This window comes from Phascolarctos cinereus, unplaced genomic scaffold (genome assembly GCF_003287225.1).
Source record: "Phascolarctos cinereus isolate Bilbo 61053 unplaced genomic scaffold, phaCin_HiC Scaffold_7;HRSCAF=346, whole genome shotgun sequence".
In the NCBI taxonomy this organism is placed as follows: domain Eukaryota; kingdom Metazoa; phylum Chordata; class Mammalia; order Diprotodontia; family Phascolarctidae; genus Phascolarctos; species Phascolarctos cinereus.
In genome coordinates this window covers 166,893,250-166,965,338 of record NW_027556180.1, presented here as the reverse complement: position 1 = coordinate 166,965,338, position 72,089 = coordinate 166,893,250, and the positions used below count along the sequence as shown (strand labels likewise).

General features: G+C 35.9%; 1 protein-coding gene and 1 long non-coding RNA gene across 3 annotated transcripts; one reads left to right on the top strand and one right to left on the bottom strand.

Annotated features, from left to right (window-relative positions):
* Window positions 1–8,111: 8,111 nt before the first annotated feature.
* On the bottom strand, window positions 8,112–14,795 carry LOC110193436 (uncharacterized). The gene is made up of 3 exons (XR_002320469.2): window positions 14,668–14,795; window positions 14,256–14,532; window positions 8,112–9,202 (listed from the first exon to the last, which is right to left on the bottom strand). It is a non-coding gene; the product is annotated as an uncharacterized LOC110193436 (long non-coding RNA).
* A 7,703-nt stretch (window positions 14,796–22,498) lies between these two features.
* ANKRD10 (ankyrin repeat domain 10) lies at window positions 22,499–70,012 on the top strand. Of its 2 annotated transcripts, none has more exons than XM_078147324.1 (6): window positions 22,499–23,239; window positions 31,155–31,307; window positions 34,547–34,638; window positions 48,235–48,470; window positions 63,355–63,585; window positions 68,287–70,012. In XM_078147324.1, the coding sequence occupies exons 1-6, from the start codon at window positions 23,027–23,029 to the stop codon at window positions 68,760–68,762; spliced, it is 1,401 nt and encodes a 466-aa protein (XP_078003450.1). In that variant the 5' UTR covers window positions 22,499–23,026; the 3' UTR covers window positions 68,763–70,012. The 2 variants fall into 2 exon arrangements, with proteins under 2 accessions (XP_078003450.1, XP_020820818.1); XM_020965159.2 differs by having other exon boundaries at window positions 22,502–23,239; window positions 63,355–63,450.
* The last annotated feature ends 2,077 nt before the right edge of the window (window positions 70,013–72,089 follow it).

Genomic DNA, 72,089 nt, shown 5'->3' with positions numbered 1-72,089 from the left:
TAGAAAATTTGACTTTCAAATACGAGACTCAAGAGAAGCATGAAAAGGTAAACAGAAAAGAGGAAATCATAAGGGACTTGTTAAAGTTGAACTGTTTATATTCCTTCATGGAAAGATGATATTTGTAACTCATGAGACCTTTCTCAGTATTAGCATAGTTGGAGGGAAAAAAGAAAAAAAATACATATATATATATATATATATATATATATATACATAATATATATATATATATAATATATATATATACATATATATATACAGACAGAGGCACAGAGTGAGTTGAAGAATATATATATATATATATATATACAGACAGAGGCACAGAGTGAGTTGAAGATGAAGGGATGATACCTAAAAAATAAAATCAAGGGATGAGAGAGGATTATAGGAGAAGGAGAAAGGGAGAGGTAGAATGGGGTAAATCATCTCACATAAAACAGACAAGAAAAAGCTTTTGCAGTGGAGAGGAAGTGGGGGAACATGAGAGGGAATGGGTGAATCTTACTTTCATTGGATTTAGCTTAAAGAAGGAATAACATACACACTCAATTGGGTATAGAAATCTATCTTACCCTACAGGAAAATAGGGGGGAAGGGGATAAGAGAGGGGATGATAAAGGGAAGGCAGATGGGGGGAGGGAGTAATCAGAAGCAAGCACATTTGAGGAGGGACAGGGTCAAAGGAGAAAATAGAATAAACGGCGGGTAGGATAGGATGAAGGGAAATATAGTTAGTTTTTCACAACATGACTATTATGGAAGTGTTTTGCATGACTCCACATGTATAACCTGTATCGAGTTGCTTGCCTTCTCAATGAGGGTGGGTGGGGAGGGAGGAAGAGGGAGAATTTGGAAACCAAAGTTTTAAAAACAAATGTTAAAAATTGTTTTTACATGCAACGGGGAAATAAGATATACAGGCAATGGGGTATAGAAATATATCTTGCCCTACAGGAAATAGAAGGGAGGGCAGATTAGGGAAAGGGGTATTCAGAATGCGTACCATCTTGTGGTAGGGAGAGGGGAAAGATGGGGAGAAAATTTAGAACTGAAAATCTTGTGGAAGGGAATGTTGAAAACTAAAAATATATTAATTTTAAAAAAGAAAGATAAGTAAAAACAAAATATGTGCAAAATAAATATAAAGGACTTTCAGGGTCATGGAGAGACAAGTTAAATCAACAAGCATTTATTAAGTATTTACTATATTTCAGACACTGTACTAAGCCTGAGAATACAAATGAAGAAAGACAATTTCTGACCTCAGAGAACTCACATTTTAACAGGAGAAGACAACACATAAAAGGTATCTGAAAAGGGGCTGAGGGAAGAATAGGGAGAAGGTATGGTAGAGAAAGTTTGGAAAGTCAGGAATGGATCCCAGAAAGTAATGAAGACATAGCTAGCCAGGACACATCTCTTCAAATGGAGATTCTGGTGGTAACCAGCCGATCAGAGAAATGAGTTCCAGGGGTCTAAATATAAAATATATAAATAAAACAGAAAATGTAAGAAATAAAATAATTCTAGGGCTGTAGGGAGTGCTAGCACCTGGCTAGCAGGATCAGATCTGAGCTGTGAAAGAAATTATATGGGAATTATAAACAGTGACACGAGAGGTTTTGTAAATAACTTTTCGACTTTTTGTGCTCTTGAGAATCATTCTCCAGAGAAAAGATATCCAAAAGAAAGACCAAAAAAATTCGTGAAAATCACAGAAGTGGCAGAAAACAGGAGTACCAACAGAGATGAGAAATATAAAGTTTCATGGGTTAATCAAGCAGAAATTTGCAACGGAGGTCTCTGTATATTTCCAAGGAAATGTAAGACATGTTATCAGGGGTAAAAAAATTTTAAATTAAATTAAATTAAAAAAAAAACAAGAAAACAAAACAAAACAAAAATATTAACAAGAAGTTTTCAAATTTGGCAAGCTACTGATAAATCTGAAGAAAAAAAGATAAAACAAACTGACTGTTGGGAACAGAGCTCAAGCCCACAGGGCAGCTGTCTGTCAGGCTTCACAGCAAATGTCAACTGGCACCATCTGGGAACAATTATGCTAGGGAAAGTTCATGTTTTCTATTACCTGCCTCATATCTGATGCAAAAGAACTACAGTATTGACATTTTAATATGCCTTACCAAACACTGCACTTTGTACAATGCTTTATAAACCATGGGCATTGGAAGAAAAATCTTCTCTGCTTCCCTTCTATTCAAGGAAGCTGGCTGATTGAAGGGAAGAATCCAGATCTAACTAGTACAAATAATATTTCATAATTAAATTGTATTTTAGAGTTAAGAGATCATTTTCCTTATAAGGACCTTATGAGGTAGGCGGTAGAAATATTATCTCCCTTATTTTACAGATTAAGAAATTGAGACTCAGAAAAGTTAAATGACTTGTTTGGAGTCATATAACTAAGAAATGGCAATGCTGAGACTTCAACATTAGACTCCAAGTGTAGAGTACTTCCTGCTATACCATACTCGTTGACAAATGAGCCTTACCTTATCTCTCTTGTCTATGTAACTATCAAGACTTTATACTTACTGTACTCACTGCCCTTCCCTTGGAAGATCTTTTCTTTAGACAGGACTATAAATTGTAATTTTGTATGTTTAGATTATCCCTTTTCTGTTTATTTCTACGTTCCCCTGTTGCTGCTGTTAGTAACACTCCTTAGACAAGCTAAAAGGATTCTGTCCTTACTTTTTTCTTTTCCTTTTTATTACAGATCTACAAACATGCACATTTTCTTATATAAGGAACAGAAAAATAGGATTGTATATGAAATTATAAATCTCTCATATATAAATTGCTTCCTTTTTAAAGTAGATAGTAAATTTAACAGTTACATAAACACTACTCTGCTTCTCTGTATCTTATTCTCAATCTTGCTTGTATTTTTAAATGTTTAAAAACTTAAATGACACTCTTGGGTTTTTTGCCTCTCTATCACTACTCTACCCCTACTACACCTCTCAAAACTCTCACCATCAAAAATAAAAGCCCTTCCTTGTAACAAATAAGTACAGCCAAGCAAAACAAAATTCAGACTCAACAAATTGTTTGATAGATGTATGTATGTGTGTGTGCGTATATATAATTCTGCATCAAAAGTCCAATCACTTCTCTGCCAAGAGGTAGGAAACATGTTTCATCTCTAGTCTTATGGAAACTTTGTTGGTCATTGCATTGATCAGAGTTTAAGTCTTTCACATTTGTTTTGCTTTGTAATACTGTAGTGAGTGAACAATTTGATCTCCTGGTTCTGATCAATTCACTGCAAAGGTTCATATAAGTCTTCCCAATTTTCTCTGAGTCTATCCTTTTCTTTATATCTTATGGCACAATCATATTACACTGCATTTATTTCAGTTATTCTCCAATTCATGGGCATTCACTTCACTTCCAGTTCTTTACTATGACAAAAGTGCTGCTATAAATATTTTCACATATATAGGCCCTTTCCTTTAGTTATGCTTAGTACAGATATTTCTGGATCAAAGAATATTTAGTTTAGTGACCTGTGGGTATAGTTCCAGATTGCTTTTCAGAAAGTTTGAACTGCTTCCCAACTCTATATTACTGTTCTTGTCCTCCTACATTTCTTCCAATAAGGGCAATTTTCATTTATTAGTCACATATGCCAATCTGAATGTATGTTTTTAAATTTTACATTCCTATTATTTGAAGAATTTTTTCCTTATGTTTCTTGATAGCTTGTATTTTTTTTGTTAAGAACTTTCTGTTCATATGCTTTGACCGTTTTTCCATTGGTGAATGGCTCTTATTATTTTAGCAGTTCTCTATGTATTTTAGATATCAGTCCATATCCACAGTTATTGAAGAAAGATTGATTTCTATTTGAAGATATATTCCAATGACAGCAAGGAAATGGGTAGACCAGTTGATGCTGGAACTCAGATTTGAAGATTGATGTTTTTCCCTTGTCTAATTTCTTTATGACTGAGGAACCTAAGGAAAGACTGACTTAATAACTAGTTTCATTCTCATTTCAGGATACTAACCTACCAAGACTTAAGTCTAGAACCAGATTTCAATTTCCTCTAACCTCTGACAACATCACACATACTATCAGAGTTCTATAAAGAAACCCTGTACTTCTGAATACAAACATACAGGCTATATCTGCTCTAGCCAGTAACAAGGCACAAGTGAGCAACAACCATTTAATGCTTACTATATGCCAGGCTCTGTGTTGTAGACACTGAATCACCGTGATGTGTCTAGCAACACACTGCAGTCAGCATTTCTCCATGGGCCAGGTACAGAAAAGGTGTATTTGCAATCAATGTTCCCCAAAGTTACACACAGACACATGCGCGCACACACACACACACACACACACACACACACACACACACACACATACACACACCCCATATTAAAGAAGAGTTGGTGTAAACAAGAATCAGACAGAAGTAGGATTCCATTGCTGGATTTTATAGGTAATGGCTGTTTGTGCTGCTGCATGGTAGCAAGCAATAGCTAGGAAGGCAGTATGGGAGATCCTATTGCAAAATATTGATGTTAACATACATACAAAGAGTCCTCCAACTCACAAATAATAAGAAAAAGGCAAATCAAAATAATTCTTATGTTTCATATAACATAACAAATTAGCAAAGACTATAAATGATAATTAATGTTGTAGTGATCATAGAAAGAAAGGCGTGCTAATATATTTGAAGGTCTTTCTCTTGGTTGCTTGCAGAATCTGTTGTTTCTGAATGAAATTGTTAAATTTAACCATTGTGTGTCTTGGAGTATGCAGCACAAGATTTTTATTTGGAGGTGATCTGTGGATTCTTTTAGCTGGCACTTCATTTTCTGCGTTCACAAGTTCTGGGCAGCTTTCTTGTATTATTTCTTGCATTATGGTGTCCAGGTGCTTTGACTTACCATGTTCTTCTGAAAGACCAAGATCTCTAGGTCGTTTCTATACATCCTGTCATGGAGATCAGTATATTTTGCTCATACAGAGATCAAACTTTCTTTCAGTGTTATTGCTTTTTGTTTCTTTTTTTTTTCCAGATTGTCTCTCACTTCCATGTATTTGCATTCCTCGTTATTTTCTTTTGTTTTTTCGGTGAGGCTGGTCACTACTGGTTCAAGATTTTCTATTGTCACTAATTTCTGCTGTTCAGTCTATAAATTCTGCTTTCACAGTTCCCATTTCTCTTTGAAACCACTCAGGACCATCTTGCTGGATCCATGCTGTCTTGGGAATCCACAGGGTCTTCTGCCTTAGCAGGTGTTGATTGATTTTCCTTAGGTGGCTAGGTGACACAGTGGGTAGAGTGTTGGACATAGAGTCAGGAGAACCTGAATTTCAATCCTGCCTCAGAAACTTATTAGCTGAGTGACTCTGGGAAAGTCACTTAACTGTCTAAGTCTATTTCTTCAACTGTAAAATGAAGATAATAATAGCATCTACCTATGAGGATCAAAGGAAATAATATTTGTAAAGTGCTTAGCACAGTGCCTAGCACATAGCAGGAGCAACATAAATACTTATTCCCTTCCCCCTACTCAGAATGCACTGTATTAGATGAAATAGGGAATTTTGTTTTTGGTCTGGACCTATGATTCCCCTGGTCTAAGGATCTAAGAGTAGCTGCCCCTCTCGTATAACTCTCCTAACTCATACAAACCCTTGCAGGATGAATTCCCCAAAGGCTGACTACTGCTCCCCTCAGGGTTTGAAGTATAACCCCGCACAGCTGAGGTTTCTGCAAGGGAGGTATTTTGTAAACTGTAGAGTGCTGTGTAATTCAATAAATCAGGGAATATTTATTAAATACCTACTATGTATCAGGCACTATTCTAATTGTGAGCCATTACTACTTCTACAAACAGGACATAATGAGCATAAAATGCTTCATCTTTTATCCAAAGGTATCTCTTCTTCTCTAACTTTCATTCATTCATTCCTGTAACACATGTAACAGGGAACTGGCCCATGACCATGCCCATTAAGTTCAGCATGATAAAACTCCCTACAAAACTTTGTAGCACATACAGATATCCTATATCTGTTTCCTATCACTTAACTCATAGTGAAAAAAAAAAAAGGTCAGAACGGAAGAACATTACCCAGCAAAAGCACTCCTTTATGTCCTGGTGGCAGGCAATACTGTATGTAACTACTGTAAGCCTCCAGGTGGAGAGAAGCAGCAGCAATGGTGGTAGCAGCCCCCGACTGCCAACTACCTAACTCCTCACACAGGCTGTCATGTGTCAATGAACACGGCCCCGTTTCTTTGTCTCTTTGTATTTGTCCTCTCCTGGTCTTAGGTGAAGTTGATTTGGTTATAATTGTGAGCTTAGAAAAATATGAAGTCCATGGCAGAGTTTTCCAATAGTTGACCCTGCTGAGGAGCCAGGGTCACGATTAAAGAGCAAGCCACCAAAGGTCTGAGAACTAATGTCCATTCTAGAGCTTCCCAGAAGTCTATACTGATTGAAGCCAAGAAGGAAAGACTTGTCCATTGGCCATTCAGAAGTGATCTTGGTGGGGCAAGTGCTATGTAACAAACACATTCAGTTTAAGTCCACTGCTCCAGGGACTGAGGCAATAAAAATAAGAATGTGCCCCCAGTTCAGAATGGGTGTATGTGTATACTTCTTTCTATATCTTCTCAGTAACTGAAGCATTGCAAAAGCTAATTGATGTTAATTGGTTAAATGATACTGTGGTGATAATTGCAGATACAAAGGAGTCAACTATATATGGGAGATAATTGTAACTGGTGATTAATTGGGGGGGGGGAAATGTCTGGAGTCAATAGCTTCAGAGATACAACCCAACCCCTCAGAGAAATCCCTAAAGTCCTGTGGAAGAGGATTTTATCTGGGAATTTAACAGCGAGAATATGAGTTGGGATGAAGACCCCCATACCTTATGTAGGCCACAAATACATTTATTAAGTATTTATTGTTTACAAAGAACTGGGAACAAAAAAGAAAAATATAATTTCATATAGTTAAGATAGGTAAATCTAATAGGATATCCCAGGACGGGTCTCAAAGGGTTGTGGCATATTAGAAGACTCATTACAACCTGTATTGCTATTAATTAAAATACAGATTCTTCATAGAAGTACAGTGTGATACTTAGCTTTGCAGATTTAGAAATGGATTTTTATCAGTTTAACCAGGGGCAATCAGTCTCTAAGGAATTGATTCCCACCAACTAGACTCACAAAAAAAAGTTGGTATAAAAACCAGAATGTTGATTTTTTTTTTATTTGTAATGGGAGTTAAAACTTTCCAACTTCTGAAATGCTCATGTCTCCTATCATAAGTACTATATCATGGTACCCTGGAAAAATCAAATGGGTACTATGGCAGCTATTTGGTGAGCAAAGGGAATTGAATGACCTTGAGGAGTATTTCACCTAGGCCACCGTAGAATCCAATGAAATATCAGTATTTCAATTAATAGCAATTGTTCATGATATGCAGATGTGAGGTCAATGAGTTATTTACAAGCCTTTGGACTTACTCACTTTTGATTCTGAAACATATTTAACAATTATTCTTACCCATCTTGTTTCAGTCTTTACAGTAAAGTAATATTCCAGTAATACTTTACAATAAAGTAATAAAGTAATATTTCAGTAAAGAAATATAATAAAAATAAAATACAATAAAGTAATAATTTATGAGAATGTCAAGTCTTTTGCAGAACTTTTCTACTAATCCATTCTATTTAACAGATATCAGCACACAACTGAATATCTTAATTACTTTCCATATGCTTATGTCCACTATAGGAACTCTAAAGTGAGATGACCAAATATTCCATGGGATTATCTTTCTTATCAATTTTCTGTTTCACTACTCATTGCCTCATTTCCAGAGGTTTTTTTCCTCTTTTGTTGACTCCAACCCTAACTTTGCACTTGCAGCAGATGGTCTTGCTGTCTACTTCATGGAAAATAATGAGATTAATGATTATTAATGCTGTCTCCAAAGAATTGAAACTAAGGGTGACAGAAAGGCCAAAGGAAACGTACGTGGCGCATATCAGCAGGTTGCAACACATTACACAAAAAGGAAGTCTGAGGGACGTGTCATCAAAAAATGCATGAGCAAAAGAGATAAACTGGCATCAATTAGATAATGGACAAACATATTATGCTATATTAAAGAAAAGTAATATTATTGGGCTGTAAGTATGTCAAAAGAGATGGTTTCAGAGGATCCTGGGAAGACTTATGAGAAGTAATGCCAAGTGACGTGAACAGAACCAGGAGCACAATTTAATCACCTTGTAATGAAAATATCCTCAAAAGACAAGAACTTTGATCACTGCAATGACCAACCGTAATTCCAGAGGACTGATGATAAAACAGGTTACCCACTTCTTGGTGGAAAAGTGATAGTCTCAAAGTGTAGGAAAAGGTACCCGTATTTTAACACAGACACTGTGAAAATTTGTTTTTCTTGACTATGCTTATTTCTGATAGAGATTTTATTTTTCTTTTCTTCTTTCCAAATTTGGAGAGGAGGAGTGTGTGGGTGTGTAAGTATGGGTGTGGGGGGATGTGTGTTGGGGGATGTGTGTGGTGTGGGGGGGAAGGGGGGAGAGGGAGAGGGAGAGAGACAGAGAGACAGAGTTATAGATAAGGTTGCCAAACTTAAAAAAGAAAAGAAGGTCATTGAAATTTTTTTCAAGTACACAGAAGACAACAAAAGGAAGGACAAAAGGAATCCCAGACAATCAGGACAGCTTTGAAAGTTACATGTTGAATTTATCACATACTTATGAAGAAAAGTAAGCTATACATAAGTCACAGTTTCATGTACAATCCTCCATTTCTGTTGTACTGTGTGTGCAGAGATGTTCATTTAATTTGGCGTTTTGAGATTGGAACAGTCTTTTAAAAAACAACAATAGGCTAGACATATGATGAGAACAAGAGATTACTGGGTCTGAGTAGTACATTGGTATGCTCGAATGAGTTATTCTTATGAATGCTATGCAAAACTCTCAATTTTCTTCTCTGTATAATCCGGGGTTCAAGCCTAGACAGTTGGAGAATGTTTTTCTTCTTTGGAGTTGGTGAAAGCTTGGGAGAGGAGAGATGTTCCTTCTTCTGGCTCGGGCTTCAAGAGACAACCCCATTATATGTGGTTCTAGGCTCTCTTTAGGGAGAGGTTCCTGGAGGGAGAGAAAGAAAATTTTGGAAAGAAGCTAACATGTAGTAGAGATGGCACCTCAAGCATGCCCCTGACTTCCACCTTGTCACATTAGAGACTGAAGGGATTTCCCTTTGGGTGAAATTAAGAACAATTATTATTATTATTATTATTATTATAGCTAACATCTATATAGCACTTAATATGTGCCAGGCAGTATGTTAAACTTTATAATATTATTCATAATTATAATTTCTTTATAATTATTCCAAATTATAATTATTGTTTATATCTTATAATTTTATAAATTTATAATTTTTATTATACAATTTATAATTTTATAATTATTATTTCATTTGATCCTTACAACAACCTTGGGAGGTAGGTTCTATTATCTCAATTTTTTTTATAGATGAGGAAATTGAGGCAAACAAGTTACTTGCCCAGGGTTACACAAATAGTAGTCTGAGGTCACATTTGAACTCAGGCCTTCCTATTGAAGGTCAGATAAGGCATCCTATCCACTGCTTCAACTAGTTGCTTTGGTATTAGGGACTTTGTTTATCACTCATTCTGGATATTGTCTGATATTTTGTAATATGTCTATCTTCTCTGATTTCTGTTTACTATCCGCTTAGTTAAATGGATTTATTCACTATTCACTTTTTGTAATGGTCTCTTGTGTCAATGGTGTTTGGTGGAAAGTCAAGCTTTTGGATGTAACTTGGAGCACCCCTTCATTATTTGTTTAGTCATTTTTCAGTTGTGTCTAACTCTTTATTACCCTTTTAGGGGTTTTCTTGGCAAAGATACTGGAGTGGTTTGCCATTTTCTTCTCCAACTCATTTTACAGATGAGGAAACTGAGGCAAACAGGGTTAAGTGACTTGCCCAGGGTCACACAGTTACTAAGTGTCTGGGGCCAGATTTGAACTGAGGGAGATGAGTCTTCCTGACTACAGGCCTGGTACTGTATCTACTGTGCTGCCTAGCTGCTCTTTCTTTTATCATTAAGGGATAGTAACTAGGAAATATGGTGAACCGAAAAAAAAATAATAATTTCCCTAGCAATATTTAGGGGAGTGGATAGATATAATTCTAGCCTAGTAGTCTCTTACTGAGGAGAGCAGAGTGGTTAGCCTTGTGGCCTCAATGGCCTGCTCTTTTCTTGGAGAAAGCCCTGGGAGAGGGGTGAGTGAGATTCCAGGGATATAGATTTATGTCTCCCTTAGAGCTCAATTTAGGTAAACTCATGTGGACATAACTTAGATGGGCAATACACACACCTTACATCTATGTCCAGTCAGTTAAGCTTTGTAAATACTTCTGAATCTCCTCACAGGCCTTCAAATAAAGGTCAGAAAAGTTGCCAGTATTCTTTATTTGCCCTTAATACTGCACATTACAAATGGATTTCATGCAGCAGAAAAGCCAGTCAAGTAGTCACTGCTCCAGGGATAAGCAGAAAATATAGGTTCCACCATCTCTCTAAAATGAAAACCTTTTTGTTTGTCATTCCTAAATTTTTTAAAATTACTTCAGTCAGTTTTTGCCACCATTTCACTGCCTGATTCACTACTGCTACAACGTATTGAATGATTCCCAATTAGACTGAAAAAGTTACTGTGCTCCCCAAGCACCTAATATCAGCATGCAATGACTTAGGCACTAAGGAGAATATGACTCCTTTTTTTAAATTTTCCACTATTCCCAACATTAACTGTAAGTCCAACTGTGTAGCATTACCTAGGGCAAAAAGTTGTAAAATTGACCGTTGGTTCTAAAGATAGTTTTAATACATTGTAAAACTATTTTTTAAGAGTAGCAAGTGCTCTATCAATCAACAAGCATAATCTAATTATTTTGCTTTGTCCTTGTTAATTAACATGTTACCGTATTAGCAATAGTAGTAGTAGTAGCTTTGTAAACATACTCCATTACAATTTATTATACCAGACTTCCTGCCAAGATGTCTGCTCCACATTCATAAAACATGAAATTACCGTATGTGGTTCAGCCATTCCCCAGTATAAGTGCATATCTTTTGTTTCCGGCTTTTTTATTTTAAGTAATGCTGTTATGAACATTTTTGTACCTATGGGTCTTCTTGCTGGCAGTAAGCATAAATACAAATTGTTTCCCAAAACAATTGAACCAGTTCTTATCACTACCAGCAGTGAATTATCATGGAACATTCAAATTTTTGAGGTGGATTTTCTACAGGACTTTTATCTTTATATTCATACAGCTGACTGAGAGATGCTGAGAATATAACATCACACTCTATTATTTGTTGATTTATTTTTTTAAGCGTTTAACGCAGTAGAATAAAATGCCACTTTAAAGGCTCTCTTCAAGCAAAATGAGTTCTATGTGTACGTTTAAATAATACAAGACTTTCTGGTAGAGACAACTACAATTTTATTTTTAAGAAAACACCGAGAACTAACATCAAATGAGGCATAAAATACTGAGGAACGTTTCATTTTATGTGATCAGCAGCCTGACACAGTCTCACCTACTGATACCAAGGACCTCCAAATGCTCCTAAGCCCAGATGACAATATTTTTTCACCAATCCCAAGGCACTACAAAGCTTCTTCAGTAAAATGCATAATTATTTGAAAGAAATTTGTTTAGACATCTATGTTAGAAAAACGAAATGGATGAAAAACACATATTGCACAGACTATGACATGCTAATGATCTGACAGTATACTGAGGTAGCGTGTCTGTCTCCTTGTCTATTAGACAGAGGATTTGTCTAGAGAAAGAATGTACTGGGTTCAAGTCTTGCCTCTGTCAAATTCCGGGCCAATCACTGAACTTTCCAGTGCACTTAGGCAACTCTCTAACAACAACAACTCTCTCTCTCTCTTTTTCAATATATACATGTACACACACACATATACATACAAATTTCCTCAAATATATGTATATACATATACATATATATATACATATATACATATACAGACATACATATATACACATTATGTGTGTATACATATGTGTGCCCACATGCACAGTGTGGCAGCTAGGTGGCACAATGGGTAGAGTACCAGGCCTGGAGTCAGGAAGACTCATCTTCCTCAGTTCAAATCTGGACTCAGATACTTACTAGCTGTGTGACCCTGGGGAAGTCACTTAACTCTTTTTGCCTCAGTTTCCTCATCTATAAAATGAGCTGGAGAAGGAAATGGTAAACCACTCCAGCATCTCTATCAAGAAAACCCCAAATGGGGTCATGAAGAGTCCAACACAACTGAACAATAATATATATATATGCAGACTTAAAAAAAAAAGACCTGTGATATCATTGGTATAGAGAGTTCCAGCGTGAAACTCCTCCTACCACTGTAGAAGAGCATCTCCTTAGAGAGTTGCTTAGAGCATTGATAAATTAAGTGACAGATGGATGGCTTTCTGAAGGAGTCTTACAAGCTCCTCAACTGAAAATTTACCACATGGCTCTGGAGCTGGAAAACTAGCAAGGAACCATAACATGCCAAGCCATAATATGGAAGAGCAAATCTGATGGAGAAAGGAGTTTGCCTTTCCCACAGCCCTAAATTTATTCTGTTCTAGGGAAAGCCCAAGGTATAGGATGAAAGTGAGACTAACAAGAAATAGGAAGCGTATTGAATGGGATATTTATGGGCTATCATGAGTCTTTGTGTTTCCTGGATTCTGTCTATGGGGTAAAATTGTCTTCCTTGTAACTAATATGCCTTGTTACCTCAAGCACTGGGAAGGAGAACCCAAGACATTTTTTACCCACTTTAGCGGAGACTTAGACATAGCCTATATTGTAAGATTTCCCAGAGGAAACTCTGGGTGGCAGAAAGCCAAAGACAAACAATTTGTGGAGAAACCACCTTAGAGCAGTGTTGGTCCACACAAGCCTAGAACCTTGGAGTACTTAGCTATGGGTTACACCAACTTGCATGAGATTTGGTTGGGGAAAAGAGACTAGATAAAGAAGAGATTCGACAGAGTGGATAACTCTGATTCTAGGCTATGGAGAGAAAGCAGAATTACTCGACTATTATCTTGTTTCTGTTTTCTCTGACAAGGAGAATAACCTGTAGGAATGGAAAATATAGAACCACTCCAGTAGTTCAACACTAGGAAACTGAAATTCGAGACAAGTGAATGAGAGGGGAGATAGGAAGATAGCACTTAGTTGACCTCGTTGAGTTCAAATCACCAATCCCTGCTGAACTACGTCCCCCTCTACTGAAATCAATCAAGCAACCAGTAAATAAGTACCTTCCGTGTGCCAGACACTGTGCTGAACACTGGGGTTACAAGTATAACTCTCAAGTAGCTTACATTCTAACGAACTAGAAAAACAACAACAACAACTCATAGATATAATTGGAAAGCCATTATCAGTGATCTGTGAAAGATTGTGGAAAATGAGAGTGGTGCTACAATACTAAAGATATATATCAGGCAAATATCCTGATACCCCAATAAAGGAAGAAAATGCAATCTGCATGCAATAGGTCAGGGAGTTTGATTTTGGCTGTTGGCAAAATTCTAGAAGACATTTTTAAGGGGATGGTGTTTAAATACTCAGAAGGGGAAGCTTGCAGAGCTAGCATGGCTGTATCAAGAGTAAGTCATGCCAGACTACCATACAAGAATGTTGAAGGATTTAATTTATCAAGTAAGCACGTATTAATCATCTGCTATGGGTCAGGCACTACACTAGGTGCTGGGAATACAAAGACAAAAACAAAATAGTCTCCGTCCTTAAGGAACTAACTCCAACTCGTATGCGTAAGTAGCAATTGCCCTGTATACTCTTCAGAGCAAGGAAAGCTATATCTCCACCTCAGAACTCTAGAGGTACACCTGAGGGGTTGGAAGTGTCTTTCTCTAATGCTCTTGAGTTAAGCCTTCATTTCAACCAGTTCCCCTCAATTGTTAGCCATCAATAATTAGCATCATTCCATTTATCCAATGAACAACAATAAGCTTTTACAAAGGGATATTCTACTGCAAAAATATAGCAAGAACAGAGGCATAAAGGTCCCCTCCCCTCTACGCTAATACCTGGAGGCTTACTTTCTTCTATGCCTCCTCAGTCCCTTAGAAGAGTAAATTCAATCTTAACACAATTTCTGCATAGCATTGGCCCCAGTAACTTTATTTCCAAATGTGAGATAGACATTGAATTAGCCCAAGTCTCAACTACCACTAGGCTGAGTCATGAAGATCAATCCACAGGGCCAAGATACTAAAGACCACAAGACTCAGCATGGACTCCACTCCTAGACCTCATGGTAACTCAGTCACTGGTACTTTTGAGGCTCATAAGCTTGGTGCTGTGTCCAATCTTCACCTAAAAACAGGAAGAATAGACATGACATCAACAGAAGCAACAGGTGGACCATATACTTACAGGATATATCATGATAGCCCTGGTGGGAAGAAAAAGGCCTGAGGCTTCTCTCCCCACCTAGGGCTTAGTCCTTACCTTCTCACTTTGAACATGCCAGGCAGAAATACCAAGAGACAAGCCCTGGCCTTTTCAATGAACCCCAGTTCTAGCTACTCTTCACCATGTGGATAGTAGGCCAGAGTCAGTTATAGAATATCTGCATGTATTCCAAAGTCCACATGGGAATTGCATCAGTTGAACCATACACTGTTCATGTAGAAGTTAATATAATCCATATAAACTTTTTAAAAAGGGCATCTTTAGATAAGAAAAGGCATAGAGATAGCAGGATAACTATCTTTAGGGTACTGAAGGACTTTCATGTAGAAGTAGAATTTGTCTTGGTCTGATTGTCCCTGTAGGGCAAAATTAGGAACATTGGAGTGAAGGTGAGGGTTAGGGTGATAGTTGCATAGGGAGAAACATATTTCTGAATGAGGTAAGGAAGAAACTTCTACCTTAAGAGGCAGTGGATTCACCCTTATTGGACCTCTTCAAGTGAAAACTAGAAGACCACTTGCTGACTGTGAGAAATTATTCATCTGGATCCTACTCTATTCCAATAAGTATTAATCAATTTTATATTTTACATAAATCATTTAGGAATAATTAGATAAGATAGGTTCTTATTAGTAGGCTTTTATAATGGGTCTTAAACTTTAATGTAATGTTCACTACTTGTTTACCAGTTATGAAGCTCACTTGCACAAACACAAAAATGATGATAAAGATATCTCCATTCTGTTTTACTCAAATTCCATGTCCAAATCCAGCATGGGTGGAATACCTTGAGGCTTTGGAAAGTCCTCCAACTCTTTTGGACCTCTTGATCACTCTTTCTTGTCATCATAACCACTTAGTCGGTAGAGATGCTCCATGCTTCACCAAATCCGTGACCCCATTGCTGATAAGTCATTTTAGGCCCTCAAAAGCAAGATCTGTCAAACAATGAGATTCTGTCTTTTACCATTCCTCTTTTGCATATTTGGGTATCAAACTGTACAAAAACAAGGTCCTGGAAGAAGGGGGCATCTGAGATCCTGAAGAAGGATCTGAGGTCCACTTCATTAGAGAGGACCATAGACCCTTTCACAAAGTGCCATTGGATCAGAGCTGTGCCTCAGCAGATTGGGCAATTATAATCCCCACATGACTATGTTTATAGAGAAGATTCCTATATAAATACACACTGGAATAGTCAGCTCTGAGGTCCTTTCTATTTATGAGATTCTCTTATTTTCAATCACATGTGATGCTGACTAAAACAGATTATTATAAGAATGTTGGCAAATCTCTTCCATTTTGCATCTATTTGTTGTCTTTCTTCTAGTTAAATGCATAAATGTTCTTGGGATGCTATGCTTTAGCTATATCTCAAGCCAACCTCTCCAAAGGCTCAATTCGTCTAGTATTTCATAGGGCAATGGTACTCAAAATCTTCTATCATCCTTTTACATAGTATTTTGAAAATAAACTAGCAATATAAGCTGATGCTGTCCTTGACTGTCATGTTCTACATTTGGCACAAATAGTGAGTACTTGCTAACTAACATGGTTTCTGGGTTTTATAAGCCTAGTTGTGATGTCTGCCTTCTCTCACTTAGACTTCTCTAGGAAATGGTTATAGAATCAACATCTTTATTTCTCGACAATGCCCATTTTGCAGTAAATAGGCTATTAAATCAGGGTGGGTTGGAACTGCTATAAACCTACACAGTAGCTTCTCATCTTTCTCCTTTCTTCTTCTTCCTTTTCTTTTCTTTTTTAGGCAATTGGAGTTAAGTGACTTGCCCAGGGTTACACAGCTAATAAATGTCAAGTGTTTGGTCTGAGGCCGGATTTGAACTCAGGTCCTCCTGACTTCAGGGCTGGTGCTCTAACCACTGTGCCACCTAGCCACCCACTCTCCTTTCTTCTAAGCTAGTTTTATTGCGATGCTTACTATTACCTCATGTTGGCCTGCTTGCACACACAAATTAGCCACATCTTTGAGCTGTTTAAGATATAGTCAATTTTATTTATAATGCCATTTCTTGCTCTCTACGGGTGATGCTTCTTCCATGATCTTCATGTTCAGTACCTAGACTCTCTTCTTAAAGTGTCCATGATATATGTGTAAGGCTATGAAAACTCTTTGAATTCTTTCTTTTCTTGATCTTAAAGCAAGATTTGTGTTTTGTTTTGTTTTTAGCAAGGCATTGAGTTCTGAAGTATATGTTGACTTAGTTTTTAGAATCATGTTAAGTTTTTCAGTCAGTCAACAAGCATGTATTGAGCACTTACTATGTGCCAGGCACTATGCAAAGTGCAGGGGAAAATGAAGAAAAGCAGAAATAGTCCCTATCCTCAGGGAGCTTACATTACAATCGGGCAAACAACATGGAAGTAACTATGTACATAAAGATACAGAGTGCATAGAAGGCAATATCAGAGAGGGAGGAAGAAGTAGCTAGGGCAGTAAAAGTGTTACGGGGGTGGAAGAGAAGCCCAAACAATGCTGTTGCAAGCCCCAACATTAAAAAAAGGGCAGTTTGATCTAGTGGGAAGAGCAATCAACTTGGAATCCCAGGACCTGGTTTAGAATCTGGGCTCTACAATTAGCTAGATAATGATGTCAGCTTTCAGAGAGGTCTGTAGTGAGATAGTATAGAAAGAAACTTGGTTCTGTGCTTGTTAATGTTTTTGTCAATTACTTAGATGAAGACATGTTTGTCACATTTATAAATGGCAAAAGTTAGGAGGACAGCAAACACTTTGGAGGACAGAGCATCTAAAATGTTCTGAAGGACTAGAATGATGGGACAAATTAAATATGATGAAATTTATAAGGGACAAATATGAAAGTCTACACTTGTAAGATGATTTTTGTGAACGTAGTACAGGGTGGGGGAAACCCCCTGTAAGCCACCAGATTGAGATGTATTTCTTTTCTGATTTTTTTAAAGTTTGAACACTTGTAGTCCCTACCCATTAAATTCTAGGCTTTAGGCACTTTTGATGGGGCCTTAACTTTCCCCTTATTGGTGGATTTGTGAAGACTTAGAACTGGTGGGTCAAATGAAAACCTCCTACCTTTCAAAGCTAACCTCCCAGCTGTCAGATCTACTTAATTTCCTAAGTTGATCTTATCTTTCAGTTTTATTACATTCCAGAATCCTTAAGTTTAGCAATTTTTAATACACCATAAGAGATCTTATCTGCCACATCCCCATCAAAACTTGTTTTTCTTCTATTCTTTCAAACTCTCCTCCACCAGGCTAGTTAATAATGAGTGGGTAAATAAACCAATCCTTGCTAATGAGCTAGATAGCTAATAGTACTCCTTCCAGGTAACAAAATAGTTTAACTAATGAATTAGCCAATTTTTCTAGAGGTTGTTAAGGAGTAAATCTAGTGGTAAACACTGGGTTTGGGGGCGGGGAGGGAAGGAGGCAGGAATGATTAAACAGAATATACTTTTTTTTTTCCTTTTTGCTAGGCAATTGGGGTTAAGTGACTTGCCCAGGGTCACACAGCTAGTAAGTGTTATGTGTCTGAGGCTGGATTTGAACTCAGATCCTCCTAAATCTAGGGCTGGTGCCACCTAGCTGCCCCTCGAAGGATTTATCATAATGGAGTATTAAATCATTTAAAACATTAAGTGTTTAGCTCACTTATTTATAAAATGGAGAGAGACAACCACTATGGTTCCTTTAAGTCTTTATTCTGATTCTATGATATAATTAGCTATTCAAACAGGTTAAAGTATAAAATTAGGCAACATCATACAGGCAATGTAAATCCTGAATTAAAGATGTAAAACCAGTACTTAAAAAAGCAAACAGAGAGGCCACATAATTAGTGTGAATGCTATGTACTAGTTGCAGATGAAGGTCTCTCCATGGTTTAGTAGGGAGTTTTATGAATTATGGGAGAAAAAAAGTATCACTTGGTAGCCAGTCTTCAGATTATGAGCCTCTCCTAATGTAGCCCAACTGTCCTCAGGCCCATAACTGAAAATTTTCCAGTTTGGTTGAACTTGCTGCCAGAGCTTTAGTTCTTTGAGAACCTCAGGTCACCTCAGGGCAACAATGAGGCATCCAAGTAGGTTATTAAATAGCTCATTTGGGGGTTTTCCTATTTTCTTCTTTGTACTTGAGTATTTTAAAATAATTGCTTAGTAATTCACATGATTACATTTTCAAATAACTTTAGTCAGTTTGCCTCCAACAACAGAATCCCCCAAATTACAAATATGTTGAGGTTAGAGAATCACTTGAAAAGCCCTAAGGAAGCCTCAAAATAGTATATAGAAATGGAGAATCTTAGGATTGAATGAGACTGTGGAACAACACAGCAATACTTTAACTAAAGAAAATGTAAGATAAGTGAGATTCTTACGTACTCTTCACATCTGTGGTTTTCCACATTTATGGCTGGCTGGGTTAGATATGGAATTTTAAGAATATGTTATACAGATACATCTATGTTCATATTTCTATATAGGTATATGTATTATGTCTTGTAACAAGAATCTCCCAAGTATCCCAACTGACAAAAGGTGTAATGGTACAATAAGAGTACAACATCAATATGTCAATTGCCTGAGCCTACTAGCTGGGGATAAAAAAAATGCAAAAGATAAAAAAAGTCTCTGCTCTGAAAGAAGTTACATTCGATTGGAATCTGTGGTTTGCATTTAGCAGTATATGAAAATAAAAGCATAAGACAAAAATAACATATACTATTGGTAGTCAAATCTAGGCTTCTCAGTTCTATCACTGGTAGATATCTCTGGTAAATCTCTTGGCTTATTTATTTCAGTTTTTACCATATATAGAGTGAAAATTATCAGTAGTAATCATCCCTTAGTATTTATAGATTTATAAAGCAGAAATCACTTTTGGAGAGTATACTTTAAAAAATAAACTCACTTCTAATTCAACTGGAAGAAACCAGTAGAGTTATTTTTGGAGCAAGATTTATTCTATACAGTGATCAGAAATTATGGTGGAAAAATCACCTTTAAAATGTTAAAAAAAATTTTTTTCCAATTACATGTAAAAACAATTTTAAATATTTGTTAAACATTTGAGTTCCAAATTCTCTCCCTCCCTCACTCCCCTCTCTGCTCCTTCAAAGGCAAGAACTTGATATGATTTGACATGTAAAGTTGTGCAAAACATATTTCCATATTAGCCACGTTGTGAAAGAAAACACAGACCAAAAAAACCAAACAAACAAACAAGAAAAATAAAGTTTAAAAAAAAGTATGATTCAATCTGTATTCAGACTCCATCAGCTCTTCCTCTGGTGGTGGATAGCATTTTTCATCAGAAGTCCTTTGGAATTGTCTTGGATCACTGTATTGCTGAGAATAGCTAAGTCATTCATAGTAGATCATTGCTGTTACAGTGTACAATGTTGTTCTAGTTCTACTCACTTTACTTCGCATTAATTCACGCCTTTCCATGTTTTTCTGAAAGCATCCTGCTCATCATTTCTTATAACACAACAGTATTCCATCACAATCATATACCACAACTTGTTCAGCCATTTCCCAATTGATGAGCACTCCCTCAATTTCCAATCCTTTGCCACCAAAAAAAGAACTGCTATAAATATTTTTATACAAATAGGGCCTCCCCCCTCCTTTTTTCACAATCTCTTTGGGATACAGACCTAGTAGTGTACTGCTGGGTCAAAGGGTATGCACAGGTTTATAATCCTTTGGGCATAAGTTCCAAGTTACTCTCCAGAATGGTTGGACCAGTTTACCACTCCACCAGCAGTGCATTAGTATCCCAATTTTCCCACATTCCCTCTAACATTTGTTATTTTCCTTTTCTGTCATGTAAGCCAATCTGATAGGTATGAGGTGGTGCCTCAGAATTGTTATAATTTGCATTTCTCTAATCAATAGTGATTTAGAGCATTTTTTATATGACTATAAATAGCTTTGATTTCTTCTTCTGAAAACTGCCTGTTCCTATCCTTCAACCATTTATCAATTGGGTAATGACTTGTATTCTTATAAACTTGACTTAATTCTCTACATATTTGAGAAATGAGATCTTTATCAGAGAAACTTGCTGTAAATTTTCCTCCCAGTTTTCTTTCTTTTTAATCTTGGCTACACTGGTTTTGTTTATGCAAAATGTAATGTAATCAAAATTCTCTATCTCTTTTTTAGCCACAAATTCTTCCCTTATCCATAGATCTGGCAGGTAAATTATTCCATTCTCTCCTAATTTGTTTATAGCATCACCCTGTATGTCTAAATCATGTACTTATTTTGATGTTTCTTGGTATAGAGCTGAGTTGTTGGTCCATACTTAGCTTCTGCCAAACTATTTTCCAGTCTTCCCGGCAGTTTTTGTCCTAAAAGCTAGGATCTTTGGGTTTATCAAACACTAGATTGTTGTTTGTCCTTCCTGCTCTAATAGGACCAAAATGATATCACAATTTAGGGGTCAACATGTAGTCCTGCTGTAGATCCTCAACTATACATGGCATCACTGAATAATACTAGATTACTATGATCGTTTACTATGGTGTTTTTTGGACTTAATCTATTCCACTGATCCACCATTCTATATCTTAATCAGTACCAGATTGTTTTGATTATTACCATTTTGTAATAGTTTGATATCTGGTACTGTAAAGAGCAATTTTTGATTCTGGGCAAATCACTTAATCTCACTGGGCTTCAATTTCCTCATCTGTAAAATGAAGGAATTTAGCTAAATAATTTCTAAGATGGTCTCCACCTCTAAAACCTATTATTCTTAAGCTGTTTCGTCTATGCAGAAATATACCACTTGAACAATTAAAGGAAATGTTTGAGTTGAAAACCTACACACATTACACTGCTAGTTGACTTGATGTGGTCACTGCAAAATGTACATTTTTTCAGCAATAAAAAATACATGTAGATTTTCTCCCCCCCCCAATGTATATTTGTACTACATCCACTGCCTGCTTCAGTACTTGGTCTTAAGATTTCCCTTTACTTGCAATTGTGTAATGTTAAAATTGAGTTCGAAGGGTCATAGATTTAGGGCTGGAAGGAGCCTTTAAAGTCTAGTTCAACCCCTTTAATTTATAGACTTACGAAATCGAGACCCAGGGAGGTCGCGACTTGTACAAAGTCACTCAAGTAATAACTAGCAGAATCAACACTGGAACTCACGTTCTCCGACCCCCGGCATGCCAGCCATCACGCCTGGCAACACCTCATAACTTGCCCTTGGTTTTTGCGGCACTCTCATAATTAAAGGTTGGGGGAAAGCTGGGTAACTTATTACTCGTGTGGTCGGGGAAACTCGGGCTTCCTAAGTATTTTTATTTTCATTCTGTTGTTGTCATTTTAATGAGCTGTCTAGCGCCCCGCTGGCGTTCCATAAACACGAAATGAATGAAATAAAATGCAGTTTAAACAAAGCCTCGGTGAAAAGCTCAGCGCCACCCAGGTAGTCTGCGAATGAATTTGGGAGGGGACAAGATTTCAGGAAAATCTGGTGCTTTCCGAAAACCCTATTTTAAAGGCCAACCAAAACAGTTAGCCAGGAAGTTCCCGGGGGGCTTCCCATGTTCCTGCGCTCAGCTGCTTTCCTGCAAACCCGGCCTTCGGCCGCCTCCACCTCCGCCCCTCTGACCGCCAGGGCCAAGGCCGGAACCCCAGCCCACGCGGGGCCCGTATCCTCCCTGCCCCTCCCCTCCCCTCCCAGCTGCCGGCCACAGCTGCGGCTCCGGCTCCGGGGCGGGGCTGCTTCCTCAGCCTCCTCCGCCCCTCCGGCTCGGTCTATAACTCAGCGCTCCTCTGGCCTGCGCCCAGAACCGCGGCCCACCCGGGGCAGGTGAGGGCGAGAGAGAGAGCGGGACGTGGCGGGCTGGGGCGGGCTGGGGCTGGGCGCATGCGTGCCGCGTTCCCCGGGAAGCCGCCCGGCGCTCCTGCCCCGCGGCGCTCACAGCGCCCCCCAACGGCGGCGCGCTTGGAGGCCCTCAGCCGCGGCTGGGAGGCGGCGAGGCTGCGACGGCAGCGCTTGGCTCCGCCCCTCGCCCAGGGCCCGCCCCGGCCCCCATCCCGGCCTCCTCGAGCGGCTGCTCCTCCTCCCGCTTTGAGGTTCTTTCCTGCGCTCGGCTCAGGGACGCAGCAGCGGTAGGGGCTGCGGCGTCAGCGGCGCTCGTTCGGCTCGCCTCGCCTCGCCTCCTTTGTGCTCGCGCAGCGGCGGCGCCGACCCCGGCAGCGCCTGCTCCGCTTCCTGCTGCTGCTCTCTCTGTTTTCACAGCCCCGCTCCCAGGCCGGAGGCCTCCGTCGGCTGCGCGGCCGGCTTTCGATGCCCGGTGGCGTCTCCCGCTGAACTGCACGTCGGCCGCCGCCGCTGCCGCCTTCCTTCCCCGTGAGCGGAAAGCCATGTCTGCGGCTTCGGGAGCTGGCTCCGCCGTCGAGGCGGGCTTCTCCAGCGAGGAGCTGCTGACGCTCCGCTTCCCGGTGCATCGCGCCTGCCGGGACGGGGACTTGGCTGCGCTCTGCGCCCTGCTCCAGCACACACCTCGCGCCCACCTGGCTGCCGAGGACTCCTTCTACGGCTGGACGCCCGTGCACTGGGCCGCGCACTTCGGGAAGGTGAGCAAGGGCGGGGGGGGGGCGGCAGGGACCGGTCGACGGAGCAGAGCGAGGGCTGCCTTGGCAGCCGCGCACCGCTTCCCGGGCTCTAGCGAGCGGTGAAGTGCGGGTGGGGGCGGGGGGAAATGTTGCTTTAAGGCGCCATTTTCTACAGTTCTGAGCTTTTTTTTTTTAAATTGTCCTTCCGTGGGGAGTGATGGGACCCGAGTCGGAGCTGTGGAGCGCGGGCTGATGGAGCGGCCCGGCGCATGCGCATAGCTCTTTCCCCGGCCCTTCCCCCCCCCCCCGGCTAGCCCGGGAAGCCCCTGGTGGGAGGGAAAAGTGGCGGTGGATGGGCCGAGGAAGCGGGCGATGTCGCGCCTTGTCTCGAATGGGAGCCTGGAGCGGATGGGAGCGGGTGGACGCTTCTGGGGAGGGGGAGGGGATGGCGCCCTCCGGCTCCTAAGGGACACTGGGGGAGGGGAGAGCCAATTTCAAACTTGGGGGCGGGCTCCCTTGGAGGCCAGCCTTTTGTCCTCCCCTTGACCCCGTTGCGGGGAAGGGGCTGATCTGTGTGCCAGGGGGTGCTGGTAAGGATGGCTCGGAGGGGCGGGGCTGGCAGCGGGGTCCAAGTATGAAGTCCTTGCAGGCACGGCACCTGAGGGGCGGGGTGGGGGAGGGGAGAGCAGCCTCCTTTTAACGGCTGCCGCGGCGCGCGGAAGCGGCCCCCGGCAGTCGGGCCCCATGTGCGCGCCTCCCGCCTGGCTCGGCTGGGCTGCTTCCTGGCTCTGGCGCGGTGCAGGCATCTCGGGAAGGTCTCCTCTAATAGCCCCGTAATGGAGGCGCCTCGGGTGGTTGTAGCCGGGGCCGGGGCCGGGCCGGCGGTGACGCCAAGCCTTTCAAGTGGTCTGGGTTATTGCCCAGTAAGTATTTTGCAAAAGCTGTCTAATTTGCAGCTTAGAAAATAGCCCAAGAAGCTGCTTTTAGAGAGCCTGGAATGCTTAAAATAGAGATTTGAGGCGAAGTTTTTGTAGTAATGTATATTTTGTCTATAAGAATAGCAGTGTGACCCCTGCTTTCCTGTGGAAAAAGACTTTACTGCAGCATCGGAGTGACTGTTTTTCTGTTATGGCAACTAAGTTGTTAGGTGTTGTAACAGACAAAGAGTCCATTGTATGCCCCACGGATTCAAATCTTAGACACCAATGGCTGAACAAGTTTGCATATATACATGTGGGAACGCATTTACTAAATTAAGCTTATTGTTTTTAATAAAATTCCTGCCTAAAAGGGTTGTTTATAGTTACTGACTAAATAATTAGTTCACTACTTTGGATAATAATCTCATGTTATTAATGATCCGTAATCAGATTGTAATGAGATTTTTTCCAATTAATGATATACAAGCCGAAATAGTTCAGTTATGTAATGAATGCAGAACTATTCTCAGATTTAGAGATGGAAAGGGAACTTTTAAGAGTTCGTTACTTATGTGAAAACTTTGATAAATACCTTGGATAAAGTCCTATTTCAAAAACTTAAAGGAAAACTTGAAGCTGTCTTGATGTTATCGTAGTGGTGTAGTATAAGACAGTTTTTGAACGAATAAACTCTAATGCTGCTTATACTTTGTAATCTAACCGCCATTTATCCTTAATTACAGCAGACTTGATTATCTCAAGTTAAAGCATAGTGAATATTCTGGTGTGATGTATTCAACTATTCCGGGGACCAGATTTAAGATCATAACATTCATAGTTGGAGGGGGCCTTAGAGATCACCTCGGCCCAAAGAGGCTAATTAAATGACTTGCCCTTGGTCACAGGAAATAAGTAACAGAGCCAGGATCCAAATCCAGTATTTTTTCCACTATACCTGAAGTTCTTAATAATCAATTAGATAAAATTTGCTGGTATGTGTGTGGTAAAGTTTTCTTATAAATCTAGTAGAGTAGCAAGAACGTTGAATTTTGAGTTAGAGATCCTGAGTTAAAAGAAATGCTTCATTTATTTTGCATTCCCAAGGACTAAGGTATTCCGCATAATTCAAATTTTCCAGCCAACTAAAGCTTACTTCTCTTAAAAGTGACACCTTCTTAAAACAGTTTTTGAAGAAAAACTCACTCATCTGCCTTTTACTACACAAAATACAGAACATAACTTACTTGTATGTGCCTGATTCAGGATCATTATTATGAGTATGACCTTGGACATACTTAACCTTTTTAAAGAGAGGGAATTGAGCTAGATGTTCTCCAGTGTACCTGCCTCCTGTACTATGTGACCTAATGCAGGGGTGGCCTCAGAAGCTATTAGTGTTTATATCTGAAACTAGATTGTTGAAACCTAGATTGTTGATTTTTGTTATTGTATCCTTCCTTTGGTTAGCTGTGGAGCTGATTAAATGCCCTTCATGAATCTAATCTGATACAAATCATTATTAGATGAGTTTTTTTATGGCTATTTTCCTCTCTGCAAAAATCTCTTTTGATTGGAGGCTATGATCATATGCAGGGTTCTGGGTTCCTAGTACTCTCAAGAGTATAAAGAACTGTTTTTAATTTTAACCTTGGGCAAGTCACTTCATGCTGAGCTGCAGTATATCTGTAAAATGGAGGTGGGGAGGGTGGAGGGGACAGGTCCCTTTCAGTTCTAAAACCCTTGAGATTTTTTACTGATAATCCAGTTTAGTGGAATATCCAATATTATATATTTCTGGGGATTGGTCTGGATCAGTGAATTTTAATCCATGTGAGGGAATTCCTGGAAGGGAAACATGCTTCACTGATGGTAATCATTAACTTGTACCTCCTGCTCCTGTTTGCTAATGATTACATAGGTAGAGAGTGGCAGCTCCGAATCCCGGTGTTTATGACTTCAGGACTGGCTCGGGTTCTTGCTGCATATCAAATGGAGAAGGGGTAGAATTAAGTGTTTTTCTTTTTGTACATGTTTCCCACTTTAAGCCAACCAGATATTTGACTGTCCAGGTTTATGAGCAAGATGAAGTATAATATTCTCTAAGTTTCGCTTTAAAAGCTAAGTTCTGAATATAAAAGTGTGAAAGTGGCAGCGTAGACTAAATGATTTCTAAGAGTTCTTCTAGATTATTCTGATTCTATGCAAATTTTCCATTCAGAATCTTGCACAGAGCAGCATAATAAATAAATTTTGTAATAGTACAAAAGCAAAGAATTTAGACTCAAAATTGTAGTCAGAGTTGTGACTGCTGCTTAGCTAAGTGTGAATTATCTTTAGTGATTTTGTTTACAAAAAATCAAGTTACAACTTTCTGAAACAAATCTGTTGTGAAAAGTAAAGCGAGCTTGTAGCTGAAGTGTTTTAGGTGATGTTTGTGTTGAACTAGGAAATGGTAAAGGCAAAACAAAATATTTGTTATATTAGTATACAGTATGAAATAGTATAACCTAGTTTCTTTTTAAGAAGGACTAATGTTCCATTAACTTTTTTGTAATGCCGTCAGTTATCGTTTTTTGTAATGTCTTTAGTTCTTTTTATGATAGCACTATCTTAGTAACTAATTGGCTTATCATTTTTTATGAGGTGAAAGATGACTTGAAGATACCAAAAGGCGTTGAGATTGCAATTTGGAAGGAAGCCAAGTTAGTCTCTTAAGAGGAATGCTATACTGCCTTGTCAAATCCCTGTGGGCATAGATAACTGGAGATGTGCTGCAGCAACTCCCGGCTGGGCACATTAAACAGTTTTTAAGAATGTTTAAACTTTTGTAAGGCCACTTGTGAAAACTATATTGGTGGCTTTGTGTTGTTTTTTTTTTTTTCCAAAACAACATGTTTGTAAGAGGCAAAGTAGAATATTGAATAGAGAGAGAGCTAGTGGTCTCAGTGAGAAAGACCTACCTGAGCAAGTCAAATAACCTTTTGATGCCTCCGACAACTCTGACGATTAAAAATTGCTCAGCTTATGTTCATTAATAGAGAAAGTTCTCTCTAGGAGTTCCCAATGCCATTGAAATCATTAGTTCATCCAAAAAATATATCTATTATGGCTAATCCGTATGCATCCTAATTTCCAGTATTGTCTTTAAAGACAGTCTAATGATGTCACAAACAACATCTGCCTGTCTCAGTGGAAAGAATTCCCATGCTGACAAAATTGCTGATTCTTGAAGACTATGTGTTTGTCACACAGGGGGGGGGGGAGACACCAAAAATTAGTGTTGTCAAGATCACTAGCCTAGGGTAACCATACCAAGAGACCAAATAAGTTGATTTCAGAATCATATTTTTTTTTTATGATTGCACCATACCTTGAATGTATTGCAAGGCTTTTCTAAATTTAGTTTTGTTTTTTTGTTGTACTATTTTAAAATGACTTTTTGTCACTATTGGTAAAGAAAGTAGTAATAATAAAAGCTCTGTCTTTGCAAAAACTCTGAGGTAATGGTAATACAAGTCATACAAGAAGTATTCTTCTTACCCATAATTTACTGCCTTCCAGGTTATTTAAAGCATGAACACATTCTATTATTTATGGATTATGCAAGATTTTGAGCAGCATATAAGAAAGCACTGTTCTTTAGGTATTAAATAAAAGCTGAAATGTGTAAAATATCCATATATTTGTTAATTTATTTTAAATACATTTTAATTACATTTTAATACATTTTAAAACAAACATAACCTGCTATATGTCATCATATATTTATTTTTTCAGATTGGTGATCACTGGTACTTTCATTATATGAAATTCTTTACACTTCTGTGACTCAGTATTTTAAGGTGCTAAACAAGTTTTTTTTTCTTTAATTTCACCTGTGCTCATAAGTAATTGAAAAGTTCTTTTTAGAATTAACCTTTAAAATCAGCCGTCTGGAATTTTTTAAAGGTATTTTTCAAATACTACATATTTAATATTGTAAAGGGGGCAGCTAGGTGGTGCAATGGATGCAGTACCAGGCCTGGGGGTCAGGAAGACTCTTGCTAAGTTCACATTTGGTTTTAAGCACTTACTGGCTGTGTGACTCTTAGGTCACTTAACCATGTTTGCCTCAGTTCCTCATCTGTAAGATGAACTGGAGAAGGAAATGGCAAACCACTTCAGTATCTTCGTTAAGAAAACTCCAAAGAGTCACGAAGAGTGACACACAACTGAACAACAAAAGTATTGTGGAAACTACAAACAAAGACATAAAATAGGAAAATAATTTTATAAAGAAAAACAGTAAATGCCATTAAAACTTAGTATTCAGTTTTTGTACTTAATATATTGTATAAGGTAATGCTTTAGGCATAGTGGATAGTTCATCAAGAAGTGTCTTTTTAGGGCAGCTAGGTGGCGTAGTGGGTGGAGCACCAGCCCTGAAGTCAGGAGGACCTGAGTTCAAATGCATGCAGCCTCAGACCAAAGTCACTTAACCCCAATTGCCTAAAAATTAAAAAAAGAAAGAAATGTCTTCTTGTCACATTCAGGCATGTCCTACTCTTTATAACCCCATGGCCATAGCATGCCAATACTGGCCATGAGGTTTTTCTTGGCAAAGATAACTGGAGTAGTTTGCATTTCCTCCTGCAGTGGATTAAGGGAAACAGAGGTTAAGCCACTTGTCAGGGTCACATACTTAGTAAATAAGGCACGTTGCCTAGTAAGTAAGCCATCATCTCTGAAGATGTATTTGAACTCGTCTTCCTAGTGCTCCATCCCTTGAGCCACTAGCAGCCCCTAACTTACTCTCTATAGGAGTAGATCTTTGGTGCACGTGTTAATAATGGACAGCTTTTGTGGAGCTCAAATGATGAGGGTCCAGGAGACAAGGGGACTTTTCCTTAGAGGCAATTCCTTAAAGGCTTTCCCCATTCTCTCATTTCTTGTATGTGTTAAATTGTGATGTGTTTTTACCATACAGCAGTGCATTAGCTATATTCCTCCTTTGGAAGAACTGGGATATTTCCCTGTAATGCCATTTGACTGATTTCAAAACCTGGTTTTTATTTTCCCCCCCAAATTAACTGTGACAGTTAATCTTTTAAGAATGTGAAATATCATTTCCTGATGCTAGTCTCAGCAATACAGTGTTCCAAGACTATTCTAAAGGACTTGCAATAAAAAATGATATCCACATCCAGAGACAGAACTGAAGTAGTCCTAATGCAGATCAAAGCATATTTTTTTCGTGTTTTTTTTTTCCCTTTGGGTCTGTGTCTTTCACAACATGACCAATGTGGTAATATGTTTTGCATGATTGAACACATATAACCCATATCAAATTGCTTAACACGTCTGGGAGGGGGCAGGTGAGAAAGGGAGGGAGAAAATTTGGAACTCAAAGACTTTTTTTAAATGATTGGTTAAAAATTGTCTTCATTGTAATTAGGGGAAAAAAAGAAAATATTTAAAAAATTTTTTTTAGTTAAAATCATTGTCCTGTACTATGTTCAAGAGAATGTGGTTATAGGCACTGGGTACAATGACTAATATTTAGATAAGAGGTAATCTTGAATCTAATTAGTGTTTATATTACACATACACAAATAACTATCATACAAGATAATTCAGGATAAGTGCAAGATAAGTATCATATCCATAACTTATTAAACTTTTTTGACCTTGAGTCAGACTTTTAATGTCTCTGAAACTCGGTTTTCTCTAAAATGGGAATGGTCTACCAATCTCCCAGCAAAGTGCTTTGTAAACTGTAAAGCATTTTATGACGTGAGTTTTCACCAAGTGAGGTTTGGGGGAAACAGCAAAGTTTTCACCATCAAAACACTTGAAGTAGGCTTTAAGATGATGAATTTTACCATATAAGGTAGAAAGAAAAAAGGCAATTCAGAAATAGGGAATACTTTGAGCAAAGGTGTAGTGGCAGAGATGTGAAGGTAAGAAAATAGCTCAGTTGAGCTGAAATGTAGAACATGTGATCAGTGATAGCAAAATTCTGACATTTTGAGTGGTGCTAGGTAATTGAGAGCCTTGAATGTTGGCAAAGGGATTTGAACTTATTTTTGTAAACATTAGGTAGGGAGCCATGCAAGAGTGACTTGAGCAGAGCTATGCCTAAGGAAGATTGGTCTGGTAAGTAGTTTGAAGGGTGAATTGTAGTGGGGAAACAACTGGAAACTGGAAGACCAATTAGAAGACTAGTATAGTTCAGATGGTGCGGAAGGCTGGATCTAGGACTGGGTTAAAGGGACGTGTGCCCAAGTGATATTGAGGAAAATGAGAATAAAATGAACGAGGGTTGACAGCTGTATGTGGGAGATTTATGAGAAGGGTGGTACCACACGAAATAGTGGCCAGTCAGAAAGTAAAACAAGATTTTCAGGAAAGGAAGTGAAATCTGAATTTGGCTTATGTTGTGGCAGCAAAACCAGATGATCTTCTTCTGTAGGCTGTTGGGGTTGTAGGTGTTTAGAGCTTAAGAAAGAACTCATTAGAGATACATAGATTAGAGAGGTTTCAATGCAAGCCTCAGGAGTATATACAGAAAATTTCTAATTTAAGAATGTACCAGTTACAGAATAGAGTAGGATATGAACAGGGTGCTAGACTGAGGGGAAATTGTACCTTCTTTAGAGATGACCATTTCTGGGGGCAGCTAGGTGGTGCAGTGGATAGAGCACCCACCCTGGAGTCAGGAGGACCTGAGTTCAAATCCAGCCTTGGATTTGACACTTGACACTTCCTAGCTGTGTGACCGTGGGCAAGCCACTTAATTCCAAGTGCCTCTTTAAAAAAAAAAAAATGACCATTTGTGAAGGGTGTTGTGAAGGGGATTGTTGCCCCGGAAAAGGTTAGATCAACAACTTTTGAGATCTCTTCCAAGTAGAAGAGTCTGATTTGGGTATTTTGTTTTTTTTCAATGGGGCTCATCACTATGGGGCAAATGTTTTACAGGTATATTTAATAGTACAATTAATGTAAGTGTTTCCCTTATTCTCACTGCTTTCTTAAAGTTGGAGTGCTTAATACAGCTGGTAAGAGCTGGTGCTACTCCGAATGTCTGTACGACACGATTTGCCCAAACACCTGCCCATATTGCTGCTTTTGGAGGACATCCTGAGTGCCTGATCTGGTTGATCCAAGCTGGAGCCAACATTAACAAACAGGTATTGAATATGACTAGACTTAACTAATCATTTTTTTGCAGTTGTACCAATTTGTACTCTGGTATTTAGAATTGATATTCTAACCAGAATTTGAGTTTTATTTAAAGTGCTAACTGTGATTTATTTTAATTGAATTATTTTGGATGAGTACCATTCATGAATCTATTTGTAAACACAAATCCCAGTTAGGAAATGAGATGTCTAAGAAAAAAGTACTATAAGCTAACGTAATCAGATTTACAAAAGAGTGTGAAAGAAAATTGGGAATATTCTGTGGTTCATTTAAAAACTGAAAAAGATAAGATAACTACAGTGTACTGGGCACAGAGAGAGAGAGAGAGAGAGAGTGTGTGTGTGTGTGTGTGTGTGTGTGTGTGTGTGTGTGTGTGTGTGATGAAGACCTGTGTCCTTACTCTTAAAGGGCTTTCTTTCATCAAGATAGAAAATAGAAATTTTTATGTCTGTGTCCAGTTCCTGTTTGTGCTTTCTCATCTTTTATTGTTTAATATTCTTTAAAGCTAATTGAAAAGAAAATATGAAGAAGAAGAATGTTTGGAAGAAAATAAGTGGAGGAATTCAAGCTAGTGGTTTAAAGTTCATATCTTGGACTTACTTCTGAGTAGGAAGAAAAGCTGTCCTATATCTGGAGAAATTTAATCCTTGCTTTGACTCCAGTGTTAGCCCTATAACCTGCCAAGTGGAAGGAATAGGCAGCCTGTCACTTGGTGCAACTGACTGGCACCCAGAGTAGTTGCTGATACCATTCTTCAACTAATCTGCTTTCCTTTTTTCTATTGAACATATCTTATTTTTCCCATTATTTCCCTTTTCCAGCAGTCTGTCTGCATCTTGTTCTCACCAGTCCCACTTTTTTCTCCCCATACACACATTTTTCCTTGCTTGGTTCTCTCATTCCTCCTTTTCTTCTCCAAAAGCAACCAAAACTTAATTCTTCAGTGCTTAAGTGAATGCATGATCTCATCAACATGGATATTCCATTGCAGTTCAAAACCCATTCATACTTCCTATCTCTGTGATTCCTGTCCATAGTCACCCATAAACTTCCCGTTGGATCTAAATGTGCTAGAGACCTTCTAGGTCTACGTACATTTTGTGAGTACTGGTGCAACTGCTTTTTGTGGGTAGGTCATTGTTGGAAATTGGCTGCTGCCTACTTGGCCCATTATGTGTATTTTCATTACCCTTTCAGTCGCTTGAAACTGTGATTCTTCACAGATAGTGGTGTTCCAAGATTTGAAGCCACATAACATCAGTCTCTTTTCAGATGGCCTTATGCTGATTTCATCAAGCTGTAGAAGACTACAGAGCCTTCTTAGTGAGATGCATGATTATTCAAAAAATTAACAATCCATCCAAAAAAAACAGATTAATGAAAATGCCTAGCATTCCCTTCCATTACTGTATTTATTTTGTATATAGCTTGTATTTACTTATCTTTGTATATGTTGAATCCTTTCAATAGACTATAAACGTCTTCATTAAAGGCAGGCATTGGCTTACTTTTGTGTCCTTAGCACCTAGCATAACCCCTAACAGGTAAAATCAGTAAACATTTTCTGAGTGCTTACTATGTGCCAGGCACTGGGATATAAAGAAAAGGCAAAACAGTCTCTGCCCCCAAGGAGCCCACATTTATTGGAGGGAGAAAATGTACATAATAGGTATATACAAGATTATAAGGGCATGTGGAAGGTTTTAGTGGCAGCTAGGACCAAGAAAGGTCTCTTTGACAAGATTGCATTTAATCTGAATTTTGAAGGAAGTCCAGGAATTTGTCAGGGTGAGACAAATCCCATGGAGTGAGGACAGGCATTGCTAAGGCACAGGAGATAATGGAGGGAGTATTGCACGTGAGGAACAACAGCAGGTATGTCAGAGTGGCTAGACTGTGGAAGTTAGTAATGTATAAGAAGGCAGGAAAGATAGGGGCTAGATTGTGAAGAACTTCAAAATGCCAGAACAAAAAGAAAGCAAAAAATACTCATTTTGATAAATGTCTATCAATTTGTTTTTGTTTTTTAAAAGAAGCAAAGTTTTTTATTTTTGTTTTTAATTTCTTTGTTGACTCGGTTGTATTTTTCTACTGAGAGTTAGTTGCCCCTAACCCGTACACCCCAACAAACAAAACCTCACACCTGTGCTTTATATTTCTTTGTCTGTTTGTAAATGATGTATATGGTGGACTTTCACTACTAATATACCCCCAGTCTTCATTAGGGATTCAGTTTTCCATTATTGACATCTATCTAGTGAATAAACATTGAGAAGTAAAAGATATATTAGATAAAGTTTAGAGAGGGTTTTAGTCAGCCGTTTTAAGTTGTCCATGCTAAAATCTTGAATATTTTGGGGGTAGAATTAGTTCCTTTTTCTTGGTTTCTGATATGTATAGGCATATTTTTCTTTTTCTGTTGCATGTTTTGCCTTCAGGTTTTTTAACCCAGAGAATTGAGAGCTGTGAGAGGGTGTTGTCGATTAGAGTAGATTTCCAGATTTTTAAAACGGTATCCCTTGAGTTCTGATTGAAGGCTATAGCAGTAACGTGATTCTTCTAGTGCCATAAAGTAAGTATTTCAGTATGGCGTAGTGGTGAGGGAGTTAACCTCAGAGCCAGAAAGAGATTTAAGTCCTGCTTCTGACACATAGTGGCCTTATGACCCTGGGCAAGTCACTAAACAGGTCTGCTCTAGACAACTCTCCATGATTAAATTTCGGAGGAGGTTCTGACTTGCCTTGGTTGAGGCAATTTCCTTACCTGGAATTCCCTATTCCAGTGAAATCACAGGTGTAGTTCCTGTCCCTCTTTAACTCATGTTTATCACAAAAAGCTTGTTCATAAATCTTATTTTACTGAGTCTTTTTTCCCCCCTTATTTGAGAACTGTCTTAAATGATGGAAATTTATACAGTTATTTTCTCCATGTTACTGGTGACCCAAATCTTTTATTTCAAGTATTGACATCTGATAAAATGCACATTTGGATTTTGTTCTGTTAATTTTTAGAAAGATTGCTCCTAAGTTCATTTTTGTTGTTTTTTAAAAAATATTCACAGTGGGTGAATTTTTGTATTCCAACAAAAAGATTATGTCTTTCTTTCTCAGACTTATATTTTTGTCTTCTTTAAAATTTGGCTAACAGCATTCTCATTGCAAAAGCCCACTGTTAATTGAATGAGTATAAGAAGAACAGTTACTTAAAATGTTATTTTTATTTGCAGGATTGTGAGGGTGAAACTCCTATTCACAAAGCTGCACGTTCTGGTAGTATGGATTCTATAAGTGCTCTTGTGGCTAATGGAGCTCAAATCGAGTAAGTGTGTTTTTTGTTTTTTGAACTGTGAAATGGAATAATTCAGAGTAGACTTTGTTAGAAGAACCCTAGAATAGACACTTTAAAGTGTTTCTTGAACAGTTAGATTGGTGATTTGTTTTTTATTTTTATTTTTTTCTTTACCAATTAACCTCTGACACAGAAGAAGCAAAATTTGCTACTGTTAAGCATTAGCAGACAAAAAGTTTGGCTTTCTTTTAACTTCACGTACAGTTCCATGGTGAGAGACAGTGTAGTGCAGTGGAAAATGCACTGGGTTATAGAGTCCTTAGGTCTGCATGACATGTGGCCTTGCACAGTTTACTTAGTATTTCTGTCGCTCAGTTTCTTCATCTATAAGATGAAGAAGCTGGATCTAAGGCCCTTCCATCTCCAAACTTCTAGATTCTAAGTCACATAACCTCTCTATGTCTTCATCTTATGAAATGAGGATGATTTCAACCTTAGGCTTTGAAAAAAGTCTATTGTGAAAGTTTTAATTTTCTTTTTTCAGCTCCTTATAGGAGTTGTATGGATATGTGTATTTGCATATATACAAACACTCATAGAACTTACTGGGGTATTGACACAGTAGTAGCATTATTGTAGGTCTTAGAAGAAAAATTTTGGTGCTGTAGTGTATCTTAAGATACACTGAGAGCTTTTGATTTGTACACGAATACTGTTAGGTAGCTTTGCATTAGTCATATATTTTAGGTGTTGACTACTAGTATATTTGCATTGTATTAACTTTAGAAGGTTAATTTTTTTAATTAAAATTTTGTACTTCTGCAATTTACAGCATTAACAAAATGGATACAGCTGTCAACCTTAGTCAAATGTGAGCTATATAGCTTATGATAACCAAAATAACTGTATTGGCTTTTCTTTATTATAATTTACTGAATGAGTTAAATATATTTTTTGTAAAATTAATTTCAAACTTTCCTAATTGGAGACATGAAAATTTGGCCTTTGAGTGAATTAAGTTATATACATATATCTAACTTTTTTTAACCCTTTGGTTTCCATTTTACTCTTGGCTCTGCCTCAGTTACAAAGATCTACCTTAAAGTAAATTTTGCTGTGGATGTTGTCAGGAAAGCAAAACTACATAGTCTAGTATGGTTTATGTTCTAATATCAAAGATTGTATATATATATGGTATTTTCTTTCACTAAATAACTGTTTTAGAAAAGCAGGGCATTGAAATGAGCCTGGGAATGACAGAAATTTTATTAATTTGTCATACTGAAATTTGACCTGCAGTTATGTGCTGCAATAGAATGCTACATTGAAAGAATGCTTAGCTATTAACACAATATCTTTATAATTTTTTTCTAAAGCAATACATTCCTGTGAAGTCCATTTTTTAAAAAGTCCCCTTTAAAAACAATTTAAAAGGATTATTTAAAGTTATAGTTACGGCTAAAATTTACCTTTCATCAGGTATATCTAAGTTTAAATGCAGATTATTCATATATAATTTTAGAAATAATGTTAACCGAGGTGGAATCTATTATGGTTATAAAATGATTTCTAGAAATAAGCATTTCTGTAATTAATATAGTCATGATTATTGAAATTATTTTTTATAAAACCATTTGATGCTTTTAGTTTTCCTTTGAATATTTTTATTCTGTAGCTTTTGGCATCTTATATTTTAATAGATAGTTTAATCATTTGAACCAGTAGCAACAGTATTTTCTTACTTTCAGCAAGCATATATTTTTGTCTATAGATTATTCGAAGTTTTGTCCTTGATTCTAGGAACCTCAGGTGTCTTTCCCTTCATTGTCAACATAGTCTGACTGGACATGGCTTCAACTGCTAATCTATTTTTTTTTCCTTCTCAGCATGAAACTTCATTATAGTGATTTCCTTGATTAAACTTTTTTTAAATGAAAAGTATTTCATCTAAATGAGAAACTACCCAAAATGATTTTTCCTTATAAGTTTTATGGCATGATGATATTTCTGGGATTTTATTTCAACATAGTTACTTACAATAAAACCTTGAAATTCCCATGTAACTCTTTAAAATTTTTTTTATCAGTAAGTTAATTTGGAAATTATTTATTGATTTTTTTCATTCCTCTTTTTTTTCCATTTTTACAGTTTTATCTTTCAAATGTAGCAGAGGGAAGCTCCCATATCTGTTATAGGTCTACTATTATATATTTACATATAATGCTACTTAAACATATGCAGATTAAAATGGGCAATTCAATTAAATTTTAAAAGTATTAGAATAGAATGGATTTACTTGGAAGCCTTTATTTAGCTATTTTATATTTCATACATACTGGACTAAATTACATTTACTCTTTTTCCTTCATTAATATTTAGGAAAGTGTTTTAGGCCTTATTTTTACATGGAAAAAGTAAGTTTCTTTTGTATTTGTTTCATTCCAATTTTGCTTTCTTGTAAATATCCAAGACCTTAAAATTATGTGCTTTACTGATCATTATCGGGTAGATTCTCATACTAAGGGCAAGTAGGAAACTACCAAGTACTTGTGGATAGAATGTTGCTATATAACTTACCTGTTAATATAGGTTGCAACTATAAGATAACGCATATCAGCTGCTGTACATCGTATTAAATTTTCTAGCACCACACGTGAGTATGTTAATTGGACTTTATTTTTTTATTTGCTTGTTAACTGTAACTTTTGGTGCCATGTTTTCTTTTCCCTTTGAGAAACTTTCTTCAGGCTAAAAAAATATAATGAGCTTAATAAAGATATTTTATATGAAATTTATGCAATTTGGCATAAGAGATTTCCTCACTGGAAGTTGCCTGTACCAAAGAAATCATAGAAACAACCCCCTCTCCCTATCCCCTTGAATATTATAATGTAACATTTTTCCATATAAATTTAGAAATTCAGAATCAGATAATTTTATAATGATGTTTCTGTTCGTCTACTGTAAGTTATGACCTCTGCAAGAAATTTTTATTATCATTTAGGTTTATGTTTTTTAGTGCTTAGCATTTAAATTTGTTTGATTTATGTATGTAGGATTACTTCAAACTTTCTAACTACAGCTACCATTTAAATATTACTAGTTTCACAAAATATATCCTGTAATAGGGAGATTGGTAAACTCAAACATCTTTTTTCTTTGTTCTCTGATCTTTTCATAAGACTGTTTTAAATAGTTAACCTCTGGTAATATAGAGGGGAAAAAGTTTAATACCTTTTGAGTATCCATAATTTTAATAAAGTACAACCAAATCTTGGCTGTCTTTTCTTTTCTTCAGAAGGAAACAGTCATTCTACTGGCTTTGCTCGTTTAGATTTTCTGGATAGATTTTCTAGATAGAAATAAAGTAGGATACAGCTGAGCTTATAGGATTCTGTTTACTCATGGCATCGTGGCTAGCCTTCCCTATTATAGAGTAAAACACTCAGAATGGACCGTAAGGCACATTTTGTTGCATCTGGGTCTTGTGAATTAAATGTTTGTCAGCTTTGGCTAAGCCATAAAGTATCCCAATTATAGTTGAAATAAGTAAACTTTGATTACGTAAAGCTAAACTGTATTTTCTTGACACTTGTAGATGATTGGTTCAGTGTTAAAAATATTAATGGAATACATGCATAAACTGTTTTGTAAAACAAATACTTTAGAATTATTTTTCGAAGTGATATAATGCAAGTAGAATCCCAATAAAACAAACTTTAGTGGATTGTCAAGAGTTACTGTTTTAGAATTTTGTTGATTCACACTTTGCTTAAAATAAATGGGCCATTGGTAGAGTTAGGGAGTACTCTTGTTTTAACATGATTTGAGAGACCTGTGTTGTAGTACAAAAATCTTGCCATCTGCATTCAGGTCTTTCAAAATGCTGTGTTTTTAAATTTTTTTACATAATCTATTCCAAATTTCTATCTTGTAGTTGCAAATAAAGTAGTTATTTAAAACAATAATACAAATTATGTCAACCTCATTTCTCTTCTACTTGATTTTTTTTTGGTTTATGGATTTTCCAGACATTGTAAATAGTCTATAGGAAAGTTGGAGCAAAGGAAACTAAAGCATTTACAGATCTTTTATCATTTTAAAAATGTTCCATGTGTTATGAAAACTTATAGTCTTCAGCCTTAAGAGACAATACTTTATAACTTCAGATGTATGAGATTCCAGATAGATTACTGGCTATTTTTTTAAAAATTACTAATTAATATAGATAAGGTATGCACTGTAACAGAAAGCAAAGATTTGAAATTTAAGAATTTTTCTATCCTATGTTAATACAGTTAAAATGACTGGTTGGAATTGGTTCTACCTAAATGGGCTAGATAGTTTAAAAAATTTTAGATGGCCTATATTATCTAAAAGTTTAAGATATAGCAGCTCATTTGTAAAATGATTATTTGCTTGTTAGACATTTTCTTCATTATTTTAAATTCTTAACTCTTCAGTGAAGGACCTTGATGGTTTTGAAAAAAAGAAATGTCTGTTGTATAATTTTTGCCTGTGCTCCTTTAGGGTCAGCATTTTAGTGATTAGATTAATTTTTACCTAATGTACAAGACGCTTGAAGATTTTTGCAGCAATTACTCAATTAAATTGTGTTTCCCATCAGATTTATTTTGGAGGGAGGTATTAATTCTTTTATCCAGAGACATGCAAAGGGCCATGCCTTTTACTTTATAGAGATCATTGAAGTAATTAGCTGAGTTTCCTATATTTTTTTTTATTCTTTACTTCAAAAATCTAATATTAGCATCCATTCTTTCCCATTTCTTCGTTCCCATCTCTAAGAAAGAAGTGGTCTTTCTCTTTTCTGAGGCCAGCCCTCTACCTTATGTCCTTGGTCCCTTTTACCATATCTCCAGGACCTTTACTCTTCAGTCATTTATTGCAATCTCCATTATTTCTTTGTGCTTCAGACTGCTTGATACAAGGTAAAAAGGGAAACTTGAGTTTGAATTCTGCTTAGCAGCTCTGTGTCATAGGCAAGTAATTTTTCTTGTCTGAGCCTCATTTGTGGAATAGTTCTACACCAGTGGCACATATATCAGGGGGCTGTTTTGAGGACGAAAGGAGATAATGATTGTAAAGTGTTTTTCAAATTTTAAAGTACTATATAGCTATTATTATTGTTAATGATAATAATAGCTTCATCGATGGTTCCTGAAAGCGTGTTCAGGGCTTCCAAAACTTTGAAAAAAAATCGAACAATTTCACTTGACCTTGCTATCCCTCAAGCTATAGTCCTATAACCCATGTCTTTTTAACTAGTAAACTCAGAGAAGTATCTGGGCTTGCTGCCTCCTCTTTCTTCATCATTCAGGCTTCTAGCCCTACCATTCAACTGACATTGACGTCTTGATCATTACCAGTAATCTCTTAAACTGAAATCTGGTGACATTTCTTCAGTCCTAATTTTCCTTGACCTCTCCTCAGCTTTTGATACTGTTGACCATCTCCTTCTGTTGTATATTCTGTCCTCTGTTGGCCTGTGTGACACCAGTCTCTCCCTACCTATCTGTTCCTTCTCAGTCTCCTTGGTTGAAACATCTGATTCCTGCCCTCTCTTCTGTTCTCTTAGTACTCTTATTAGCTCCCAAGGGTTCAAGTAGAACTTATCTGCAAATAGCTCCTCAAGTTAAATTCAATACATTATGTGTATATGCACATGTATGTATGTATATGCATATAAGTTTATGTGTATATACATATAAAACCTTAATCTCTCCTCTGAACTCCAGTGATGCATAACTAGCTACATGCTGGTCATTTTTACCTCTACTTTCTGTCATAGCATCTCAAATTTATATTGTCCACAACTTGTCTTCTCCCCTCCCTCCCAAACCCACCCTTATTTCTGTTGGAAGATGCCATCCTTCTAGTCACTTAGGTTTGCAACCTCAAAATCATCTTTGGGTCTTGACTCTCCTGCTCCATTTCTCCTGTGTCAAATGTGGTCGATTGTCAGTTTTTGTTGATTCAGCCTCCACAATATCTCTTGTATCTGTCCCCATAACCACTATTGTAGTTCACCTCTAAATGAGACTGTTGTGGTAGCTTCCTAAATGTTTTCCCTGCTTTCATTCTACCTATTCTCTAATCCCAACTTCCACATAATTGCTGAAATAATCTAAAACACAGGTCTGACTGTGTGGCCTGCTCAAGAATATTTAATAGCCTTTAAGGAGGAAATAGAAACTCCACTTGTCATTTAAAGTTTTTATTCCAGCCTCCCCTTCCAGATTTATTTAATACTACTACCCTTTATATACCACCTCTGCGTCTGGATTGTATCCTGTCTTCATCTCTACCTGTAGAATCTCTAGCTTCCTTTAGGGCTTAACTTAGATGCTATATTATACAAGAAGCTTTTCCTTTACCTGTCCCTCATCTCTGGTTTCATACTTTCTTCAAGTTTCTTGTTTTTATATTTCCTGCCCCATGCTTTCCAGTAGAATGCAAGTTCCTTGGAAGTTAGGAGACTCGTGTATTTGTATCTGTGTATCCCTGTACCTAGCCAGATTCTTAAACGTGATGGACGTTTAAATAATATTTCTCTAATAGAACCCGATTGTAATTGTGATTATTTCCAACTTTTTTTAAATTTCCCTAGTTCTGATTTCCAGGCTCTTTCAAAATTTTATTAGCTATCAGTGTGAAGGCATGCATATTAAGGAATTATTTACTTAGAAGTGAAGACAGAATCTATATTTACATGCAGGTTGTGAGAAAAGTAGGATGATAATCTATTCTTAATAGTTCAGTTTAGGCATTTGGCTTGAGGTGGAGGTTTTTCCCCATAATTATCCGGAGTAATACACATGCTTCACTTGATAAAACATTTTTATGTCTTGCTTCTAAATGAAGCCAGTAAGATCTAGATCTAGATATTTTCTCTTGGGTTTAAAAACCCTGAACTACAGAATAGAAAGTGCTACTTTATACCTGTCACCACTGAAATTATCTATAGCAATAGGAATAATCAATCTGGTTGTTCTTTTAATTAAGCAAAATTTTAATATCTATGAGCTAAGGTATACAATCTTGGTAGACAGGACCTCTGCACTAATGGAATAACAAATCCTTCTAAGTATTTTAATATAAGCAAATCTTATTTGGCTTCAAACAGCTGCATTGCAAGATCAACGTCAGTATTATCTCAAACTTGAAATGAAAACTTGGCACCAAGCGTCTTTTAGGTAGAAACTTTGTAAATGTGTAGTTTCTTTTTATAAACTGTTACCTACAGAATATGTGTATAAGAAATTCTTCTTACCTATTTCAAAATTTTTATTTGGATGCCAAAGGGTTAAAAATACATATTTATATACATGTACTTTTCAGATTATTTTACTGAAGAAATTGACTAGTATGCTAATGTTTGTACATATAGTCATATAATGTTTTGATCTTTTTTTTAATGATTCCATGTATTTGCTTATTTTTGTCTAGGAATAGTTACTAATGTATTTGAGATACAGCAAACCAAATTATAAAGTTACCAGAATCGTGAGTTGACTAATGGTTTTTAGTCCATACTGTTAAATTTTTATCGGAATATTGACAGACTTAAATTGGCTTCATGCTAAACAATATCGTTATAAGAAGGCAGTGTCCTGTCACAGTATCTCATGGTTAAGGTGGTCACATGACAATGGCTTAAATGCAATGAATAATGTGCTCCTGCACCTTATGTATGTATATGTATTTTTTAATCTAAATGTTGCCTGCAAATATGTGATCCCTTATGATATAAGTTTCCTGTTTTATGAACCCTTGCCCGTTTTAAATCAAACAGAAGATTCTGAAACTGTAAAAATACACATGTCAATGTTTTACAGCTACGTAATTCGAATTGACTTGATTTTTTCAAGTAATCCTAGAAAGGGGGAGCATTCCATATAGAAACTGCTGAAACTGCCACAGGTGCTTCTCCGAAAACCTTACAGTTGTGGCATTGAATGTTCAGTATCGCTTCCTTTCTCCACACAAGGCATACTGTTGAGGTATTTGTTGCGGTGATTGGTTTTAATGCTAATCTAGGAATTCAGATATAGAATCTTTAGATTTGCATGCTTTGCTTACCCTAATTTATGATATCTACCTTTATTTGTAAACTAAACTAACAATAGTTAAGTTGAGATCAGTATTTTAACAGAAATATTACATTGATATTCAAAGATGTGGTTTATTATTTTATATTGTCGCATGGCATTAACAAAGAAAACATGACTGAAGGTGATGTGAAACTCAGGTTTAAAAAAAACTTTCAGTAATTTCCTTGTAAACACTTGAGTTTTTTTAAAAACTGCTAAAAATAACTTGGTTTTTCTTTATAGAAAAGCCTATTCATACACCCTTTATTCCTGTGACACTATAAGTGGAAAATATAAAGAAGCCTTGTTTAACTCTTGTTAGATTTGTCCCATACAGACTTTTCCTTGTAAATAATATAAGTTAATACAAAGGAAATATAAGTATCTGTCCTACATAAGTAAAGGGGATATAGTCAGTACATATTTTTTGGCCCTGAAATTGAGCAATGCATATAAAGTTGTTAATTTCATGTTTTTCTTATTCTTTTATAGAAAAAATTCAGAGATGTAGAGAAAACTAAGTGTAGAGAGAAAGTGGTTGACCTTGATTAAAATATTTCTTTAAATAGTCCATAATATATAAGGCCATACCAGACTTAGTAAAAGTATATATTCACGAATTTGGATGGATATACTGATAAAATGTATACATTTGTATTTGTATCTCAAGCACAGTTATCTCTTAAAGTACTGTAGAGCAGTTACAACCTTAGGACTAACTAGATGTAGTACTTTCAGTTATCTAAAACTCAAGACAGCCTATTAAATTCAGTTTTTAAGTTTTTATTTTAATGCCACATAAATCTGAGGCAGATTGCATTTCAAGTCTAAGGTGTTTGTTTCTTTTTAAATTTTTTTGTCTTCAGAGACGTAGTTTCAGAATAGCGTGTGTCTAATTTCATTATCACTTTGGTTATCATTAATGATGGTTCTTGGAAACTTTTTTTTAAGCTTTTGTGTAGTACTGTGGCTCCAATTGCTTTTAATTTTCCTTTGGAGTACAATAATATATACATTCTGAAACAGTAATTTAATTCAGTAGACACCTCTTTAGACTTTAAGAGTATAGCATCATGGCCATCTTGGGATAGTTATAAAAAAATTATAAAATTTAAAGAAAGACCTAAGTGCTTTTTAAAAATATTTGTTCTGTAATTCTTAAAAGCAGAAGTATTGGGAAAGAGTATCTTGTTAAGCCGAGTTTAAATTTTGTTAAAATGAATCAATCTTGAGTTGCTGTTTGCTCTATGTTATTAGACATCAGATCCAAAAAGACCCTTTATTTTCTTGCCAAACTGTCTAAAGTGTGAGGGTGTTCTCAGTTGTGATGTATTTTTATGACAGTATTTCTGTTTTAGAATATTATCTTTTTAATAGAGAAGTTATTAAAAATGGATATAGATTCGTTATATAAGAAACACATTGAATACACAAAAAGTGTACTTTTTAAGGGGGAAAAAGAGCATTTTAAGAGACAAAGAGGGTAGAAGAAAGATCACTGGACTGGAGTCAGGCATGTGCCCAAGTCCTGCTTTCAGCTCTGCTTCTAAGTCCCTTGGTGACCTTAGGCAATTTGTTTTACTTCTTTGGGCCCCAGTTGCTACACATATAAGGTGAGGAGCGTTGGATTAGGTGATGATTGCGAAGGTTCAATATTTTACAACGTTGGCTACTCATTTCAGATTTTTTTTTCTTGTCATGCTACATAAAACGATATATTTGAGTATAACTACTACGGAAATATCTTTAAGAAATGAAATACAATTAAGACAGTTTTTGCCTGGTTTATTTTAAAACTGTTAATGCAGAGTGATTATTAAAGTGCATATTGAACCACTTAAAAATTTTTAAAAGAAAAAACCCCAGAGAAACATGAATCCTTAATACTACCAATAAATATTATTTGTGTTGTCTCTAGACTTCTGGGGTATTAAAGATTATAAGTCTCTGACATGATTTAAGAATTGAGATTGTAAATTAGATTAGCAATTTAACCCCCCAAAAAGTCATTACATAACCTTTATTAAAACACATAGTTAATAAAATGTTTTTTTAACTGCAAATTCAGTAAATACTTAATTGTGTGCCCAGTCCCATGGGAAACAAAAGACATAGCCTTTTCCAAAGGAGCATATAAGCTAGTTGGGAAGACAATACATACAAATGAATCAGTCAGCGAACAAGATACTCTATTCCCAATTAATTACATGCTGATATAATAAAGTGCTAAGTTAATGAGAACAGGCAATTGTAGAACAGGACATTTTGTGATAAAATGCCATTGTCAGTACAGATTAAGGGCAAAGAGTTAAAAAGTTGCGTAGAAGAACTAGGTATGTATTAGTATGTATAGATTGTCAAATACAAACTAATAATAGCTGACATTTTAAAGTTTACAGAGCACTTTCTGTATGTTAATCTTCTTTGAGTCTCACAAGCCAGTGAGGTAGGTACCACAGGTGGTATTATTCCATTTTGTAGGATATCTTATAGATGAGAAAACTGAGTTCTAGAGAGGTTAAGTCACCTAGCATGAGACATGGAATTTGAACCTGGGTCTTTCATGATTCCAAGAGCAATACTCTTTCCACTATACCACACTGCCTTCCAGCCTGAAAGATGACAAAACAATGAAACTAACAGCATTATGATTGATACACTTTTATTGATCATTGGAAGTAAATTGTGAATTGCAAAGTTCTCATTAAAATAATAGAGAAGGTTTTATATTTAGTGATACAAACTTAAATCATCACCAGTTAGTACTTCTGAAGAAGTAGTGCTATCCTATCTGTTCTTTGGTTGGGGAAATTTAAATATTTTAATCTTTTTTTCCTGATTCTTGGCTCATGTAGCCCATTTATTTTTGATTAATATTCTTTTAAGTCTACAAGTAGTTTAGGAACCAGCAGAACTCTGTTTAATTCTATTCCTTTGCATTTTCTCATCTTCTTAAAGTTTAATATTGTGAGAAATCAGAATACATTTTAAGCTTTCTAGTTGGGCTTAAGTGATTTAATCTGATTATCCAAAATAAGGGCTAATGCTATTCTTTGTGAAAATTATGTAAAGACATGTCCTTTACCTTTGAGGGAGAAAGGGAACTGTAGGAAAATAGTCCAACAACCTTTACTATTCTGCTCTCTCATCCCAAGTAACTCTTTTCTTCCTGCAGTAAGCATGTTGGTGCTATTTTCTTTAGAATACTAATTTACTTAAAAGACTATGGGAGTTACCATACCAGCCTAACTCATGATCCATCCAGCCCAATATTCTGTTTGATGAGGATTGAAGGCTGTTTTGTAGGAAAATGGTGTTTAGGAAAATGGTGTTTCCTTGTATCAGCTTCAGAATTCAAGCATTGCTTCAAATAGCTTCTGTTTAACATTTGAGATAATTGAAATCGTTTAAGTTTGTATTTTCAACATTTATAACTTTTAGGGCATATGTTCTCAAAACTTTGTGTGCCATATGGTAACATTTAACTCTTTCTCCTAAATTTATATGTCCTCAGGTTTTAGAGGGGAGTGGCACATTGTTTTTGTATTCCTGGATCTGGAGAGCAAGCCGATGTTCATAATATTTACAGGCTTCTTATGCAACTTTTCCAAACTGGAGTCTTAAATCTTTTTTATTATGCATTTATACATTAGCTTTCTTACATTCTTAGTCATGTTGCCAATCTTTCAGCCTTTCCTAGCTAGGTCCAGTGTATTACTATTTTGAAGTGCAGTCAAGCACTTCATTTTGTACAAACAACCCACTAGAGTATTTTGACCTAACTTCCTTTTCTTTATTTATCCATTTCATACCTCAAATTTAGGTGTTAGTTAAATTAATAACATTCATCAGATTTTATAACTTGAATAGTTAGTGAAATTGTCAGTGATACTCCTCAGGAATCATAGACATGTCTAACTTGTTCTCATTTGTAAACCTTTCCATGAAATTGGAGAGTTTTTGTAAGTTGATTTTTGTTTCTCTAGAATTCTTATACCTTCTTTAGCTAAAATTTATACTTGAACAAAACTGAAAAGGTGAAATTCCTCTAAAGTGTTTCATTTTGATATTTAAATTGATCTTAAGTTTTTCTCATCTGATCTCATATTTGAGGAAAATTATTTCATTACTTTTTTATTGTTTGAGCTCCAGACTTTCTTAGAAGTTTGACAAAAGAATAATATAAATCTTGTGGTCATCTGTGCATGTGAAATTCTGTTTTGTTATTGAATCTGTGGCTTTGGATTACTCGGCTTCAAGATGTTTCTCATTCTTATTAGTGACTCTAGGAAATGATTTTAGATTAAGGGCTTTTAAATCTTTATCTGAAACATTTCAAATTGTGGCACTTAGTCTTTAGTTGTTCTTTTTAATCATGCTACTACTCTGTAGTGAATAGATATGGAGAATATTTTAGTTTTTTACTTATTAGATACTTTTCTAATTAATTGACCTTTCAGCTAACTAATTTTTTGCTTTTTTACAGGTTTTTTTCCCTTCCACAAAGCAATAGGTATTCTTATCTTCCAGGCAAACTTCATCATGGAATAGCTTTGTCCCTTAAATTTTCATTTGCTATGAACTGCCTGATATTTTAAAATTAATTTATACTTGAAAAAAGTTGTCATCTTATTGAGACCTTCATTTTTAATGTTTCCACTTAATTCTTCAATCTTAATTTTCATTACTAGGTAACTTAGTTTTATCTTTTAGTGTTTTGAAGAAAGCATCAAAGTCTTGATTCTTTTAAGTAATACATATTCTGTCATAGAGAACTATTTATAAGAGAGTAAGCAGACTTTCCAAAGGGAATTCATATTCAGACAGTCTTGGCCAGTTTGTCTAACCAAGTAATCATCTATGCAAGATTAGTTTCTAAGTAATACATAAGGTCTTTTAATAAAATAATTAGGATATCTAATTTAAGTGTCAAGGTAATCCCCCAGCTTTCCACTTATAGTGTCACATATCTGAATAAAATCTGCCATGAGCAGACCTAAACTTTGAGTAACTTTTTTTTCCATTAGGCAGAATAGTGATTGTTATATGAATGCCATGGACAATTACTAGTATATGTTTGTTTTGATTATATAATTAGATTTTTAGTCAAGATAGAATATTGGATTTTAAAGTAAGTATAGGCAGATGATAGAGTTCAGGATTCAAACTTAGTCTGAAGTTAGTATAAAGTTCTGATTCTTCAGATTAAGCATTTTATTATGCTATTTGTGTTAAATAGGAATATAACTTTTTAAAGGGAGTTTAGAATAATGATTTTTGTCTTCATACACTGTCTTCCAAATCTTGCTTAGAAACCAGATGTATAAGAGCAAAAGTTAGTTAAAGAACTAAGATGATTTACTTATTCTTTAACGAAAATTTGCTATAAATTTGTATAGTCTTTCTCTCTGTCTCTCTCATATCACCTTCAGATAGTTAGTCAGTAAGAACAGCAGGAGCAGCAGCCAAGTTAAACTGCTAATGGAATGTAATTCAGTTTCTTTGTATTATGCAGCTTAAGAAATGCCAGTGGCCTGACAGCAGCAGAAATTGCACAAACCCAGGGTTTCCAAGAATGTGCCCAGTTTCTCTTAAACCTGCAGAATTGTCATCTGAATCGTTTCTATACTAATGGCACCTTAAATGGGGTTCATCAGAATGCATTTCCTAATCATGTTAGTAGTGGGACAAATCGAAAGCGGTCCTTGGAAGATGTCGAGTCTGCTGGAATAAAGAAGGCTAGAACTGAAGGTGAGACTGCTTTAGAGGTGGGGAAGAAAGTAGTTTTAATGAACACATTCTCTTTTTGCATATCTTACTTATTTCAGCCATAAAGGCCGAAAGCTTCCTTATAGAGCAGTGAGAGCTTCACAGATAAGGAGATCGTACACCAAGAGACGTACTCTTTTGGTTACCTTCAAGTTTTCTTCTATGTAGCTGTGAAGACTGGCCTCTTAAGAAAAGGTGGGATAAGAGAGAAATTTTAACAGGCTCAAAACATGCTGAAGAACAAATGTTAATACATTCTTGTTACCACTCAAGTTTGCTTGGGCATCATGACATAGATTATAGAAATATTTTCTGTGTTGTACTTGTATTTGAAATATAACTATTAAAAAATTCTGCCATTGTGCCTGATTTATTTGTTTTTGACTGTTACTGAGCTTGTGAAAAAATTTTTTGTTAGTATGGTTATATGGCTGTTCTCTAGCAGACAAAAGTATACACCCTTACATAAATTGAACTGACCCTTACATAAATTGAACTGATCCTTCCATGGCACACTATGTATCATTTTAATACAGTATTCCTTGAGTAAGGTAAGTAAGCTTATTTCACTTGTGAATGGCCTTTTCGTCTAAGAAGTTCTTTTAATCGTAGGTATAGTTTGCAAGCAGTTTACTTAATTTTTCCATTCTAAACCTTCCTTTCAGTAGTTTTATATATGCTGTCTTGCTCTGAGAGAGATGAAAGACTTGGTTCGGGTGTTTTAGCCTATATAAAAATAGCAGCCATAGGTTATATAGTGGCTCTGACTTTTTATTAAGCCTACATTTATTAGCTGAGTTACTCATTTGTAAATACTACCACAGTTAGGAAGTAAATAACTAATTTGATTATAGAGTAAGAATTCAAAAATACCTTGTCATGGTAGAACTATGGAAAATCAGGAAGAAGAAATATGTTTACATGCAAAATTCTGCATGTAATTAACAAATTAGCTATGTAAGTGGAAGATCCAGTTATCTTAGCTGTAAGATCAATGTGAATTGGATGACAGGGTGATACCTGCTCTAACAGCTAATGACACCTCAAGCATCATTAATGGTATCTAGGCACAGGGAAGCACATCTGCATATTTGTAATATTCCAGGTGCCACATTTTGAAGGGGACATTAACAGGGTAGAGGAGATTTATAAAATCCCGATATTTTAATTGGAGTTAGGTCTTTGTAGTGGACAGAAGGATGACCTGTTACCAGGTCCCACCTAAGTCACTAGTCCTATGACCCCAGATAAACTATTCAGTGCAGCTGTTCAGCATGTGTCCTCATCCCTCCCTAATGTGTAGTGCTAGAGAGCAGAACCAGGATCAGAGAATGTAGGTTTGCAGGGAATTTCATAATAACTAAGACCACCACCAGGACTTTCATCACCTCTCACCTATACTATAGTTGGTCTCCCTGCATCCAGCTACTACATTCCTTCTTACACTGAGCTTCCAGATTGATATTCCTAAAGCATATATCTGACTGTATCACACTTCTCTACTTATGAAGCTTCATTGATTTTCTGTAATTTTGTCTGTGATATAAAGACCTTCACAATATGAATCCAGTGTTTTTTCCTAGACTCATTTGTATCTACTCACATATTTGTTTTTGCAATATGGAATGAGAGAGAGGCAATATCAGCTAGGAAGACCTGATTTAAAGTCCTGCCTTTAGTATATATACTCTGAGACCCTAGACAAGTCACTTAGCCTCTCCCAGGAAACCTATAAAATTGTCAGTTTCAGAAGAGTTGATGATCTACCTTCATAAAGGGAGTTTACTACACCAATGAATCTGAAATCGCAGGTTCAGTTGACAAAAAAAAAATTTACTTAATCATGTACAGGTTTCTTCCCACCAGAATGGTAAGTTCCTTGAAGATAAGAAATATTTTGATCTTGACTTTAAATTCCCAGCACCTAGCGTAGTAGGTGCTAAGACTTGATGATTCTTAAAAATCTATTTTAAATATGGCATGGATTATAGCTAACAAATTTGGTAAGGCTCTATTAAAAACAAAGTGATTTTGACTGCATACTCTTAAGTTCAGAGGATGGGGGAGTGGCTGGTTAGGTTGTGGATAAGTAAAAGGAACATTTTAGTTCAGTTCATCTAAGAAATTACTACGAAACAGGTTTGGTATGGTTTAATTATCACTTAAACAATAAATCTGATACAAACATTTTATAAGAATTAAATATTTTCCATTAGTATTTGAAAGGTCACCTTGTATTGTAGATCAAATCAGTGTACTGAATCAGGGCTATTTTTCTGAGTTACAGGTAGTTTCCCCCACTAAAAACAAAGATTTGACTTAAGTTCTACCCGTTTTAATTCCTGCCTTTAGCAGCCCAGGCCTCTACAAATGAGCATTTCTCTATCAAATCTGTACCAGTAGTAGCAGGGGAAATGGAGAGCAAGCCCATGTACAAAATTTGGATGTCCAAGTGAGATTCAAAAGGTAGATATTGCAGGTGTTGAAATTTGCATCAGATCAACAGATAAGGTGTAGTTTCAAAGATGGTTTTCTGGCTTTCTGCTTTTATATTCAGAAGGACCCATCTCTATCTAATATGTTTGTTAGTTTTCCTTAATTCCCTAGGAATTCTAGGAGGTGGAGAAGTGGGGTGTTTCCCATTATACCTTTCATCTTATGACTGATTTGGGGTGTGGTCTCAAAGATAAGGGTCTTAAGTCTGTGGCTAGAATAGAAAAACTGAGCTCATCCCTCTTTCAGGTGAATATTGACTCAGGTAAGCCCAGTGGCAAAACAATGGTGCCCTTATATTTGTTTATGGCCCATTTTTCTGATCTAATTCTTTTAAACAGTTGATATTCTCTTGGGACATCTTGTTCAGTACTTCATATCCTGGGTGTCTGTGAAATAGACCAGCAGGTAATTACGGATGTGTATGTAGGTAAATGTTTTCTAGCAAGCAGTGTCAGTTGACAGAATTCAAGAAAGGAGAATGGCACTTTGTGCCCAGAACATAATAAGCATTTAATAAGTAACTGTGTCCTCATGCATATAGTCAGCAGTCACAAATCAGATATGAAGAGAATAGTAAGCATCAGAGTTTGGCCCTAACCTCTCTTACTTATTTGGTTAAAGTACTCTGATATATTTTTTTTAGTAGAAGAAACCCTATATTTTTTGTTTCCCAGTAGTTCCTAGGGTTCTTTATGTAGTTAGAGCATGCTAGTATCTTTATTCATGTTCTTTTATTGTCTGATCCCAAGCACATTTTTGATTACGACAATTCATTTGTCAGTCAACATCCAACGTTATCAACATGCTGAAGCCACAATTAAAAAAATATGTATTTGATACCTTAAGCTACAGTAGTTCTCCAGTGATAATTTGGGATGTATTCTTCATGACTGTTTTTCTTGATAGCCTTGATTCATATAGATTTATTGCCATGACATAATTTTTAAAGTAAAAAAAATTTTAAACACTTAAATATCAGCTTTTAGAGATATCAAGTTAGCATGCAATAGAATTAGTCTCCAAATTGGATTTGAAGCCAAGACAGAATTTATTTTTATTCCTACTTTTAGCTATTTAGCCACTTTAACCTTGGCATGGGGTATGTTTTGAGATCTTAGTTTCTCCTCTAATTCTGGTCCCTCTATTTCTATAAATGAGTTTTTAAAATTGTCTCTTACAGCTAAGTGACAGATTTTCAAGAATGACCAATTTAAAAAAATATTTAAACACGTGCAAAAAGTCTTTACTGTGGAGAAGAGGAATCATAGATTAATTTACATAGCAAATATACACTATCAATTTCAGGATTTCTATCAGCTACAGCAGAATTGTTCTCTACCTTTGAAAAGTATGTATCACAGTATCATAGATAAGAGATCTGCTTCCAGCTCCCTTATTTTACAGATGAGGACAGTGAGGTTCAGAGAGGTTAGAGCGTTCCTCCCAGACCCTTAAGTTAGTATGAAGAAGCAGAACAAAGATGGAATCTGGGCCTCTTAATTCTGTAATCAAATACTCTTATGTCACTTTGGAGGTCCTTGAATGACTTCAGAAAATGTTCACATAAAAATACATAGTACAATGCTCAGGCATTTAATGGCATCATAGAATTTTAGAAACGAGAGACCCTGGAGGGCATTTAGTCCAACTACATTTTATAGGTTTATAGGCTTGCCGAAGAGAGTACAAATTGGGGACAGTGAATAGAATCTATCAAATATAGTTAAGCTGATTGAAGGGTTTTTTGGTAATCTATGATGGATTACTGATTGCATATTTTTGTATGTAGACTCAAGATTTTTAAAAAACAGACTTAACGATGATCCCAATTTTTCCTCAACTTTTTTTTCAAAAAGCTGAATAGAACACCCTATTTCTTAGTATTCTTTAAGAGCTGTTGCTGGATGAATGTAAACTTTAATGAATCAGGACCCAAGTTTTTATAGCACCTTAGCAAAGGGTCAACTTATCATCTCAAATGACCTGAGAAATGTTTGTGATTTTGTCATATTTAATGTTTCATTATAAATACTGTGAAACTTCAGTTTCAGATCTTTCATCTCCATTTTTTCCCCTGAAGACTTTATTTCTCTAATTTTTAAAAGGTGAGTTTTTATATTGTAGGCATGGAGTGCAAGAAACTGCTTTTTGAATAGGCTATTTTGTTATTAGTCCAAAAGACTTATTATTCTATACTTGTTCCAAATTCACTTATGTAATGTAATATACATGTGTAATTTACATTATGGAATACTGCTGCTGCTTGTTTTTATTATACCTGTTAGTTTGGTTTTCCAATTATTTGAAACTTCCTAGATTTGCCGCGGTTTTGTAATTTTCAGTGAAGTCAGGTGTCAGGTATAGAGGAAAGAAAAGGAAATAAGGTTTTTACTATGTTTTCTGTGTGCAGATATGTAAAATGGAGATTTGAAGATAGCCAAATAAAAAATTTATGTGAATTTTAGGAAATTTTGTCTGAAGTAACCAGATTATTTACTCAAAATACACAAAGTGTAGGCAGCCACAGTTTTTTTCCAGTATACTCTAACTGAAATTTTGCTTTCATTTGCCATTTGAATGCATAAGGATTTTATCATGGTTATATTGTCATTTTAAGTTACTTCACATTCTTACTTATTTAGATTGGCTGTTGGTGCTCCAAGTTGATAATTTCACATATAAGAAGCTTCCATTTTTATTTCACATTCCAAGAATCAATAAAATTTCTACATCTATGTTTATGAAGAAATTAACCTACATTGTATATTTCATATGAATATAGGTCATACTTGCTTTTGAGTTATTGTGGCTTAAATGAAAAAGGAACTAGTGTCATGTTAAAGAATAAAGTAGTGAGTTCCTTCTGTCTTAGACTATTGGAATCAGTTTACGTAGAAATAACATTTTCTGTACTTTGTCAGGTCAAGCCAGTTACCAAAATATCACCTAAAAAACCCTACAGAAATGAAAAATCCTCTTCTCCACCATCATCCCCTGCCCTCAGAACTTAATAAAATTTTCATCAAAATTCTCCTTCCTAGATAGGTTTGATAGTATTGATATTTATGGTATTTTACAATTTTAATTCTGAAAGGACTCTAGAAAAGTCAATTGGCTTTTCGTTCTTTAGAAAGTAATACACTTAAGCTATGCTCAGTATTCAGACAGCTGTCATATTTTAATGCTTCTGAATGCAAATGAGATTCTGTTTAAAAGAGTCTTTCTCCTATAAATATGTACCATTTTGGTTGTAAGGTGTAAATAAAGGGGAACCTGGGTTGAACAAACTACCTTTTGAGGGCATACCGTTTTTATCAGATAGTACAACTACCATTTGATGACATTCTTGGTTATTGCACTATATTATCACAGATGTAATCCTATTTATCTATGGGATAAAATAAAATTCAGAGGCCTTTCAGAGAAATTAACTCTTACTGGCAAGTTAATTTTTGTCAAATGTTTTCCTCTTAAACGTGATCTATTTGGGTATTTCAGATGGTTTGAAGACAAAAAATATCTTTTCCACTGTTTTACGTTGCGTTATTGACCAAGAGCTTAGGATATCCAGAAGACAGCTGAACCTTCTTCATATAAAATTCAGGATATGAATGTAGAACAAATCTTAATACATTCCATCTAGGTGGATTTCAAAGAAACTGCTGCCAAAATTAACAAATATTTTAGGGAAAAAAAGTTTTTCTTTATCTTTGGAAAATAATTTTATTTCCCCAGATGAATGCTTGAGTTTTGAGAGTTATTTTATTCATCACAGTGTCTGATATATTGAATTGCAAAACTATCTCTTTACCTCATTATATAGTTTGAGGAGGTAAATCTTATAAAGATAGAAACATAGAAATCCAAGTAACAGATTTGATAATTGATAAGTAACTTACCTGTTTTTGCTTATAAGTGTTTGAAATAAGAAATAGTTTTGTACAAATGCTGTATGGTTTTAAACCAAAGGCTAAACTAGGAATTATATTTCTAGGACAACTTTTTTAGTGTCTATCTCAAAAGTAATGGTTGCCTATGATTTCTTGGTTAAAGCTTTAATTTATAACTCTCTTTTCCTTCTGCTTTTGTACTTTGTTTTTAATAAGAATATTCCAAAGCCAGACTTCAATTATACAAAATCATGAATGTTACAGTGGTGTATATCAAGCTGAGAGGGCACACCTTATTGTGATGCACACTCAAAAGTAACTTTGTTTAAAGGCCAAATCACTAGCCTTTTCGTAGGTGTTTCTGCTGTTTCACTTGGACATTATGTCTCCTCTTTTAGGTAGTTAATTTTATTTTCCAAGTTGTGACAGCTAACAAAATAGATACTTCATTTCCTTGGTTTTTTTCCATTATTTTTATAAGATAGGTACCACACTGACCTTCTAGCTTTTTTTCAGAGACAGATTTAATTTAAACACTACAAAAACAACACAACTTGCCAGTCTTGCATGATAAAAAGATTGAAAGTTAACTTTATGAACCAACAATTTTTTTTCCTTGCTTCTTGAAGATACAGTTTCATTTTTGTCTTTTTGTATCTATTGCCTGTAACAGTGGCACATAGTATGTGCTTAATGTTTGTTTATTTGTTAATAGCTGGTGGCTTAAGCTTAATGGCTTACAAGATTTTCACTTCTTTATTTTATAGAATTATGCCTATCTTAATGCACTATTATGTTGAAATCCCTCTCAGTCAAATAAATATTCAATGAAAAAAATTACCCAATTGTATATTGGAAGGAAGCATATTTCTTTTAGACATGGTGATTTTAATGTAGAAACAGGACATAAGATGGATATAATTTGTTTTTAATAAAAATCTAGTATGTAGTGGAATAAAAAATAGTGATTGCTTTGCAGAGACATATCAAATTTCAGGGCTACCTTAAAAACCTTCAGTTTAATTACATATATGGGCTTTTGTTTATTTTTGTAAGAGCAGCAAGGAATGTGTATTCCAATGCAAAGTAGGATTCAGAAACATTAACTTCATCGATTCTCATTGATCTGGTAAAAATATTTGATATATGTCTACTATTTTGTGACATTCTCCATACATAAAAAGCCCTGGAATATACTGGTCATTAATATGAGTTACAGAGTGCTTCCCTCACAACTATGTAGCAACAACACACAAGAAAGATAAGTGGTTGTATGAATCTTGGGTTGTCCAACTATACCATGTATTTCATGAGCCTCGTAAGGGATTATTTCCTTGTCAACATTTAAGATTGAAAGCTCCTTTCCCAAGTAGGTTTTATAGCTATTGTGATTTTACTGTGACCTAAATCACAGCTGTACTATATATTTGAAAGCTTAGAGTCCAGAATGTTTTTTATCTTAACACAGGAATTCTAAATGATACATACTCAGGTACCAGACAGTTTTTATTATAAATGATTGTTTTGTTTAGGACTTTGAGATCAGTAGCCATGCTACCTGCTCCTTTGGCATAGGTAAGTTTGTATTTCTTAAAATCTCAAGATTCCTTTGTAGGTTCAACTGTGGTAAGCACATTGAGCTTAAAAATAATATCCTTACATAGCCATGTAACTAAAAAAAAAGGATGGCCTTTATAAAGATAATTATTTTGGCTTAGTCTTGGATTCATAAACTAGAAATTTTTTTAGGTTTCTTTTCCAGTCTCCTTGTTTTGGAGATGGAACGGGCAGCTTGGTGTGGTGGGTGGGACATTGAACATGAAATCAGGGAAGTGAGTCAGATCCTGCCTTACACACTTACTAGTTCTGTGACCTGGTTAATTCACCAGTTTTGTATGGTGAATTGGTTTCCTTATCTGTAAATTGAAGGGTATGGATTGATGGCCTCTAGGGCCTCTTCAACATTCAAAGCTAAGATTCTATGAATCTTAAAGAAGTCAAGAGTCATAGGTCTTAATATGCCAACATGTAGCAATTTTATAACTGTATGGAGGATTGATTAGAGAGGAGAAGGTCTGAGTGCTAGGAGGCTGTGTAGGCCCCATAATAAAAGGATTTGTTCTGTGAAGTTTGGATTCAGTCAAAGGGCGGTACTTGAGGGATGCACATGGCCTCGAGGCCATAGGTTCCCCACCCCTGGTTTAGCCTGTTTCAGTAATCTAAGAGAAGGATGGTTGTGTTAGCAGTAGAGAGGAGTCAAATGTAAAGAGATGTTGAAGTAAAATTGACATATGACAACTGATTGGTTAGGGGGTTGAGTGAAAAATCAAGAATTTCTAGGTTGCCAAGGTCAGTGACAGGAAGAATAGTGGTCTCATTTAGAAGAAACCATGAAAGTTAGAAGTCAGTTTAAGATAGATAATGAGTTCTATTTTGATATGGCTAGAGTTTGAAGTCCATATGGGATATCTAGGTTAAGAGTTGACAAAGAAGCAGTGGAGTGTGATGAGAGGTCATAAGAGATAAGGACTGGATGTACAGATTTAGGAGTCATATGTAGCATTAATAATTGAAGCCCTGAGAGTTGATGAAATCACCCAGAGAGATGGCCCAGAACTCACCTAAGGTTTGGCAAAGTATGCTTTTTATTACTGCAGACTGCCTTGCTCTGTGACTCAGTGATAGGCTCTTTTTTTTTTTTTGGTTTTTTTCTTGGTTCTTTATGTTACAAGTAGCATTACTTTTTTTCTTAATTGCAAGTTCTCAAGCTCACATATATGCCATACGGTTTAAAGTGTCGCATTAAGAGGACAGTATATTTTAAATATTGCCCCAAAAGCACAAACTTTTGCTGCAGCTGTAGCTTACTGATCCAGTCCCCAGGAATTCCTGAACTCATGTTCTTCCACTTATTCATCCTTAGATTGCCCTCTTGTTGCCTCCCTTAGTAAAAAAAATTAGGAAGAATAAAAAGATACTACGTGTGATTGAAAATGGATAATGGACAACAGAAGTGAAATCAACACCAATTGTGATTTTATATGGATTATTCAGAGAAGAAATGGTGGCCGAAGCAACCCTGGTTTACAATATAAACTTCTTCATAAAATCTTAAAGATACTATGGTCAATATTTCTGTCTAAACCAGAAAAAAAAAGCAATAGTAGGCAAGAAAAGTTAAAAGAGAATTCAAGTCTTTCATCTCCAGAATTCCTTAGGCCTGCTATGTTGGATAAACTTTATCATTACCCAACTGGACCATCTTTCTTGCTGCTGAACACATACCTGGGTCCCTTTGCTTTTTGTAGCCCTGATCAAATCAATACTGCCATTGTTTCTGGAAGTGTTGTGTTCATCTACTCCCCTATATTTCCATCCACTAAAACCATAACTTTCCAAACCAAAGTATACCTCTTGTGTCTTGCTATTTGAATGTGTCTTAGAATTTAAGCTTTTTGAGGACAGGAGGTTTCCCCCCACCTTTAAATCTGTAGATGCTTTAAAAATACTTTTTCATTTATTTGAAGTCAGGCAAGAGAGCCAACCAAGCAAAGTTGTCCTGAGGGCATTTAAAGATGGAGGCCAGCAAACAACAATGGAAAAGGACCTGTGCTTTTTTTTTTTTTAATAGCTTTTCACCTTCTAGGACAGTAAGCTACCACATAGTCACAAATATACTTGGAGATGGCAATAAAGAGAATGAAGATGGGGAAAAGCATCTGTATTGAAACAAGTACATACACTGCCATGCTGGCAGTTTGAGACTATTAAGGGATCTGAAGATTAGAAGATTAAAATATGGAAAAACATTAATACTGAAAACTGTAACACCAAGTATTGACATATATAATCATTTAGTTATAAAGTGTTTTTGAAACATTTCCCCATGCATTGATGGCATATTTTAGTTACTATTAGGGACCAGGTAATATCACTAGCAATCTGCCACCTATCTATAATTTAAATAAGTGGAAAATGCAAGATCTTAATTGTGGGGAAATAATTTGGTAGAACAAAACATTATCTTAAAGATTTTCAACCAAAGGAATCACTACATCTGTATCATTTAAGATTCCCATATGTAAGAAATAACTTAGTTTATTGACTTTACGGTCATAAACATCAGGCCTGAGGTATTAAAAAAAATTTGCCATTGTGATAGAGATATAGCATAGAGTGCAAGTTGAAGAGAGTTCTGTGGTAGATGATGTCCTGTAGCTATTGCTATTTGCAGATGACTAGTCTTTGCATCAGGCCTGGAAAATTGCCTGGCCTCTTGGGGGAGAGATCTATAAAAATTCAAGCATGTCTAATTGCTCAAATTACAACATGCAGTTGGAGACAGTTTAGAGATTGTCTGTAGGGGGTGTGTGTGTATGAAATCAGACAGTTGACGTGGAGTTGGGCCCAGAATTAAAAAGGAGGAAGAGAACATTGCTCCTGGAAGTGCAGTATCCATCTACACCCTTGTTATTTCCAACTAACTCCATAAAAAAGGGTAAATTGCCTAAAGTATATAACTACCCTTGACCTCACACTTTCTCCAGAAATGAAGGCCTGTCTTTTCAACACTTGTGCCACTTTTAATTCTACAAAACAACCCTATAATCTCCAAGGAATTGCATGTCATACACAGGGCAATGGGAGGATACATAGTGGATATGAGCAGGCTAAAAAGTAATGAAGGAAAAATTTCCAGAAGTAACAAGTAAAATGTGTCAATACTTAGGATAGAAAATAGGAGATGAGCCACTTCACAGGTTGAAAATCTGTGCACTTCTCTTGTATCTGATTTTAGAAGTTAGAGCCTCTAGCAAATTGTGTCTCAGACGCAGGATAGATAGGTGAGTCACAGGAAAGATGGGTAGTCATGGATGGATTATAGTCTGCATCATTGGAGGGAATACCCAAATCTGAGATCAGAGATTTATTTGTGTGTTGCTTTCCATGCTCATCAATCCAGACAACTATTCAATTTAGAGCATGTGTAAGATTCCTTATTCACTAATAATAGCTGGCATTTATATATTGTTTTAAGGTTTACGATGCACTTTACACTTGCACATATCTCATTTGATCCCTAAAACAGTTCTGTGAGGTGGGTGCTATTTTCTGTATTTTACAGATGAGAAGCAATGACTGAAAGGTTAAGTGCATGTCACCCAGTGAGTGGAGTACCTGGGTCTCCTTGACTTCAAAGTCTGGCACTCTGTTCACTGTAGTATGCCACCTCATATCAATTATTGCTTGTGCAGTTAAAAAATACAAAGAAATTTGTTTTCAAAGTACATATATGGAATACCATCAATTCCATTGTTTTTATTGTTAGATCTCCTTTTAAAACATTTAGAGAGAAAATCTTGGTTTTTTTGCAGATGGCATTTACCTTCACATGTAACATTTAAAGTGATTCTTCTGGGGGGAAAAATGAACTGGGAACCTCGATGCTTTCCCAGAATTTCTGAGAAATAATCTAATTTTAAGATACTTCTTACTTTTTTGATGAAATGGTATAAAGTATCTTCCAGTGAGTAAAGAATATTTAACAGCACAATGAAGTTGGTCTCTATGAAATATTACTGGGGAAAAGTTAATGGAAACAACTATAGTTCAAATCCTGTCCTTTGGTATTCAGATATATATATGATTTTCATGCTAGAGTAGTTTAATAAAATATACTGGAAGCTTGCTAGAACTTTTTTTTTTAAATAGAGTAGTATACAATGAAAGCCTAGGCCTTTCATGTAATAGGTACTTGATATGTATGCTAGTAAGTACTGAAAGGGGTGGTGGTGGTGGTGGTGGTGGTGATAAGTACATATGGTAGAATTTCCCAGTATTGACTCAAGACCACATGATTTTTAAGGGGTTAGCATTGTCAAAAGTTGTTTTTAAACATTTTTGTATGCTTCCAGCCTGAAACTTTGTTAAAGTTTGAAAGATCAGAGCGTGAAGTTGAAAGATCATGTATTTTAACCAGTTAACTAGATAGAAATCCTATTACTTAGCTTGTGACTATAAAGAAGTCAGTCTAGGCTAGCTTAACTCATTGTTCTTAAAATGGTACCTAAATTTTACCAGTACCTTGTCTATAATTTCTTTACATAGGTCTCCCATTAAAAATTTTCAATCTCACAATTATATTAAAAAAAAGGAAAAACTATATATGTGCTTCAATTGTTAGCAGTACTTGCATATACTTATATTCCATTCTATAACCACACTACTGCCTCTGTTTGTTTCTGAGGCTGTGTTTTCTTTGTTTCTTCTGTTTTGAGTTATTCTGGAAATTCTGTCCGTTCTTGTTTAGGAAATAGCAATTTTGCAGTCTTAAAGAATTTAATGTTAATTGAGTGATTATATGTCAGTTTCCTCTTCAGATTAAATTTTTGTGGTATTTGAACTTTTTTTCTTTTTAAAACCTTGGGAATTAGAAGATAACATATTGCTCTAAATGCTTAAAAAAATAGTTCTTGATTGTTATGTAAAACTAAGACGGAGCAAATTTAGATCTTAAGAATTCCCAATTTGGAAATTCATAGAGGAAGGGCATTAATGCTATGTCTAGGTCTAGGCTATGAAATGAGTTCCTTTTTGATGATTGAGTTTTAGTGTCTTTGGAATGAGCTTTTGGCATGATACTAATCCTCAGCTTTGTTAAAATGGAAATAAAAACTAATTGATGTTTTTCTAAGATTACACATAGCTTTATAAAATGTAGATATGTACATAGGTTGCTTGGATTTGCAATATGATTTATTGTAATGCAAATGCTTTATTCAAGAATGAATAGCCCTTATGTTAATAAAGTATATTGTGTCAGACACTTGGAATACTTTATTCCCCAGGACCTGTTGTTCATCTTTTGGGGGTGGGAGGAAAGAAGAGTGTGAGAGAGAGCTTCAATTTATAATTAATTTTGGTCTTTAAAAATATTTAAGAATGTTCTATATCAATACAAAGTTAATTTTCTCTTCCCACCCTACAACTTAAACATAATTGAAATTTTTATTATTTTGAGCAGTTTGCAAATTTAAGAGTAATATCTTAACTTTTTCCCCCTACCATTACCCCATTTGGGTATTTGTTGAAGCTTCTTCTGCATCTCTCCCCTTTCTTGTTCTCTTGGTGTAATCATACAACAAATCTTTTTTTTCTGATTCATTAAGACTGTTTGCACATTAACTTCACTATCATTGATTTTAGTACAGACTTGGGAATAATTTGAAACTGCTGTTACTCTGCTGCCTGTGCTTTGCTTAATTGATTCATATGTCTCCAATATTGCAACAACATTACATATGTTAAGATTTTTTCCCTCCCACATATTTTTGAACCTTGTGTTTTATTCCTATATGTTAAAATTTGTTTTTATTGATCTCTTTTGTTTATACATCACTTTCATTTATCAGCATTCCCTTCCTCTTCCCCCTACCCAGAGAGCTATCTGGTATAATAGAATTTTAAAAAGAAAGGGAAAAAAATAATTTGGCAAAACAAACCAACATATCAGTCAAATCTAAGAGTGCTTCCACAGATATACTCTCCTAACTACAAAGTAGGGAGTAAGATGCTTTCTCATATTTCTTCAGGGTCAAGTTTGCTCATTATGGGTACATAGCATTTGTTACTGTACTTTATAGAAATTCTATTTAACACCAAGAGTAGTTAATTTTTTCATGTGGTTTATATGTAAGAAATTGTCTTCTCAGTTTCTTTATCTGTAAAATGTAAGATGATACCTGTAGTATTTCTCTCACAAGGTGTTAGGCTTAAAAGGAATAATGTATCTAATGTGCTTTGCAAATGTTAAAGTGGTACATAAATGCTGACTTATTGCTTGATAACACATTTGTACAACCTTCATTGAAACTCAGTAATCACTTCCAACCATTGGCTCAATTGTAAATCTTAGCTGACTAACTCCTCTTCTTCTGGATCTCCCAGTTGTCTCAAATTAGTAGGTTTATAGCATAAAAGTAAAAATATAGGAACTTTAAAACACTTTGTATGTATCATTAAGTAATTCTTGCTTGCTAGAAATTTTCATTCGTTTCAGTGATGAGAAAACAGTGGAAACATATTTAAACATTATTTCTGTTGAATGTTTAAAGTTATGCATGTTTTTCTTGAAATAAAAGACAGTATGCTTCAAATACCATATCCCATCAAGTAGAACCTAAATGGGTGTTGCTACTTCCAAGAAGTTTTAAGGTTCAGTTATAAAATTATTTGCTAAAGAAATCTAGTTTGTGGTACAGATTGTTGACTGCTGTGTAACCAGCAGTTCATGTAGATTTCAGGAAAGAGGGCAAAGCACAAGATGTAAAGGGGTGAGTGTGTATAAAATTGTTAGGCATTAAACTACTGTATGCTTTGAAAATATGAAATCAGACTATTTGTCTTGATGTTTTCTTTTATATGTACAGAATAACCTAAAATCATGTCCTGTTTTGTTGGGTTTTTTTTAATTTTTACAGCTCAGAGCTTTGTTTGCTCCATACCACAAGTGAACGGAGGAGCTGATGATGATGCTGACAGTATGCACATTGATAGAGAGTTTGCTGTTGTATCAGGTGGGAGTGGACAGTTTCCTGTTAACTGCAACAACATTCAAATGGTTGAAGACATCAAACAACAGGAGAGTGGTTCTATTGGACCAAAAGAGATAGAAATTTATACAGTTACATCAATGCAAACCCCTTGTCGTTGTAAGAACCAGTATGCATATTATTTCTAAGATACAAAGGTTTCTTTGAATTTTTTGCACATTGTTGTCCAGTGTCTTGGAAACTCGTATTACTCTAATGCCCATTCTTTTGGGTGTTCGTAGACACAAGAAAACATTTCTTGACACATTTAGTGTGGATATATACAGTACTTATGAAGTCACTCTTCCTATTATGCATTGAGGCTTAAACTTAATGTGCCTTCTTTATCTTTTAAAGAGTTAAAAAGAATTTTTTTAGCTTTGAAATACTTTTTGCATTTCACACATAGTGTACTGTTAGTGTTTTCAGAGTAATATGTACCTTAATACAAATAGCTCTAAAGATAGTTATGCGAATAGCTAGAAATTGCCAGAGGTTTATAGTTAGTGGAAAAGTAAAAAATGAAATGAACATTTTTAGCTTTTGCTAAAATATAAACCTAAGTTAAAAAGAGGAGGAAAAAAAACTTAAGAAATATTTGCAAAACATAAGTTTTTTATGTCCAATTTCATAGGCTTAGAACTATTTGTAGTAATAGCTAAATATTCACATTTTGAATTTTCAAATAGCAACAGATTTATTTCTTAATAGTATTCTAGAATATTTTAAAAATGAGTTACCACAAATATATCTTATGTTAGCTTGATTAAAAGCTCTTTTCTCAGCCTTTCCATGTACTTGAAAGGTAAAGATTATGACAATTTTATTAATGTAGTGTAATGCTTAGAAATGAAAACTGATTTTTATTATTAATGTTGTTTTTCTATATTCCAAGTGCAACTTTGGGTATAATAGAATAGATGTTTTGTTTTCTGAATTAACATGAAAGCCATTTTTAAAAAGTGAACTTTAAAAGGAAGCATATATATGCATATATATCTCTCTCTATATATATATATCTTTTTGGAAATGTAATATGTTTCTAGTATATTAAAAAATATTAAAGGAAAGCCATATAAATATATTAGTAAAATTAGTAAAAAAAAAAAATTAGGTGGAAATATCTTGTTACTAAATAATCTAAAATCCTAGGAAACTTTTTTTTAAGAGTAAACAGGGACTCCCAAATGGAAAATGCTTTAATTAAAATAGTAGTCAAGTTTATTTACAGTTAAGATCTATATAACCAAGCACATGGATAAATACCACAGCTACTCCATAAAGCAAAACTTAAAATAAGAAAAGCAGTGGGACAAACGTGTAAGTCAAATATATTGGCCTTCTACTGTTCCAGTGGGACTTCCTAGCAGTTTATTATGTTGAAAGTATAAATCAGTCTCATAGTTCAAGCCCATTTCAGAGTGCAGACAAAAAACCTGCTCAGCTCTCTGTGCCAGTAGGCACATTATTTTTTTTTTTATCAGTTGTAATTATTAGCCTCTGACATCTTTTTTTAAAAAAAAAATCCTAAAACAGGAATGTGTTTTGATTTTCACTTTTTTTTTTAAAGCAATAATTAGTCTTTTACAGCTACCCTTAATGGTTCAGGGACTTACCATTTAGAAAAATGAACCAAATTCTGCCCTTTTATCCTAATTTAAACTTCCAGCTAGTCTCATTTAACTAAATAAATTAGCCACTTGAAATGTCTTCTTTTAATGTTTATATCTTTAAATATATTCTACTTCTACCCAGAAGCCTTGCTAGAATGCTGCCCTTTAAGGTCTGTGCCAGTGGGAATGTTACAGATCTACCTCACTTTATGCAGTAGATGGATGCATTCCAGAAAAGTGTATAAATCAAATTTTCACATTTTAAATTGTTGGGAGGGGCTGACTATCTGAAGGAATCTTACTGTGAATCCTTTTTAAAGCAAATACTTGCCCCCTAATTTATCTCTTTGTGTAAATCTGGATTTTCATATATTGGGTTGGCTTAAAGCGAGGTACACCTGTATAGGTGAGACCCTGCTATAACAAGATCACTCTGGTACAGGTGGGCCCCGCTTTTAGATGCCATGCATTCCTGGAGGCTGCATCTTAAAGCAGATCCGCCATAAGGCAAAATCCGGGCTGTGTATGTGCTGTTGCCTTCGTCTGTTCGGACATCGGTGGAAACTGTGGAATGAGCAGGTAAAGGCAGCAAGAAGGGAAGTATAGGTCTTTATTAGGCAGCATTAAATGAGCAGAATGGTAAAATGTCAAGTGGCAGATTTGGGATTGACTGTACTAACCAAACCCCTTTGAGCAGGATCTGAGATGGTCTTGTCATTACATTTTATTATGTTAAAGCAAGATTCTGGTGGGTTTACAATTTTTATTTCCCTTCATGATAGTATTACGAGGCTGTATTACTTGGCTTGGGCTTTTTTAGCTTGTTGATCCCTGGAACTAATTTGCTTTAACCTAGCTGCTTGAGAAAAAAAATTACTTCCTTTATACCAACTTTTAATTCCGCATAAATTATGAAAACAGGCTGCCCGTCTTCCCCTGTGTTCTTCCTTAAAAAGTAAAGCAGATCAAAGTAAGCTAGGTTTGAAGCAACACACCCAATTTTTTGAGTAGTTGACTAGCTATTTTAATTAACTTTGGGAACCCAATTACACTGTCTACTATTTCCATCTCTTTAAAGAGATTTGGATAATTAATTGGACACATATACTTGAACTGTCCAGGTTTTTTTTTTTCTTCTTTTTCTCTTATCTTTCAAGTGGATACTGCTGCCCCATAGCCAGATTTTATCTTTAAGGAAACTTTGTGGCTTTGTTTTTGAAAAATAGGAATTACATAGTTGCCACCCCTGGGGTAAATGGCCTGGGGTTTTGGTGGTTTTTTTGTTGTTAATACTTTTTATATGTAATTACTACTTAGCTTAGGTCACTTTCCTTGAATTTAAGTAATAACAGCCGCTATTTACATTATGCTTGGCTGTGAGATATGGAATGAAAATATTATCATCCCTATGTTATATATGAGGAGATTAAGGATGAGGGTGGTTATGCCATTTGTCCTGATCAAGCAACAGAAATGACAAAACTGGAACTCAAAATTTTCTGACTCAAGATCTAGTTCACTGTTGTCTTAAGACATTGTGCTATAGGTTCAACTTGAAAGATCAGAGAAAGTATCCATTTACTCCATTTTAGCAGATTTTATGGAAACCATGCTCTTGGTTAATGCATTTTTACCTTTAAAAAGTTTATAAACTTGTTACCAGACAAAAGTTGATGACTTTTGAAAAATTATAAGCTTTTTGCATCCTTCTGTTTATTTTTTGAAAGGGGTGAGATGGGGGCATGGGTTGAAGATGAAGGGAAGGGAGAATGAAGATGTAGCATAAATGTGCAATGTAGAAAAGTACTTAGCCTGGAAAAAATTAAAAATATGCACTTTGTTAGGGCACTGTTATACAAGGGTAATAAGGTATGCATCAAATGCTTCTATATGTGAAAGTCTATTAGAAATGGATTTTTTGAAATGGTCATTGTAAGACTACATTTTATTACAGTACAGGAGCACTTTAAGTGGCAAACCTTGCTTAATAATCCCAGGTTAGAGGCAATTTTAAGCTACTTATTCTCTGTATTCATGTCTACATATACACTTTTGAGTTACAAAGCACAGAACTGTAATATGTATTGGTCTATTCCAGTACTTGTCATGGGTATTTTTTCCTTATCAATATTTTACTGAATAAATTTTTGTCTTAAGCTTCAAAAATCAGTGTTCCCCCTACTTATTTTTTTTAATGTGGCTGGTGTATCCTAAATATCATAATTTAATAAAATTCAGAACTAGTCATTCAAAATGACCTTTTGCATGAATATCATTAATTTCCATGTTTTCTTTTCGTAAGCATTCTGGTCTGTGCATTTTGCCAATGCTGTTTTCACCTGGCATTTTGCATATGGATTATGTCAATTTTTGAGTATTACTTAAAGAAAACTATTCCTATAAAATTTGTTTGTGCGCTTTCCTAAATTATTAGTCTGAACTTGCTTTAGAACACTTTGCATTGTCTTCCATTCTTATAAAAAGCTTCTGTAATTAGCTTGCTTAAGTTACTTTATGTACTGTTTTTCTCGATCTTGAATGAAGTGTTACACTTCATTTTAATCCTTTGTGAAAACCATTTTATATTTTTTTTCTTGGAAGAGAGAGAGGGTTAGGCATTGGGAACCCTTAGATGAGGTAACTCCCTCTACCAGTGCAGATCTGCCAGGATTATAGTCTTAAAAGTTTCCTGGGTGTACTAAGAAGTTAAGGGGCTAATGATCCTGGTCACAAAAACATTATTTGTCTGGGACTGGGCTTGAACCCTGGTCAAGGCCTCTCTAGTGAAAACCTAAAGTGTATTTTTTTAAAAATCTAATTTGTTTTTTATTTTTGAGTCTGATAGAATTTACTTGGCTAGAAAATTTTCAAGTATAGCTGAGAATGACTCAAAAAACAATCATTTTGAAAACTATGATAAAATAGTTTAAAGACTACTTTGTAAAGAATGATAGCCTAAGTTTCTCAGTTTGGCCCCACATCTTTTAAATGCCGAGTTATTTTTCAAATCATAACAATCAAAACTATTTTGTCCTTCATTTTTAAACACAGCTATGCAAGATATCTTGAAAATTGATCAATACCTCCCAGAAGATCTAATCGATTTTGAAAAATAAAACGAGGTTTTATTTAAATATAGCCAAATTTTTTATGTTTTTTCCCCCCCATTGATTCTGAGTTTTGGTGACAGGTGTATTTCTTAATGCAGATATGAATAGCAGTAGCTCCGTTTTGAATACATTGACAAGTGGATATGCCACCAATGGACATTTGGACTTCCCTTCCACGACACAGCTCAATGGGATGGAAAACAGGAATGGAGAATGCTTAACAGCACCTAATGGAATTAGCAGTGAATTAATTCCAGGACTGACTTTTGCAAATAGCCAGAAAACTCCCTCTGTTAATGGTGCTGAAGAATCAGAAAAGACAATGAACATTTCTCCTGATATGTGTGGCTCTCTGCATCTGAACGGGAGCCCGAGTAGCTGTGTAGCTAATAGACCTTCCTGGCTAGATGACATTGGAGATAACTTGCACTATGGACATTACCATGGGTTTGGGGACACAGCTGAGAGCATCCCGGAGCTTAACAGTGTTGTTGAGCATTCCAATTCTGTCAAAGTGGAGGAGAAATATGATAATACTGTCTTGGGCACAATGCACCTTTATCATGGCTCCTAAAAGTCAGTAGGTTTTCTTCATTTGAAACACATTGATTCATACTGTTGACTGACTTTTTGGGAGGAAATATCCATGTAGCATTAATTTGGAGAGGAATGCCACAACTGTCATTTTTTTTTACATTTCGATTTATTAGGAAAAGTAAAGCTTCCATTTGGTGGTTTCCTAGTTAAAGTGAAGTCTTAGTTTGTTGCATGAGTGGGACTTGGTGATTAGGCATTGTTACAGTGGGATGCTCTTTGAGAATTAAGTCCCTTTTTAACATTGGTCACCAAGCCCAATACTAGCACCAAAAATTGCTATTTTTCCTGTAAAAACTGAGTTGTATACAATGGAGATAGAAAGCGAGAGGCCAAAAATGTCTCCTAATTACTTTCCTTAGCTTATTATACTTGGGCATAGCTATAAAAAAGCTTTCATTTACTTTTCTAGTTGAGCCTATAGTAAGAGAAGACCCATGCTCTCTCTCTTTTTGTAAGGTCTGAACTATTTCAACCTTAGAATAGATTTCTCACACCAATTTGCAATGTTTATATGGAGGAAAGGACTTTTGTCTTGAGTTCAGTGATGTTTGAAAATTAGTTTTCACCTTTCATATGGTAAAATTTGTAATTGGATATGTATAGTCCATTCTTTGGTGTCAGTTACCAGATGAAATATTTGGCTTATGACTTGAATGAAGTAGAATGGGTCATAGCCCAGTGTTTGATTACAAACAGATAACCACCTGGAGTTAATCCTATGTTAGAATAGTTTTATCTTGCATTTTACTTTATGTGCTTAATACTTTACCATAGATCGCCCACTGAAGGGATATTAGCACGGTTTTCTTTATATGCAATGAAAATTACTGTTGTTTGTAGAATTTGTTAGGTCGGAGTATTTCAATTTGACTGTTTTTGATACATGTTGGATTTCCCTTCCCCTCCTCCACTCTTTGGGAGTATATTCTGCTTTAGACTTCTTCTGCTATGTATATCTAGCCAGTTGAGAGACCCTTGAGGGAGTCTCATGCTGAATTTGTATTGTTTATAGTTTTATACAGGTCAACATTGATGCAGCTAGTAGCGACACTGTGCAAATATTGTAATGATTTTCTGCTTTGGTGATTTCATAATGAAGAATGGTGTGATGGAGAAAATGTCAAATGAATAAACCAGTGTCCTAAGAGAACTATACCATCCTTTTTTTGTTTGTTTAAAAAGGGACCTTTACAAATTGAATAAAAAATAAATTTCTTATATGCTCAACTTTCCATGAGTTGCCTTTTATTTTCAGTGATTTTATTTTAATAAGGCATTTTATCCCGCATGCCACCAGCAGGATTCAGTTTAATGCTTGTTCTCAATCTCTGGTGCATTTGACCGTATCCCTTCTACTGCAGAAATAACATTTCTAGGAAGATCTCTTTGATCCTTCACCTTGTTAGATAAGATTGTGTATGTGTTGCGTCTCAGTTTTTATTGAATCATCAACAGGCTCTCTTACACTATAAAAGGTTCCCCTGATAAAGAAGTATGGTAAATTATCAGCAGTACTACACTTGAGCTAGAAGGTCTGGTTTCAATTCCTGACTCCACATTTGCTAACATTGTGGTTGTAAGTTGTCACTTAAACCTTCCTAAGTCTGTTTCCTCCTGTGTAAAATGGGCATAATGATACTTGTACTTCTTACCTCATGGAAACATTATAAAGAACATACTTTGTAAAGCTCTCTATAAATGTTTATCATTACCCTAAATGCCTGTGCAGGTGTCTAGAAAAATGCAGATAATCTTTGGGATTACCAGTAAAATAACTTTCTGTTGCATTCTTACATATGCTGTTGAAAGCATTCAGAAGATTTTTATGAGACAAATTAAGGTGTAATTCCTTAGATGAGGAAGATTTAACATATTTCTTGAATAAAAGGAATATGACTTTGTTGAAGGCATTTCAGAGACATTAAAGACTTTAATCTTCTCAGAATTTGCCATTTTAGTGAACTACCTGAAATGCACTAAAGTTCACAACACTTGAATCTCTGTTTTCAAGATCGCTGGTCAGGACAGGATTTTTCATTTCTCAGAGGGAAAAGTAGTGATAAAACAGATTTTGTATACAATACTGAATTAATCATTTAATTCGTCTTAATCGTTGTATTCCAACAGCTCTCTTATCTTAGCTATCTGTGGTGCTTGCTATTTGATGTTTAGCTTTTGCTGACATTTTATTCTAACTATAATGAATGAATTATGGTTGAATTCCTTTTGGGCTGTCACTGGAATATATGAATGTTACCTTGTTTTAATTTCTATTTCTGATCCAGGCATTTGCTTTTAGCTTTTATTTAATGGTCATTAGTGTTTTCAAATTTTTCACAGATATTTAAGAAATAAAGCATTTATTAAGCACTGAGAATACAAATAGAAAAGACTCCTCCGGGAGCTCACAATTGGAGGAGACCAAACATCAGAAACTTTTTTTTTTATGTTGCAAATACTCTTACTTTTGTCCATTTTTCTCACTGTGCATTCTGCTTCATTTATACTTTTCTCATTGTACAAGAATCTGTAGCTCCCAAGTTTAATTTAGTAAAATTGATCTCTGTAGTTCTGAGATTCCTGGCTTTATTGCTATGGGATCTTTTCTTTCCCATATATAATTCCAGAAATGCTTTTGAGTTATAATTTAACAGTAAGTTGCCTATTTTAGTCAATTAAGTTTAAGAAACAGTTCTTCTATTCCTAAGGATTTTATTAAGCCATACGACCTTGGGGTTAGAAGAGTAGCAACAAATACAGATTTCCTTGGTTTCTAGACTTGGGTATTGTGTGGATTAACAATATTAGAGTTAACCTAGGCATTCTTTCCTGTTTTGAAGGGAAGGAAAGGGGCTAGGCGCGCGCGCGCGCGCACACACACACACACACACACACACACACACACACACACACACACACACACAGTGTAAGTAGAAGTTCATTTTAGAAGGAAGATGGTGAGTGGATTTGGAAAGCCCCCTGCGGAAGGTAAAATTGATCTGAGTCTTGAAGGAAATGGGAGAAGCTGAAAGGAAGAGGTGAGAATGGCATTCCACTCACAAAAGCCTGTAAGCGAAAAAGCAAGAGTTGGGCAAAGAAGGAAGAAGCACGTTTATTGTATGACTTAATAAATATTTACTATGTGGCAGGCCCTTCCCTAGGTGCTTTACAAAAAATTCGTTTGATCCTCCCAACCCTATATTATCTCCATTTTACAATCAAGAGAACTGAGGCAGACAGAAGTGTCTCACCCCAGAGTCACAAGGCTAGTTAAGCATCTGAATGTAATCTACCCCCAACCATC

Excerpts from the sequence above, each read along its gene's own strand:
- ANKRD10 (XM_078147324.1), top strand. The coding sequence starts at position 23,027 with ATGTCTGCGGCTTCGGGAGCTGGCTCCGCCGTCGAGGCGGGCTTCTCC. Across the intron at positions 34,639-48,234 it reads GCTAATGGAGCTCAAATCGA|CTTAAGAAATGCCAGTGGCC; the intron begins GTAAGTGTGTTT and ends TGTATTATGCAG. Across the intron at positions 48,471-63,354 it reads AAAGAAGGCTAGAACTGAAG|CTCAGAGCTTTGTTTGCTCC; the intron begins GTGAGACTGCTT and ends TAATTTTTACAG.